We start from the raw sequence: 72,089 nt of genomic DNA on the forward strand, positions 1-72,089 counted from the left end.
TTCACTTCGCTCTCTTGGGACTAGGTTGACAGGTTGTTGTCTGGCTCCAAAAAAAAGTATTAGGAATGCCATATTCATGTATAGCTAGTACCTTAGACATATAGTAATTAAGACAATTTACTTATATAAAATAAATGTGAGAAATCTTTATCTGATTACAACAATTAGAAATTGGTTACGTGCATATTTTGTTTTAATTTTTATATAATCCATGGAAGCTAACCACAGTTTTCCAAATATACATAAATCGTGTCTGACAGCAAAAGTTTACATGCAAGGAAAGCTGAACGTAAATCGTGAGAGGCAGCCACGGTTTATTCTTGGAGAATGGAACATGAAAATCGTGAGTGACAGCCACGATTTATGAAAAAGATGGTATGTATATAAAATCTTGGAATCAACCACGGTTTATGCATGAGCGGCTATGTGAAGTTGGGTGGCTGAGAGAGAATCCGGAAAGTTTTGTGGTTTATGGACTCAGCAAACTTATTTACGTTTTAATATGATTTGAACTGTATTAATATATTTTTATTTTTTAATCAATTTAATTTTATATAAATAATTAGAATTTTAAATTATAAAATTTGTATTAGTTTATAATTTAAAATTTAAATAGATATAATTTAAATTAATAATTTATAAAATTGTATGTATTCGTATTATTATACTCATATGATTTTTTTTACTATTCTACTCATATGATTAATTATATTTATTCGATTAAAAAAATAACAGTTGTTAATTTTTAACTAACAAATAAATACACTTATATTATTTTTAAATTAAAATTTTTTAAATAAATGTACTCTTATTATTTTAATTTTTTAATTTAAATAAACATATTCGTATTATTTTAAATAAAATTTAAAATTAATATAAGTAGGTTTATTTAAAATTTTAAATTTTAATATTTTAAATAAACATATTCTTATTAAAATTTTATAAATTTAAATAAACGTAATCATATTATTTTAAATAAGTATATTCTTTTAATTTAAAAATAATATGAATGTATTTAATTATCATCTAATTTCATCTTTTATTTCTATTTATCTTCAACATTTTAAATTATCATCTGATAATATCATTGAGTGGTATAATTTAATTTTTGAATTATATGTAATAACCTCAGTGACAATCGTTAAATATGTCTATTGATCTTTGACTGATTTTTTGAGATATTAGTACATATATGTGTAAAGTTCATAATGTAATTGTGTTGGAAGTCTTATATCATGTATTTTGAGTTTGAACTACTTCAAATTACAAATTATAATCATTGAATTATAAATATAGTGGCTGAATGATGTGCAATAATATTAATAGTGATCGATTATAATAAGCCATGAAAATTTTAATAGTTTTTTTATCTTAATACGAAATTATAGTGTCCAGATTAAGTATATAAATAATTAACATATTAGTTTCAATAGATATCCTTGTAAAGTATTTTATTTTACACAATTACAATAACTAATTATAAGTTTACAAATATCATTGATTTATATAGTATCATATTTGTAAACTTATAGTTAGTTACAAATATTCATATGAGTACAATAATACGAATACATACAATTTTATAAATTATTAATTTAAATTATGTCTATTTAAATTTTAAATTACAAACTAATACAAATTTTATAATTTAAAATTCTAATTATTTATATAAAATTAAATTGATTAAAAAATAAAAATATACTAATATAATTCAAATCGTATTAAAACGTAAATAAGTTTGCTGAGTCCATAAATCACAAAACTCCCCGGATTCTCTCTCAGCCACCCAACTTCACATAGCCGCTCATGCATAAATCGTGATTGATTCCAAGGTTTTATGCACACACCATCTTCTTCATAAACCGTGCTTGCCACCCACGGTTTCCATGTTCCATTCTCCAAGAGTAAACTATGGCTGTCTCCCACAATTTACGTTCAACTTTTCTTGCATGTAAACTTTTGCTTCCAGACACGGTTTATGTGTATTTGAGAAACCGTGATTAGCTCCCACGGGTTATATAAAAATTGAAACAAGACATGCATATAACCAGTTTCCAATTGTTGTAATCAGGTAAAGGTTTTTCACATTTATTTTATATAGGTAAATTGCCCTAGTAATTAAGTATCTAATTTACTGCAAATTATTTTGTGTTTCTGGTATAACTTTTATAAATATTTGTCAAGAGATCAATAAATTATCAATAAAAAAATAAATAAATAATATATATAAAATAAAGTATATTTTTTATCTTTAAAATTTATTAAAAAATTTTAAAATATTTTTAAATTTTATTTTATTTTAAATTTTTATCTCAAAAAATTTTAATTTTTATTCCACAACAATTTTACAAAGACAACATTCAATATAAATAAGCCAAACATAGTTTTTGGCACTGGCTTCTAATTTTGGTCCTAAACCTCTTAGAAATTTAGCTGTTAGTGATACATTTAATATAAATAAAAAAATTTTTGGACAAAAATAAAAATTATAAATATTTTTTAATTTTTTTATAAATTTCAAACAAAACATATGCTTTACCTAATTATAAGTAACTTTTGTTAATATTGAATCAATGTTAATTTTTATAAATAAGGGTTAACTATTAAAAATGTCTCCGAATTATTTAAACGCTGACAAAAATGTACTCGAATTTTACTATCAACAAAAATGCCTTTAAATAATTTTAAAACATGACAAAAATGTCTAACAATAAATATATATTTTCAAAAAATGTCTTAGAGATTGAATTTTGATGTGATTTTTTATAAACATAATTAAAAAAATGAGATATTATTATTCTTAAAATTTGGTGATTTTTTTCTAAGTATATATTTTTTGTGATTTTTTAAATGTATTATTAGTTGTTAACAAAAAAATTACAAAAAAATATATACTTAACGAAAAATTATCAAATTTTAAAGTTAATAATATCTCATTTTTTTATCATTCTTGTAAAAAATTGTATCAAAATTCAATCTTTAATGTATTTTTTGATAAATACATATTTAATGTTAGATAATCTTGCAAAAAAACTAACATTAAATATGTATTTCTCAAAAAATACGTTAGAGATTATATTTTGATGTGATTTTTTGTAAGTATGATTAGAAAAATGAGATATTATTATTTTTAAAATTTGATGATTTTTTGTTAAGTATATATTATTTTGTGATTTTTTAAATGTATTATTGGTTGTTAACAAAAAATTTATAAAACAATATATATTTAACAAAAAATTACCAAATTTTAAATATAATATATCTTATTTTTATAATCATGTTTGCAAACAATTGCATCAAAATTCAATTTCTAAGGTATTTTTTGAAAATATATATTTACTGTTAGGTATTTTTATTGTGTTTTTAAATTAATTAAAAATATTTTTGTTGATAATAAAATTCGAGTGTACTTTTATCATCGTTTAAATAATTTTGAAGCATTTTTGATAGTTATCCTATAAATAATTAGCACATTCCTTTTCTTCCCCGGGTATCATTAGACAGGGAAAATCACATCTATACTGTGCTTTAATAGTTTTATTAGTTAGGCAGCTTTTCCCATTTTTTATAGGCTATATTTTATTTTGAACATCATCTAACGACAAATATATTATATAAGGATTTTATACAAAATCAAATAGTATTAACATTCTAATATGTTAAGCTCAAGAGGCAGTCAAACTTTACTAAGATAAGAAGCTATTCTAAGCAACACTTTGCTAAATTGTAATTCTTTTGATTACGTTGATAATAAGTAGCTCTTAGTGTAATGTAGGGATACGAACTAAAAATGGAATATCCTAATAACTCGTCCAAGAATTATGTTGCATATAATAATATTAAGGAAGGCTCTAAGCTTGTATAAAACATGTTATGTATGTCACAAACTTGTAATTACATGACAAAAAGAAATAGAGATCCATGGCTAGGAATGGTGTAGCACTTGCAATTGCAACATTGATTATTCAAGTAGTTATTTATTCCGCCATTGCTGAATTTCAAAACAATATTAGGGAACAGCATTGGACTTCATCCTATTATATTTTACGAGAGCTTTCTCAGTGCATCAACAAATGTATACGGTATACTTCTGTGCCGATAATGAGGGAACTTTGCATTAGGGAATGTAATTATAAGTTTGGTTATAATTAGTACTTTTTTTACGGTGAAACATATAATATATATAAGTCATTATGAATCTTATGTGTGTTTTGTGAGTTTGCATTATCTTATATGAATATTTGATGTAATAATTTTTTTACTACTTTATGAGTTGAGAGATCAGTAAGTCATAAACTAAGAGTAAAATATTTAAAGTTTTTATCTTTTATATTGATTGTATAAATAATTATTTTAAAAAAATAAATATTATATATTGCACGATGATATAAAATGTTTACACAGTTCAGTATATTAAAATTAAACTCGTAAAACAAAACACAATTATTAAAGAGATACTTAAACAAATTGTGGTATTAAAAGTATCCCCTAATTATTTAGCCAAATCATGGTATTTAGATTAGATCTAAATATTGTCCTCAAAAGATAAAGTAAGTATTTCAAAATAAAGTACAATTATTTTTTATTGTATCTAATATTAAGTACTATATTATGAGGTTGATGAAAGACAGAATAGAAGCTAGGAGAAGGGGTGATCATGGAAAGGAGAGTACACATAAATCAAGCAATTCAATCAATCTCAAGTTTTTTCATTATCTTCTTTTGTTGGGGTTACATTTTCCTTTTTCTTAGCTTGTTTTTCTTTTTTTTTTCCTTCCTATATTGTTGATTTTTCTTTCTTCCTTTTTTTTCTTTATTGTTCTTACTTTTTTTTCTTTCTATTTTTTATAATATTATATTTACGGTTGTGAACGTCAGTAATATTGGTAAAAAATTATCGAAGAGGAAATGATTATATTTACCAACGTCTTGACCAACAATAAAAGATTGGGATCTGACTTTTTTAAAATTGTATTGTCACTTTAGAGAGAAAAAGTATATTATTAACTATCATTCAAAAATGATTAAAGCGTCACTTTACTAACATTGTCACTTTAGAGGATCATAGCAAATTTTTTATAAAAAACTAGAATTGAAAGCACATAATGAAAAATGGATAAAATACGATTTGAAATGCTTAATTAATTGAATTTAATTACAAATATTATTTTTGGTTACCTAATATTATGACCGTCTTATATTGTGTATTTAAGATCACACTCTTTTAGTCTAAACTAGGAGTGTATATAGACGGAATAAAATTGGATTTGTCCTAATTTAGATTCTATCCTAAATATATATCAAGTTTATTTTTTAGATTCTAATACGACCCTAAATCTAATAAAATCTATATATAGTTGGGCCACAATTATACTGGATAAAAATAGGATAAAAACTGAATAAAAATCAAATCTTTAATCATAATTTCATGCATCTTTGTATCTCTTTTTTAGTTTCACAATTATTTTTATTAAAAATAAATGGATTAATTTCTAATTAATATTACACAATATTAGCTAAAAAAAATATAAGTTCAAGACAAAACTTATTATCTTCTTGAATATTAGTATGAGAGTGTTAGAGTATAACTAGGATTAATTAGATCAATTAGCATTATTTAGCATATCTAAATATTTATTATAGGATATTATGTCTTTATTATTTCAATTCTCTTAACACCTATAAATACCATTTTATATTGTATCATTCTAGATAACTTGAATATACACAGACCTTTTTTCAAGTTGTCGAGAATGAAAAGTATCAAAACATTGACAAAAGAGAAAGAAAAAAATGGTACGGAAGAAAAGTATAAAAAGTACAGTGATTTCATCATAAAAAAATCAACATATCCTTCTCAATAAGGATATCATGCCTCTGATACAAAAAATAATAGAAAAAAATTTGTGTGCATTCAAGTTATTTGGATGATACAATATATAAGGGTATTTATAAATGTTAAAGAGAATTGAAATAATAGACGTAATATCCTATAATAAATATTCAGAAATGCTAAATAATGCTAATTGATCTAATTGATCCTAATTATACTCTAACAGAAAGAAGCTCCAAATCTCCAACCATTATTTCATACGATGAAATTCACTTAAAAAATATAATAAATACCAACTAAATTTTAAAATTAAAACATAATCATAAATCAATGGTGAATTCTACCCCACTCCTTCTAAAATAACATGTAAGTTACTTTTCATGATGTGTCACACTTTAATTGGTCATTATCTTAACTATAGTTAGGTTATTTTGTAATTTATTATTTGAGATGTGTAATTGTATAATTTCTTAAAATATTAAAATTCTACCCCGTTAATTGAAGCACGTTCTCACATCCTTAACGGGTCGTTGAATTCCCATGACTCGTAACTTCCCCATTCTTCCCGGTATAGCCAGCACCGACTTAATTTCTATCTCTTCTCTCACTCAATCCCTTTTTTTAGCCATGAATCACTCCTTACCAACATCAACATCATTAATGGTTAGTTCGGTTATTAAATTTTTTTATTAAAAAAATATATCTGTATTTAATTACATGATGGAATATATATTCATATGTAAAATATAATATAATAAAATAAATCTATTCAAAATGGTTAAAAGTATAATTAAAATCATGAACATATAAATATAATAATAAAATTTATACTCTAACCAAGGAAACATATTTTTTATCGTACATAAATTATTTAAAAAATAAATATATTATTAAAATTAATAATACAAATTTAAAATAATAAAATCTAACTTTCTTACTGTATTTTTTTATAATATTTTTATTCTTTTAATTTACAATTTATTAGTATTTTATTATTTAATTAATGATTAAACAAATTATTTTTATAAAAAATTATTTTTTGTATTATCTTAAAGAATAGACCAATATAATAGTTTAAAAAAAACGTAAAAATAAAATTTTAAATAAAAAATATTTAATATCAAAAATTTTTAAATACAAAAATAATTTGTATAAATATTTAAAAGATAAATATAAATATATGCATAAAATAAATAAAACAGATAAAATAAGAGTACTCAAGAGAAATAAATAATTATTTTTGTCTTCTTTATTTATTTTAAATATGTATTTCATATTTATATCTTGAATATCTATACAATTTGTTTTTGTATTTAAAAATTTAATATTAACTATTTTTTATTTAAAATATCATTTTTACATTAATTTTTAAACTGTTATATTGATCTCTTCTTTAAGACTATACAAAAAATAATTTCTCATGACAATAATTTGTTTAATTATTAATTAAATAATAAAATATTAATAAATTAAAAATTAAAAGAATAAAAATACTATAAAAAATACTTGTAAGAAAGTTGAATTTTATCATTTTAAATTTGTGTTATTAATTTTAACAATTTATATTTTTTTAAATAATTTATGTATAATAAAAGATATGTTTACTTGTTTAGAGTACAAATTTTATTATTATATCTATATATTTCTAATTTTAATTATACTTTTAAGTACTCTGAATAGATTTATTTTATTATATTATATTTTACATATGAATATATATTCTATATATTATTTTTAATAAAAAAAATTTAATAACCGAACTAACCATTAATTATGTTGGTAAGGAGTGATCCATAGTAAAAAAAAAAGAATTGAGTGAGAGGACAGGAGATAGCAATGAAATCGGCGCTGGCTATATTGGGAAGAACAGGAAAGTTACAAGCCATGGGAATTCAACGACGATTGCGTGAGAGGAAGTAGATCGTAGTTAAGGGGTAGAATTTTAATATTTTAAGAAATTATATAATTATCCATCTCAAATAATAAATTATAAAATAACCCAACTATAGTTAAGATAATAACGAATTAAAGTGTGACACATTATGAAGGGTAACTTACATGTTATTTTAGAGAGGATTGAGTAGAATTCACCTAAATCAATACTAATAACACCAAATATGTAAATCACATACAAATAACACAAAACATTATATGTTAATCTAAAATCTTATACTTCTTAAACACAAAACAAAAATTTAAAATATGTATTGGCATCGAACCGAATCAGATGAAATGAGCTATAGTCCGAACCTAGTTAAAATATTCTTCGGAGTGTTATTTTTTGTTTTCGGGTCAAATTCAAACCACCTTAAACTCGGACTAACATATGCAAAAATACTTTAAATTTAAACCAAATCTTTAGATCGGATCTAACCGTATACACCCTTATTAATCCAAACCCTTCAATAAGTGATCTCAAATCTGCCACAAATTACCATTACGATTGTTAAGCTCACACTTGGGAAGGTACATATAATATCCATCCATTAAACTTATTTCATATATATAGATAAAATTCGATAAATTAAAGTTGACCACTTACGAGTAGTAAAATATATTTAGCTATACTTGGCAGCCATGAGAATGCAAAAGAAGCAATATTTTACTCATACAACAAACACATGAATGGTTTTACTGCTCTACTTGAAGAGGAAAAAGCAGCTGAGATAGCAAGTAAGTGTAATCATCATATTTATAATCATTAATCATCCTTTCTTAAGCTAAGTGTTGTTTAAACAATTTAGGTTGTCTTGTATATCTTCCCATCTTTTTAAAATTATTATAATACTATTTATTTAGAGTTATGAACTTTTTAAATAAAATTTTAATTTACAAATTAAACAGGGTATTTTGTAGATAAAAAGGATTTTTTTTTTTTTAGAAAATCCAAATGTGGTGTCTGTTTCTAAGAACAAAGGGTACAAATTGATGACTACAAGGTCATGGGAGTTTTTGGGGCTTGAAAGTAGCAATGGAATTGTTCCCAAAGACTCAATTTGGGAGAAAGCAAAATATGGGGAGGGTGCAATTATTGCTAACATTGATACAGGTGAAGTCACCTTCTTATCCTCTTAAGCTTCTATCTAGTCAATAATCTCCATTCTCCACTAATATTAATGTCAAAGAAGGAGGCTAATTTATTTATTTATTTTTTGGTCTCATTGTATCATATATATATGTAAGATATTTTTCTCGAGTGTTTGATCAGTAGGATAGTATGTGATAGATAATCTAAACTAAAGGAGCATAATAGAATATAGTAATATACAGATAATTTTCCATATTTGTTACTGTGTCATGAAATTCATAATTATTCTCCTTTTTTTTACTTTCTAAAATTTTATCTACTAAAACATTACATAAATACAAACAAAAAATTAAAGATGTTTATGGATCAGATTTGATCTGTATATTCGCGGTATTTACTCGAATCCGATCTAAAAATTACGAATATCGATCCGATTCACAAGGCTATCGGATCGAATCCGATCCGTACACTAATAGGATTGTATTGGGAATTTTATGAAAATATCTGCATTTCATAGATCCGCAAAAATAAATAAATAAGTATTTTTTTATGTTCTATTTTAACTAATAATGATCATATATCTTGTATTATTTTATTTTTATTATTAAAAAAGTATATTTAATAATGTTTTAAGAGTAAACATATTTAAAAGGGTAGAAAAATAATATTTTATTGATATTTTTTAATAAAAATGAACTTTTAAAAATATTTATATATTTTGCGGATATATTCGAGATTCGATCCAATCTGATCTGCAAATGTGCAGATCGGATCGGATCTAAACTTAAAAATCGTGAATATTAGATCCGATCTGATTATTTTAGTTCAGATCAGATCGAACATTTTGTTATATCTGATCCGATCCGCATTCACCCCTACAAAAAATCATTCATATAGGTTTCTAAACAAAAAATTAGGACCGTCAAAATGAATTAAACCCATCAAACTAACCCGTTTAAATTTTGGGTGTCCTAATTAATCCAAAAAAAAATAATAGGTTAAATAAGTTAGTCCACGCCATAAATGGGTGGGCCATTTACATTTTTTTATATTTAAAAATTTTTTTTTGCCAATATGAATGTTATTGTGATATTTAAATTAAAAATAAAAAAAATATGAATGTCAATTTATAATATTAGTGAATATATGTTTATTATTTATATTGTAAGATATAAGAGTGTTTTTCTTTTATTTAAACCATTTTAATGCTCAATTAATTTTTTTGTCATTCAAGCATACTATATAGTATATACACAACTTTTCTTCTTAAATATATATTTTTTTAATTTTTCATTACATTCGACCTATTAACAGAGTATAAAAGAGAACATTCAATGATTATTAACCCATTCTTTTCGACATTATTACCATCAAGAATGGGGTCATAATCAAGAGATACAAAGCAAAATTCTCAAATAGTTACGAGACACAATAAAAATAAGGAATAATAGTATAATACAATACTCATTTTCAACCACACCTACATACCATTTGAATGCTTCAACTGTTCAACACCTATTGCATGCACGTTGAGTATAAGGTCCACTACAGTCCCCTGCATATATTTATATAACTCCAACAGGGACCCGCCAAGTTTTTTTTCTTTATATAGAAACAACTCAAAACTCAAAACAGCCCAAATCCAATACCTATTTTAGAAATATAATAACAAAGAGCAAGATCGAAGGGGGATTGGGCTTCAAAGACTTAGAAATGCAGAATATAGCGCATCTTGCAAAACAAGCATGGAGAGCTATGAAGAATTCAGATGCAATTTGGGTAAAAATTCTACAAGCTGTCTATTACCCAAAGGGCAGTTTCTGGGAGGCGCAAGTTGGGAAGAATTCTTCGTGGATATGGAAAAGTATTCTGCATGGACGAGAATTGCTAAGGAGGAAAGGAAAGTGGAGTGTTGGAAATGGGTCAAAAATTAATATATGGAGGGATAATTGGATAGCTGAAGTAGGTAAGGTGTTGGGGAATGGTAGACAAGATAGTCAGAAAGTTGAAGAGCTCATTGAATAGGGAAGGGGTTGGAATGAGAGCAAAATCAGAAGCATGTTTTCGCCAGAAATTTGTGATGCTATTATTAGAACCCCAATTAGTTTTGTGAATAAGGAGGATAATTTATACTGGCCTGCAAGAGATGATGGTATATATACTATAAAGACAGGTTATTTCGCAGCAAAAGGAGAATTTCAATCTTGAGATCATGGAAACCCATCCACAAGCGATGCTAGGAGGGAGTTATGGAAAGAAATTTGGAAAATGGAAATTCCCGCTAAAATCAAATCATTTTTGTGGAAGGCAGCCCATGATATCGTGCCTGTAAATTCAAATTTGTTCAAGAAGAGAATTGCTGGGAGTCCTATATGCCAGATTTGTAATAAAGAGGTGGAGACAACAGAGCATGCATTATTGCTATGTGAGTGGACAAGGGCTGCATGGTTCGGAGCTGATTGTCAGTGTATTCCAACAATAGAAACAGTTACTGAGTTTGGAGACTGGTTTATGACTATCATACAAAAAATCAAATCAGTAGGGGAGGAGGAAAATAGAAGAATCAGTAAAATAGGATTCTGGTGTGGGAGATATGGAAGACTAGAAATCAGAAAGTGTACCAGCAGCAAGAAATTAATCCTAGCTGGACTATAAAGAGGGCTAAACTAATGGAAAATCTGTTTTGGAGAATAGCGGAAAAGAAGATAAATTTAAAAGAAAGACAGGTTCAAAAAGGAACGAGAGAGGTTCGTTGGAGGCCACCCCCTGCGGATTGGATCAAGGCAAATGTGGATGCTTCTTTCAAAAAGAATACAGGCAAAGGAGCTATAGCAGTGGTGTACAGAGATAATAGAGGAAAGATTTTATTAGGTTTCACAGGATTAATTCAAGCAAACTCAGTCACAGTAGCAGAAGCTCTAGCAATCAGACAAGCTATAATCATTGCAAATAATTTGTTCATGGAAAAAGTTCTCGTTGAATCAGATAATCTAAAAATCATACAAGCAATCAAATCCAAGAGTCCAATTGGTGAAGCATGGGCAATTATTCAGGACATTCAGTTGTTATTGGAACAATTACCTGGTAGGGGCATAACTTGGACTCCCAGAGAAGGAAATCTTCTTGCACATAAAGTGGCCAGAGAAGCAGAATTAGGGAACCTTCATTCAAATTGGAGCATGCAACCACCATTAGAAATTCTGCGTATTATGCACAATGAAAGTAAGAAGCAATAGAATGAGCAAGATATGTGAAGAGACGAGCTATATAGAAACATCACCTGTTCTCATATTTCATTGATAATACAAAAAAAAAAAAGAAAGAAACGTCTCTTAGCCAGAGCATTTGTGATCTGAGGCAAAAGCTCTAAGTGTTACCCAGAGTGACTCAGTCCAAAAAGAGGATGGCCCAGGTTTTGGCGTGAAAACAGGATTTCAGAAGTGAGTCGGGTATCGCCGAGCAGCAAGGATCCCATGAAAGGTGCAGGAGCCATGTAAACGATCGATCAAGCAGCTTAGGTGGCGGTCAAGTGCAGAAGATGGCGGTCGAGCACTGTGTCCGTTGATTCAGGGGATTCGAGTTCGAAGAGGTTGCCGTCCACCTCGCCAGAGCTCAAATTCAATGCAGCCTGGCATCCACCACCCAAGGATTGGATAAAATGCAACATTGATACACAGGCAATGGTTTTACATGAATCCCAAGACAAGAAAATTCACTGGCTCATGAAGTAGCAAAAATGACTTACACATGCAACCTACAAACTAATTGGAGCTTCAACTCTCCAACCCTCCTCAGGCTATAATAAAAATCATCGAGGAGGAATCACAACTCTGCAGGGCTTAACTTCATAGACATAGGAGGGATCCAATTTGAAGCGCAGGGAGTCGAGATTTTGCAAGAGCTTCTCATTGCTTCTAGCAACTTTCAGGGGTACAGAAGAAGGACATCAATCAGCTTCACAATCCAATGAATCCTCATAGTTGGTGCTGCATCATTTGAAGGAAAAAGATAGGAAGATGTGTGTGCGCTTCAAAATAGATTGAATGAATTAGGATTTTTAGGTTGGGTTGGAATTGGACAGATTGAATGAATTAGGATATTTAGGTTGGGCTGGGATTGGGCTGTGTTGTTCTTTTGGGTAGCTCGGGCCTTAATGGCCCTTGTCCAAAAAAAAAAAACAAAAAAAAAACAAAAAATGGAACAGTAATCCCTCCCCCTCAACCTGTTACATTCTTTCAAGAGCTCTTGGTAGGCGCTCTGTTCCATCAAAGGCTTGACGCTCCTTTTCCCGTCCGACCTCTCATTCTTCTCTCAACTCTCTTATTATTAGTTATTATTAAATTATTTTTTTACCTTAGTCCATGAAAGTTTAGTAATTCACAAATTCAGTCCAACAAAAAAGATAAATTCAATTACAATTTTAGTTTTTATTATTTTATTTTTATTTTTAGTTGTTCTTATCTTATCTTTATTTGCTTTGTTTTTCATAAGACAATGTTATATATATATATTTAGTTTTATCCTTAAAAAAAATAACAATAAGTACAGATTTTTGTATAAATAATTAGACAAGGGGTGGAGCCGATCCACTTTGAACAGTATCTTCCAAAATCAGAACTCTAATCCTAAATAAGATTCTAATTTAAGCAAAACAACTACATACTGTCCATTTGTGAGAGATAAATTACAAAGGTTGATTCATATTAAATTGGTATATTTTTACTCTGATTGGCATGATAATGATTCACATGAAAAACCAAGCATTTCCAATCCTTTTAAAGTGATAAGTGCAGAACTTCATATACATCTTACTCCAGGAATTTATACAAATATTAAAAGAAAATAGCATACATAACTGAGACAGTATTTCTTTGAATTGACAAAGTTTTAGAAAACGGAAAAACCATTCCCAAAAAATGCAAATACAACTTTAGACTATTTTAGTCGTTAAAGTTTAAAGTTGAAGATATTATAAACTTAGCCCATTACTTGGCATGCTAACAACAAATTATCTCTATCGCAATATCACAGTCACAAGTTTAGTTTCATATCTCCTAAACAGAAAAATATTAATGTTGTTGTTGTGCTACCCAACCACAAATTAAAGAAACAATCACAGGAGTGAGTTTTTTTAGTTCAGAAAACTGATATCTGATAAGAATTTAAAAAGCTAGATTCAAGTCAAGGCAAGTTGCGGCTAAACTGACAAGAACAAAGGAATTCTAAGGCAATTAAATCAATAGTTAGAATATATATTAGAATTCAGTCAAAATTATTCGATGTGACAAAGCATATTGATATTACTAAGCCTATAAATTCACAGGACAAGCCCTATTGCAAATATCTAGTAGCTCAAGCCAATAAACCAGTGTTTATACCAAAAAGGAACAGCAAGATTCATACGAGTGATCATAACATTATATGCCAGTTTACAATTCCTAGACAATTATATATTGTTGTGAATGATTTTAATATTTTTCACTAATAAGCGAGACCTCGGACTATTTTGCACAAAGTTTCGGTGTTTTCCTAGTAGTTGGCAGCCACGAACAATATTGAAGAATGATAACATATTTTCATCTTGTCTTACCTCAATAACAAGTGTTGTGTAGTCACCACATTCAACACTTTTTTTTCAAGGTATGGCCAACTAAAAATTGGATGAGTTAACATGAAAGCAGCGAAAACCATAGAGAACAATCCTTTAACTGGATCATTTGGGGTAGAGGGATCGATCCAGTCATACAATTTAACATGCATTGATCCATATAAGAGCTTGCTGAACACTGTCATTCCAAGATGATTATGCAGAGGAATAACAGATGAAGGGGGCATGCAGAAAATTCCTATCTACAAGGGATAAAATTATTGATCAAACTTCATGTAGTTATATTATAAAATTGCTAATTATGACATAAAGTTGATGTGGAGCTATGGAACTTAATATTTACAGAGAAGCTGTTGGACTCATGTAAATGCAAGTATTTGATTGGAGGTAATGGTTGAATGCCCCCATTATGCTCAAGCATTGCTCCAGACCAGTTCCTAACCGCTTGTGGCTCCTGTTCAAGACCAATATCTGATGGCTTAATTTTTTTGAGTTTGTATTTGAACGAGATCATAATATTTTAGTTTATATAATACTTTTAATTTAGATAATATTTTAAAGTTTATAAATTATAATTATGTTTTAATGTATTTATTTATATTTTATTTATTATTTTATTATAAAACAGTTTTTTCGTTCAACTACAATTGAACTGATTGAACCTATAAACCAATAAATTAATAACTAGAATGGTTTGATGATTGGTTCGGTTTTTAAACTTTAATTTGTCGTAGTATTTAAATTGTCTAATTTATCTTTTAAAATAAAAAATAAAATAAAAAATAAATTATTTAAAATTTATTAAATATCATTTATCTATTTTTTTTAGTAACTTAAATATATAAATATATATATATATGATATGTTGAAAGTTGAAACCCTACCCAACCCCAGATCACAGTCTCTGCGCCTCTCTATCACACGAGCACGAGCCTCCTCTCCACTCAATCTCTCCAGCTCTTCGCCACCTCCTCTCTCTGAGTCCCTCACGGTGTCGTCCCTGGTCTTCCTCCGTCGCAGCCGCCGCTCACTTGACGGCAACTCTACTTCAGCAACGCCTCTGCTCAGCGAAGCCGACGACGACTCTGCTCTGTAGCCGGCCGCCTTGCAATAAGTTAGATGTTTCTGACTTTCTATTAATTGAGAATATATGTGTTTTGATTTTTATTTGATGAAATTGCTATGAAATTGAGATTAAGTTTTGAATTCTATTAATGTGAAATTGGGTTTAGGTTTTGGATTTGGATTCTCTTAACGTGAAATTGGGTTTAGGTTTAGGGTTTGGATTCTGTCAATCGATAAATTTGGGTGTAGAGTTAGATTTTGTTGCTGTGAAACTAAATTTAGGGTTTGGATTTTTAACTGAAAAATTGGAACATTGGATTATAATACTGAGTTTATTGAGATGTCATTGTTCACTGGATTTTTGTTCCTTTTTATTTTTTTCTTATCCCTAGTTAGAATGTAAGATTTAGTTTATTTCAAATTTGCCTATGTTCATTTTATTTGTTGGTGGCTTAGTTTTGTTTATTCTTGTAAAAAAGTATATATTTATTTTATTTTATTTTTTGGTAGAATATATTTTATAAATTATGAGTCATGTTTACAATTCGTTTTTCAAATTACGATTTTGCACTATCTTCTGAGTTCAAGTAAAAACTACGAATTGACTTCTTTGATCTCAACCCTAAACTTGAAATGATTATAGGGAATTTCTGAGTTTGGGATTTTTTGCCTTTTTGTTTTAATAAAAACATTATAGGGCACTTCAGGTCTTGGCAGATTTATGTGTTGTGTGTATGTCGATAACTGTGTTAGCATGTTAGCGGATTGAGTTAGTAGAAGGTTGTGCTGATATTTGTCCAAATTTGTGTATTTTGTAATAGCAAAGATCAGTATGCTGATAGAAATTTGTTTAATATACCCTTAAATGTTTACAAACTGTTGGTATCTAGGTTGGAAACCTTGGAGTAGATTTTGCTTATGTCTTCTTACTCGTGAACCTTTAGATTCAACTTACTTTTTTTTTGGGGTCTTTTGAACAGTTGCATAATGCAGTCAAACATGGCTTTATCTTCGATGGAAGTAGAAGCTCCCCCTTCTGAGGCAAAACCATTACCTCCAAAGCCAAAGTTCGAGCCTTTGAAGCCTCATGAGATGTCGGATGGTCAGGTTCAGTTCAGGAAGGTGTCTGTTCCACAGCATCGCTACAACCCTCTCAAGAAAGCATGGATGGACATCTATACTCCCATATATGAACAGATGAAAATTGACATCCGCATGAATTTGAAGGCTCGGAAGGTTGAACTGAAGACAAGGCCAGATACACCCGATATTAGTAACCTGCAAAAATGTGCTGATTTTGTCCATGCTTTCATGATGGGCTTCGACGTCATAGATGCCATCGCTCTACTCCGTATGGATGAACTCTATGTCGAGTCCTTTGAGATCAAGGATGTTAAGACACTTAGAGGTGATCACTTGTCTCGCGCTATTGGAAGATTATCTGGTAAAGGCGGTAAAACTAAGTTTGCAATCGAAAATGCAACTAAGACAAGGATTGTGATTGCTGACACCAAAATACACATTTTGGGGTCATTTTCCAACATCAAAATTGCAAGGGATTCTCTTTGTAGCCTTATCCTGGGATCACCAGCAGGAAAGGTATATTCCAAACTAAGAGCGGTTACTGCTAGACTGGCAGAGAGGTTTTGATCTTCCTAGTCATGATACTGGATTTTTTTTGGGTCTAATTCTATAGCTATATTATGAGATGAAGTGTGATGAGGATGAGTTATTTGGTAAGTGATTAGTTCTTCAATCCTTTTTGTTTAATTCAGCTATTTGTCCAAGTTGAAATCAGAATTGTAAGTGTAATGGAATAGCTGTAAAGTTTTGTTCGATTATAAAGTAGTTATTTCCGAAGGTTCTTCAATCTTTTTCCATTTTTTTTTGTGTTCTTGGTAGCAGAAATTTGAAATGGTTTTTGTTTTTGAATAAGGCATGTCATACAGCTTTCGGGTAGAAATTGAAAAGTTAAGAATTTTATGTTCTACAGGTCTAGAAAAATTTATTGGGTAACTTCGTTGAATGTTCTGGGTATTTTTGTCATGTTTTGTTTAAGTATTTTGGTCAAACGAACTCAAATCTTCTATTGGGACTAGCTATTTCATACTTAATGGCTCTTTAGTCTTTACCATTAAATCCCAGTCCTTTTTAACCATTCAAATGCTGTTTTAAATCATTTGCATTATATCCAACAAAAAAAGTAAAAACCCATGCAAATCCAGCATCATAGCAGCATATTTTCCTTTTTGATATAACTACTCTTTCAATTTACTCATGGATTGTCTCGAGTACACTCTTTGAATATGAAACTAAGCAATGGTTTAATGGTGCATTCTTATTTCCTTATTCGCATTTAGCATTGTAAGGTTAGACCCATTCAACCTATAAACTAAGGATACATAGTTATCCACAAATTGGTTTATCAAATAAAAAGAAACTTCCATTACAGTATGAACAATTTCACAGTAAATGTCATCAGGTCTAAAATTCCAATTTTATAAATCCTGTAAATGGAATGAGTTAAAATTTGAAATCAATCGTTTCTAATAATTGTTCCTTTCAGCCCCCAAAAAGAAATCCTGCTGCTTGTTCCTCATTGCCATTAAATAATTGAAGAGCTTCTATTACTGCAGCTCTTCCAAATCCTAACTCAACAAGCTTTGCAACTTTGGCTTCAAATTCAGAGTCCTGCAACAACAAAGATTATTTAAGAGAATATACACCAACAACATTAATTAAGCCCCATCTCACTACACGAAATCCAGTCTATGAACAGAACAGAAGTGCTATATCCCAAGTTTTTATTTAAATATCTTTGAATAGTCTAAGAAACAAACATTTATAAAAGCCTTATCCCACTAGGTGGATCGGCTACATGAATCAAACGACACCATTAAGTCCTAGGTAGAATATAAAGAACAGAAACTGGTCTTTGGGAGAGTAGAATAAAGTTTATCTAATAATTGAGACTATAAGGGATTTCTTTGGTTGCTTGTTTATCATTTCATCAAACATCCTAAGAGTTTGTGTGGACGCAATTATTCCATTGGAAAAAACTACAAGGGATTTCTTTGGTTGCTTGTTTATCATTTCATCAAACATCCTAAGAGTTTGTGTGGATGCAATTATTCCATTGGAAAAAACTTGGTAAACGGATCATTTTAGATAAGCTCATCCAAACAAGCTCTAGGTACTACATTTTGCATTATGGACTAACATGACGATAGTTAAAAAACTTGTCCATATTTCCAAATTTCTTCCATAAAGGGGAAAAAAGGCAACTTGGTTCAAAACATCCTGCATTATGCAAGATCCGAGAAGGGCCGCACCCAACGAGTTTTGGGTGCAACACAGGCAAGCTAACTTGATGCTTCCTTAGGCAAGCACCTCAATGGAGAGCACGCAACCATTGCAACAAAAATCAAACTGAAAACATTTATACTAGAAAACAATGAAGTACAAGATTTGAAAAGGATAGGGACGAAGAGTACAAAGCTGAATCAGCTGGTTGAAGCTTCATAACATACCTTAGACTTGTCGCCAGAAGCTCCCCCTGAAATTGTTTTTGGAAGATCATAAAATAGGTAAGTTTCTAAGCCTTTTGACAAAGTCTAGAAGAGTGAAATTTGAGATGGGAAAAAAAAAAAGATCACTTATCTAGACATCTACCTCTTTATCAATGTATAAAAGTAAAAGGCTTTCCAATACTTAAAATAATTGTTGTCGAAATAAATTGCAAGCTTTTAAAAGACTGGTTTCGGGTTGTATTTAAATGAGATACTAGTCAATTGAAAAGTACAAAATAAGACATAAAAATTATAAATTCAGTTTGTTCAAATCTAAAGCTAGAAGATAAAATATAAACTAAAAAAAGGGACTTTTCCTTTTATACAATTACAAAAATATCCCCAGTACTAACCAGAAGACTGGCCCCTTGGTGATGGATTATTGCCCCCTGATGTAACCTGAAGGTAAAAAAAGTAATTAAAAATTTTATTAAAACAATGACTGCAATCCATGTCTTGAAGCAGATTAAGAGTATGCTTGTTTAAAATGAATATCAAATGCGTTATGGAGAAAAAGAAAAAACTAAGGGAAGCTTCTATTAAAATTTCATTAGAAACCTTGTTTTCTACAATATCATTTGCAAATAAATAAACACATGGCTTAAAAGGAGAATCTTATAACTTCAAGGGTGCTTACTTGTGCGCCAGAGCTTGAAGCCTCCTTAAACTTTTCCTCATCAAGAAACCGTGACGGTATGTCTTTCTCTGAACAGAACAAACAAGGTTAACTACTTGTCAAATCATCCACTCGATTGAGTTTAAAGAAGAGCCATGCAAAATATAGGGAGAAAAAATGGGATGACTACAAAATCCTGAGATTAGAAAACCAACCATGCAAAAATGGCACTGAAACTTCTCCACCACCAACTCGTAAAACATTATCTTTTAAATCAATTATACACTGCATTTATGAGCCAAAATTGTAAGAATAGCAGCTACATAAAGTAACTATATCGAAGGTTACAACCAAGGACGATACCTGGTGCTTTCGGAGCATATCAAGCCCAAAAAGGAACTCCATATTGGGAGAATCCAGAACTAAGAATGAGCAAGGGTAAAATATACTCCCAATCTACAACAACAACAACAAATGCACAAAATGAATATTAGAATTAAACATACCGGAACTTTACCTGCCAACGATCAGTAATTTCAATGTGTATTAAGATATCAATCTCAACCGACGAAACAAAGTCCTTCATAAAAAATCAGGATTTCTCTATCACTAACACAATCACAGAGAGGTCATGTGGAGAAAAATCACTTGCTAAACAGATATTCACAAGAAAACCATGAGACATTAACGCATCTGCATGCTTAAACTCAATCATGTAAAATATTGTTTCACCCTTACGATGAACACACTAAAGTCAATAGCATGAAACAGTCATATATAATGGATAACCGCAATACAGGAAGATAATTACCAACATTAATATTTAAACAAAAAAAGTCGCGCGGATAACCCAAAGAGAAAAATCTGCAGTTCTGCTTTTAAAGGAAAAATACATAACCAAATATAATTGGTCTCCATGTCCATGACAAAAACCAAGACATCGAATTTAAACAAAATATCATTATCTGAAAACACCATCAGGAACAAATAGACATGACTTCAATATTGGTCCTGTTAAAAGATTACCTTGATTGGAGCTACATGTATTCGACCTAATATTTCTGATTGACCAACTCCATGAGCAATACCTTTGTATCGCTGATCTAAGAGTCTCAACAATCTGGAAGATAATGTGACTATTAAAAAACTTATCTAAAACATAATATTTTAATATCTGGCAACTTATAAAACAATATAATCTAGAACATAATACAACAAGGAATTAAGAATTTTATTTCCCTCATTAATCATCTATCTGTCCATCTATCTATCAGTGTTGAAGTAAAGTAAATTTATAGCCATTCAAATGTGCTACCTAATTAGTTAAATCATCATACCACAGTTATTATACAAGTCTTGGATGCACAATCTAGTTGAACAGATTAACATACCCACAGCGCTCAGCACAACTTTTTGATATAATGGTAGACTGGGCTCCACTATCCACAAATGCCTGCAAACAAAGTGAAAATCAATGTTATCAGAAAATAATAATTGAAGCATCGAGGCTAACAGAAATAGAATCTAGATCAGTGTAGATATAAAACACTGAACATTATGAAGAATGCATTCGTTGTGATGAGCCGCTTACCTTCAGTGGGACACCATTAACCTCCATATCAACATAGAGCATAACCTGAAAAATTACATGAAAAAGCACTTTAGTATGCATAACAATGAAGCTATTAACATGGTAATCAAAATGGTTCACCTAAAATCAACTCATGAACTCATAAGAGATTACTTGTAAACTTGATTGGGGACCTAAAACTATAAGTTTACTTCGATAATCTTGGCTAGTAGCATGTAAAACAGAAGTTAAAATTCTGTACATACCACTCTAGCAAAAGCTTCAGGATTATGTTCCAATGCAGCTGCCCAGTTTTCATCAATTCCTTTCTGTGAAATGTGTTATAAGGTCAACATTAATCATCATAAGACGAGCATTATATAATGCACTTCATGTGTTAAAAAAGGAACTAACTTGGCGAATGGCAGCTTCAATCTTTCTTTGGGCTTCAACATCAAAAGGATCCGCATAGAGAAGAGCCTAGTAAAAGGAAGTCAAACAAATTTAGGAACAAAGTATACCAATAGAAGTATGTCGAGCAAAAACAGAAAATTCGGCAAATGGAAGAAAATATGGTCACCATACAGGAAACTTACAAGCTCTTCTTCTTTCTGACGCTGTAGTTCTTCCCTTTGGCGATGACGCATTCGCAAAACTTCCTGCAATCTGTTAAGATCATTCCCAAGAATAGCTTGCGCCAACTCCGGATCGCTCTGTATGTTCCATTAAAAATAGGATCAACATAAAATCAAAGAACAAGCAAGCCTATCAAGTGATTCAAACTGTCCAAAATAAATCAAGTGATTTGAAAATTAAAATATAATTGCACTTAAATCTGAAATTCTACACCACTAAACAGAAACAAAGGAATGTGCTTCACTATATTTAGTAATCATAAGAGTAACATATGATGTATATGCTTCAAATATTGATAAAGAAAAATGAACAAACTTTGTACTCAAAGAAACATTGAATTACCTGAAAGAGCTGACCTATCAAATTAGAATCACGTCTTATGTGCTGCTGGAAAGCACTGGGGTTTACAGCGGATCCATCGGCATTTAAACTCAATTCATTGGCAGTTCCACTGAAATAATTTAAATTTATCATGTTAAGTTTACCAAGTTATTCATAGTTTACATTTCAAATAAGTGTATATATATCCACAAATAAAGAATACAAAAGTCAAAGGACAAAGGCAAGCTTCATAGGATAATATTTAAATAGTTCTCCAGCAGGCAACTGCCTATTTTCAAGTGCCTAAACATCTTCCATCCTTATTTCCAGATGAATCTCAAATTCTCATTATTTCTCTATCTTCAAGTGCCTAAACAATGTAACTTCTCTATATTTCTATCCCGAGACAGTCTCCAACCACAGCCTCACTTCACACTTAAACCCCAAGAACAACTATACCATACGCAGAAGGCATTCCTACTGTGTGACAACTTCGAAAGCCAGCAAAAACGCATAGGACAGCTACCACGTAAAACAAAAGGTAAAGTTTGAAGTTCTCAGTACATTTTTTCTTTCTCTTTTTTGATAAAAAAAGAATCTCATTAAGATGAGGAGAAGGATAACGATTGGGGAATAAGGGATCCCTATACAAAAGCAAAATAAAAAAGAAAATCAACAAAGCATAGCTTTCCTATCTCACATGTCTGGGAGGGAAAGTCCTCTACTGAAGTTCTCACTTCTCAGTATTATCTCCTAATAGTGACATGTAATATAAATGAGTCATACCTAGCAGCACCGCCGCTGCTGCCACTGCCACCACCGGAGGAGACCATCATAAGCAAATCATCATCCTTCACGCCTATGGCACTTAACTTGTCAGAATTCCTAATCTCCTTCCCATTGAAGAGTAGTTGCTGTTGCTGAATAGGGACACTTGTCTTCTCATAAGGGCAAGTTTTAGCACCAAAACCAACACAACAACAATAAGAAATCCAACCACAAAAACAATGTGCCAAGAAGAGTTAAAAACAACACTAAAAAACTAAACTCATATAAGATCCATCATCTCATTGCACACATGAATCAACCAACAACACCATGCCAACAATCAATAACAGCAAACTCTCACATGAGATTTTGTTCATCAAACAATAAAATAAAACTCTCAGAGAGACGCAGAATTCCTAAATTAAAAATTTGCTCCCACCTAAGCAGAATCAAATTTTGGGGGGAAAAAAAAGCTGGGAAATAATGAAACTCACCTCAACCTCCAGCAATGCCTTGACGTTTTCCACCTACCAATTAACATACGAAAAAAGAAACCAAGAATTTAAAAATAATAATAATAATAATAATAATGAATGAAAGAAAGAATGAAAAAGTAAGTGATATGAAAGGAGAAGATGAAAGGCAAAGATGAGATCTTTGATGGTTACAGATTCGTGAGGATCGACATCCAAAGTGAGAATTTGTTCATCAGCAGTCATGACAGTGATCTTCATCTTTCACAACTCACAAGTTGCCTGTTTCTCTTTCTATCACTAGATTTGTGTTACGAATTTCGAATTACGATACGGTTGTTGTTGCGCACGAGAAGATTATTAAAAAAATTCAAGGTTAGTATATTTATGTATTTAATATTTAATTTTTTTATTTTTTATTTTTTACTTTTTTATTTTTTATTTTCAATTTTAAACCGTTGTTGAAGGTGCAAAGACTCGAAGAGAGAGAAGACTATCGAATGACTAGGCTTTGGCCGAATGCTTATAACTTAGAAGACACGGAAAGTGTGCTTTTAGGATCAACCGATCAAGTGGGCGAGCTTCTAAAAAATAGCAATTTTTTTAAGTAATTTATTTTTTAAAAAATATTATTTATATATTAAAATTAATCATTAAAATCAGTCATTAATATATTTGTGTATAAATATATATGTAATTTTATTTATTTTCAATGTATATTTATATTTCAATATGTATTATATTGATAGTTGATTTTAAAAACTAATTTTAATGTACACATAACATAATTTTTATTTTTTAATATTTAAATATTTTATATAAATTTATCTTTTTATAAATTATATTTAAATATAATGATATAAAAATATGTACTTATTTATTATATCAAAATATTTTTTTTCAATAAAAAGTATCTTTTTAAAAAGATGAAAATTGTATTTTTTAAAAGAGTTTTTTTTTTGTATTTTTCTGTTACCTAAATAGATTTACCGAAAATATTAATTGTTGTCTTTGGATGATCTTTTAAAAAAAATTTAAGTGACTTTTTTGTTAAAATATATTTTAAAAATAATTTATATTTAAATATTCTATGTAAAAATTAAAAAATATTTTTTATTCATTATTTATATTTAGAAAAAATAATAAAAAATATTTTTATATTTTTATTTGTTATGTTAAATGTTTTTTAATAAAAAATTTGTAAATTTTAACTTTTAAAAAGAGTTCTTTTTATTTTTTTGATTTTTTGATTTTTTAATTTGTTAAATATGTTAAAAAATAAAAAATATATATTTTAATAACTTAATACATCCAAATCAGTTATTATATTATCGTAATAAGAATGTTTGATTCAACTCAAATTTTTTAAAATAGATAGTAGTTCATATATTAAATTAAAATAGTGCAAACAAAAATTTATTGTTATAAGAAATTTAGTTAATTAAATGATTTTTATCCTTATATTTCACGAGAAAATAAAAAGATTAAATATTAAAAACACTTAAATAATCATATATATAAATAATATTTTAAACTTTTTAGTAATTACTAACTTATTAAGTGGAGTAAGTCCCACTTTAATTTCAGAAATTAGCTAATTATATTGATGTAGTTTCTAATTTTTTAATTGTCATAATTTAGTTTTTAATTTTTAATTATCATAATTTAGTCTTTTAGATAAAAAAGTGCATTAATATAATTTTTTGTATATCTTTTATCACCAAAATTCAATGTCATTTTATTAATGTGGCTCAATTCTTGTCATGATGGACATACTAAAATGACACGGTATATGTTTTGGCGTTAAAAAAGACACTAAATAATATGGTTTGAAAATTCTAACAAAATTAAAATGTTACACCTCTTTCTTTTAATCTCTTCGTCTTCTTCTTCTCCATTGAACTTCAAACAAAAAAAATTAACTCTTCTATAAGTGAAAATAATTGAAGGTTGAAAAAAAAATATTTGTGGTCACCTTTTAATTTTCACAAAATGAGTATTGACACTTTAAAAACTGAGAAGGGGTTTAAGAATTCTACGTTTGTCCATACTCCATAGTGATAGAAATATTAAATTATTATCTGAGAATTTAAGTAAACATTTTATAAGATAATTGAAATATTAATTATACACTAATATAAATATTTTTAACAAATATAAATTATTTATATTTAATTATTTATTGAGTAGTAATATATAATTAAATATTTGTATAAATCTGTTGTGTACTAATTTTTTATACCCATGAGAAACAAACATGTAAAAATTATTTTCCGATTTTATGAAAGAACATAAAAGAAAAATGGCAAAAACAAATGAACAGTCAGAAGAAAGAATTAAGAACAAAAATCCCTAGCTCCTTTCTCATTTTCTTCTTTTTTTTTTCTTTGTAATTCCCAATATACCGAAACATCTCAGTTTCAGATCTCACTTCTTCTCCTCCTCTTTCCCACCATAGCAGATCTCACATCACACACTACACTCTCCAACACCAACAGCAACAATCAATTTTGCTCTCTTTTCCCTCCCCCCAAATTCCATTCCAATCAGATTCAAATCCCTAAAATTTCAATCTGAGAAATGATGTCTTCCCCAAATCACCCTCAACAACACCAACACCAACACCAGCAGCAGCAGCAACAACAACAACAACAACCACCCTTCGATATGCACTCATTCTTCAACCCTCCAAATCCAATCCCTAACCCTAACAATTTAACCGCCCCTCCCTCCTCCTCCGCCTCCTACCCTCCACCCTTCTCCGCCGCCACAACCCCCTTCCACCACCATCACCCCCTCCCCCTCCACCCTCCTCACCCTCCCTTCCCTTTCGACCATCACCAACTCCAACACCATCACCGCTCCATTTCCTTCCCCACCCCTCCCCTCCAACCACCTCCCACCTCCTCCTCCTCCTCCGCCCTCGTCTCCTCCCCCAATGCAGGCGCCCGCCTCATGGCCCTCCTCACCAACCACGACCAACAACAACAACAACAACCGCAACCGCCACCGCAACTGCCTCAACAATCTTCTCAACCGCTTTCAGCTTCCGCCCCTATCTCCTCGATGGGGATGTTATCGGCCGCGAACGCTGCGGCAGCTGCGCTGAATCGCGTGGCGAGCAGTAAGGTGCCGAGAGGGAGGCGCCTGGCGGGGGACCATGTGGTGTATGACGTGGACGTGAGGCTTCCCGGGGAGGTGCAGCCGCAGCTTGAGGTGGCGCCGATAACGAAATATGGTTCGGATCCTAACTTGGTTCTTGGAAGGCAAATAGCTGTTAACAAGTCTTACATTTGCTATGGGTTGAAGCAAGGGAACATTAGAGTGCTTAATATTCACACAGCTGTTAGGTCCCTTCTCAAAGGCCATAATCAGGTTCGTTTCCTCTTTTGGTTACTCTTGTGCTTGTAATGAGAGGGGAAGAGACATGATTAAAGGTTGAAATGAAATGAAAGACTTAATATTTATGTGTTGTTTTTTTAATGTATATTTAAGAATGTAACATCATCCTGGGAGATAAGAGTAAGAAAGGTGGATGAGAATCTTGAATTAAGGTAAATTTAAGAATGTGTTGGGTTGTTTATGAGATAGTGAAGTGAAAGAATTCTGTTGTTAATTTGGTATGTACGAAAATTGAGTTATTTTTGAATGCAGAACATAAATTAGTTCCATGTTATCTCACAAATGACAGGTTTGGTTCTTTTTGTTTTCTCTTTTGATGCTTGACTGGATTTTCAATGAAAGTTTGTAAAATAAAGCAAAAATAAGCCATTTTGAACCTGGAATCGTTCCATAGGCAACCAGGACATGGTTGTATCTTATATGGTTGATTATTGCTAGTTAATGAGGTGAAATAGGCAAATGTTGATTTGATCTATCATGCACTTTTGCAAAAAACTGGCTTATGATTTTTTGATACAAGACAGGTTAATAATGTCTGAGTTTGGGTTATCTATTGAACTCAATGTTGGAAGTTGCTAGGCGAGTTGTAAATGTGTGATAGTTAATGGGTTTTTTTCATGAATGTATCATAATTTATTAAATATGAACATTATTTGCTTGATTGACTCATGACTCACCTTCGAAATGGTACCATTGGGAAAGAGATTGGCACCAGAATAATCCAAAATGTTCCTTTATAATATTTGAGGGTTATATGGGATGGAGAGGATTAGACGCCTAACATATATTTGTTATAAAGCTCATGATCTTTATAGAGTACTATCCCTCTCGGACATGCTGAGAGATTGGAACGCTATGCTTTATAGATAAATCTTTTGTATTGTTTTTGTCTTGCTCTTGTATAGAGGAACTCTCATTCTTTTTCTTGTATTATCTTTCCCCTCATCTTTATGAAATTCTCCTTTTATCAAAAAAAAAAAAAAGGTTGAGGATTTGTGCGTAGTGATGTACTTGTATTTTAAATGGATGAATCTGGAGTTTGAATCACAGTCATGGTACAATCATGTTATCTTACTGAATAATAGATCGATAGGCACAGGACCCAACTCTTTGTTGGACTTCCATTTTAGCATTGATTTGCTTATTAGGGAGATTTACTTTCAAAGAGTCAAAGGTAGCATTGCCTTTTGTTCATTGCAGCAAAGTTCTAGTAGTTATTTATTAGAAGGTTGTTGCTGGTTTGCTGCCTCTTGACTTGCAACTCATATTGTAGTGCTATACATGTGTATTGGGTTGATGCCCTTAAAATGATGATAGTCCATCTTTCACTTATTTGTTTCTTCTTTTTCCAATCAGAGGGTCACAGACTTGGCTTTCTTTGCTGAAGATGTTCATCTCCTGGCTAGGTAGTTTCTGTTACCTGAAATAATTAAATGACCTATTTTTCTTGTCAATGGTTTATGTTAACATGCTTTTCCTACAGTGTTGGAACAGATGGCCGTGTCTTTGTGTGGAAGATCTCTGAAGGTCCTGATGATGAAGATAAGCCTCAAATTACTGCCAATATTGTTATCGCTATCCAAATGGTGGGAGAGGAGAAAGTTGAAAATCCTCGAATCTGCTGGCACTGCCACAAACAAGTAAATGCTCCATATCCTGCTTCATAGTTCTCTTCCACGAAGCTTGAAGAAGTGATGATTGAACCTTATTCCTTCCATTCCTGTCATATTAATTCATGCCTTTTCTTATAGGAAATTTTGATAATTGGTATGGGAAGACATGTTCTAAGAATTGACACCACAAAAGTTGGAAATGGTGAGGCCTTTGTGACAGAGGACACTCTGAGGTGTCCTCTTGACAAGCTCATAGATGGTGTTCAGCTGGTGGGCACTCATGATGGAGAGGTGACTGATTTGTCAATGTGCCAATGGATGAGAAATCGTCTGGTATCTGCATCACATGATGGCACGGTTTGTATTTTCTTGCCTTAAGTAACTACTATGTGTTGTTTCTTTCAGTTCTATTTCTTTCTCTTTGTGATTTTCTAATTTTTTATATTTGTGTTGAGGAACATTTATACGTAATGAGATACTTTTGCATAGATGACTAAACAATTGAGTGCACCATCCTCATTATTCCTATGTCCTACCAGTTTATATTTTTGTTTAGTTTGTAGTATGTCTTAGTTTTATTTTTTGGCAATTGTCAAATACTACAGATAAAGATCTGGGAAGATCGCAAGACACAGCCACTTGCGGTGATGAGACCACATGATGGGCATCCTGTTTTTTCTGCTACATTTTTCACTGCTCCCCACCGACCTGATCATATTGTTCTTATAACTGGTGTAAGTTCTTTCATCAAGTTTTTTAACATGTTGATTAGGTATTGCTGATTTTGCTATGTCCAGAAGTATGCGATATGCAATTTTTTTGAAAAATATATAGTTTCAATCAGGGTAACCTTCATATTATTTTGTCTAAAAGCATATAAAGTTTACTTACATTGTGGTTGTGATCTTTGTTATACATTTCTAATCTACTTATATTTATATTATGTGGTTTTATTTGAACTGTTTGTAGGGACCTCAAAATCGGGAAGTTAAGCTTTGGGTCTCAGCAAGTGAAGAAGGTTGGCTACTTCCAAGTGATGCTGAATCATGGAAATGCACGCAGACATTGGAGTTGAGGAGTTCAGCTCAACCATCTGTTAAGGACTCATTCTTTAATCAAGTTGCAGCATTGTCTCATGCAGGTCTGCTTTTACTTGCAAATGCTCAGAGGAATGCTATATATGCTGTACACTTAGAATATGGTTCTAATCCTGAATCAACACGCATGGATTATATAGCTGAGTTTACTGTGACCATGCCCATTCTGAGTTTTACTGGGACAAGTGATATATTACCTCATGGTGAACATATTGTTCAGGTTTATTGTGTTCAAACACAGGCCATTCAGCAGTATGCTTTGGATTTAGCCCAATGCCTGCCACCACCATTTGAAAATGTGGGACTAGAGAAGCCAGATTCCTCTGTTTCCCGAGATGCTGATGGATTCAGTACTGTGGACTCATCTGGTGTTAGAGCATCTGAAATGTCGTCAGCCAGTTCTGCTTCCAAAACAATGTCACAAGGTGGTAGCACTGAGAGTGCACTTGCTGGAAGATACCCTTTAAGCTCTGGCTATATTGAGGGACCTACTTCGGCTCCATCCAGTAGTGATGCTGATATTGTTTGTGTTCCATCTCCGCCTCTTCCTTTGAGCCCAAGGTTGTCTAGGAAACTGTCTGATTTCAGGAGTTCACAATCTAATTTGGGTGACCATGTTGGGGACCAATCCATTAATGATTATTCAGTTGACAGACAAATGCCTACTATTCATAGGAACTTGTCTGATGCACCACTGATGAATAATGATTTGAAGAATGATGAGAAAGTCAAACAGGATGATATTTCGAGCGTACTTAATCCCTCTGTTATGTTTAAGCAACCAACTCACCTGGTTACTCCTTCTGAAATCATTAAGGCCGGTTCTCCCCCTGAGACAAATATAATTGATAGAAATAGTGAAGGAGATACAAAGATCCCAGATGTGGTTGATTTGGGTAATGCTGAAGTAGAAGTGAAAGTGGTCGGTGAGGCTACACCTGATCAGAGCGATGAGTATAATCATCAGGGATCACAACAAAACCTACTTTCTGATGTTAAAGAAAAATACTTTTGCTCTCAGGCTTCAGATCTTGGTATTGAGATGACGCGAGAATGCTGTGCAATATCAGGGGGAACTTATATTACAGGGGAACCAGGGCAAGTTGATCTCAGTTTAGGGGAATCACTTTCCCAAACTTCTAATGCTGGTGAGGATGGACTGCAAGACTCGACAAAAGATGTGCACGAAAAGATTTCTAACTCATCTGCATCCATGACAGTACCACCTTCACCTGCACCTAACACAAAAGGGAAGAGACAGAAGGGCAAAAATTCTCAAGCATCTAGTCCATCTTCCCCATCTCCAAGTGCATGCAATTCAGTTGATTTGTCAAATGAAGTAGGTGGAAGTTCAAACCTCCCATCTGCTGAAAATGCATTTCATCAAATTCTAGCAATGCAAGAATCAATTAATCAGGTATCGTTCAGGAGTTTTGTGCTGGTCACATGAATAACTAATACTGTATTATATTCAATGTATTAATATGTGGAGGTTGTAATGCATTTTGTATATTTTTAGGAAAAAGCCTCATGATGCCAAGATTTTGTAGTACATATGTTCATTGAAAAGTGACCATCTAAATTAAAGCTTATATTTCCATATATTAGGAGCTTAAGGGCATGTAGGATGTATATGTTTGTACACCTATTGAATTTTAACCAAGTCAATATAGGATAAGCCAAGAAATTGTATTTTACAGGATTGTACTTAGTATGTTTTGGTAGTTTTACTTGCTGAAGATTTTTTTTCTCCTTGCTTGGCAGTTATTGACTATGCAAAAAGAGATGCAGAAGCAAATGACAATGATGGTTACAGTTCCAGTTACAAAAGAAGGTAGAAGGCTTGAGGCAGCCCTGGGGAGAACTATGGAAAAAGCTGTCAAGGCCAATATGGATGCTTTGTGGGCTCGAATTCAAGAGGAGAATGCAAAAAATGAAAAGTTGTTACGAGATCGTATTCAGCATGTTACAGGTTTGATTAGTAACTTTATGAATAAGGATCTACCAGCAATATTGGAGAAAATACTAAAGAAGGAAATAGCTTCAGTGGGTCCAGCTGCAGTCCGTGCAATGACCCCCACTATTGAGAAAATAATATCTTCAGCCATTGTAGATTCTTTCCAGGTTAGTGAATTGTGTATATATATATCTTCAGCCATTGGGTGTTAGATTGAACTCAATGAAGTTGTATTGTGGATCTAATAGACACTTTTTACCAGAGAGGAGTAGGTGATAAGGCAGTAAATCAACTTGATAAATCAGTCAATGCAAAACTTGAAGCCACTGTTGCCAGGCAAATTCAAGCACAGTTTCAGACAACTGGAAAACAAGTGCTTCAGGTCTCACTTGCTTTCACTTGAACTATGTTGTATATTCATTCAATCTGGCAATCTGGCATTTTTCTTTGTAAAAAAGAATTCATCATGTTCACCATTGTAAAATAATTTCTCTGTAGGATGCACTCAAATCCAGTTTTGAAATATCAGTGGTTCCCGCGTTTGAGAAATCATGCAAAGCAATGTTTGACCAAGTTGATTCTACATTTCAAAAGGGCATGGTTGAACATTCAACTTCAGTGCAACAACGCCTTGAATCTGGGCACACTTCACTGGCAATGACTCTAAGGGTAAGTGTTCTTATTGATATTCTCTTGTTCCTTTGGTCTTCTGTAGCAACATTCTCGTTTGCATTTGGACGAAATTGTGTTGCTACTCTCTTAAAAGGAAAAAGTTCAGGGTCTGCAGTATTCAAGAAAGTTATTGATAGAGTTGAAGAATCTAGGATCAGTGAGATTAATGGTATGAGAAAACAGAGTTAACTTGGATCACTAAACATTTTGACATTTTTAAATAAAGAGCGTGTTTGTTCAAAGAGATCTAGGGTTGACCTTTGCATAAATGCATTCTCTCTGTATCTGTGAATTCCCGAAAAAGTTAAATTACTTTTAAGTGGAATTGTATCGGTTCCTGTTTGGATGTGTCATGCTTAGGAGAGGATCTGAATCCACTTACTAAAATGCTTTCTAATTTTATGAGCTTAAGTTTTTAAATGGCTATTTATTCTAAAATTTTAGCTGTGGACGATTTCAATGGTTGTATTATGATAGTATAGTACGATACAAACCTTAGGACAACCCTACAACAAAAGCTAGCCATTGTTCACGTTGCATATAAACCCACATTGGAATCCCATACATCTGATGTGAGTGGTGTTTGCCCTTTGGTTTGGATTAGGTATGGAGTAAAATAAGAACCAACCCAATCAATTTTGTACAGGTTGGGTTTGGCCGTGTACTTTTTTTTTTTTTTTTGGGTTACCTCGTATTTTTATATTTCATGTTTTAGATACTGAAGCAAAACATGCTGAATATATGGATATAGTATTTTGGTGTAATATGTTGTGACAAAATGAAGTATAGGTCCTTGTTTATAATAACAAAATCCAAATCCTAATTAAATAAGTAAACGTTTATGGAAATAAAGGTTATAACAAAACTAATCCTAAGATATATTCATTCATATTTTGAGATACCATATATTCATTCCGGGATATGCCTGGAAAAGATAGCACTACAAGCCAGTTGGAGTGACCATCAGCTTGAACAGTTCTATGATTTGGAAGAAGAGGCACTCAATATCAACAGAATCTCCAAACAACATTTAAACTAAACTTAAATGATCCAACGGTAAAGGCCAGAAGTGATGCAATGAAGGCAATGAAAGTTTCCTGTGCATGCAATAATGAACCACAAAACAGCGTACGAAAGCCGGTTAACCTACACTGTAGATCCAAAGTAGCCATGAAAAGGGATCACTGACATGATTTAGTGAAAGAAAAACATCAGCATTAGTAAGGTAATGAGGGATGGATGTAAAAATTGCGTCGAATATTGGACAGAGGGACTCTCTCATTGCAAGGTGTTTGAAACTGATACAGCTGAGCAACCTCAAATTTGTGCAGTGACCTGCTATTTTAAAAATTGTGTCTACATGTTGTGTCGTGCCAAGTGTACATGTTAGTATTTGCGCTTAGTAGGTTATAACATAGTGGGAAAGGGGAAGTTCCGCAGCAAGGTTTTGCAGGAGTGTAGCTGCAAGATTGTGGCTGTTGGAGTCATGGAGACCTCTGAATCGTAATCTGATGATACAGCTGCTGTGAATGTGGAATGAAGCACTTCGAGGTGAACACCATCTGTAGGAGTGAGAGGCAACGGTTGGTGGCTTTTGGTGCACGAAGTAGAGGGAGGTTGGAAGAGGTGGTGCTAGCCAGTAGCAATAGGGAAGTGACTGCAAATATAGGCAGTGATGGGGATTTCATTGGTAAGTCGTGAGATTGAATGGTGCAAAATACGGGGTATTCAAACAAAATGGGTTTGTGTGATATATTTGGTTAATGATTATCATTTTTATACCCAATACCCAACCCAATGAGTAAGAGGGTTAAAAGTCTTCAACCCAAATAGACCACTCGTACCTGTTCCAAACTGAAATTGTATGCGGTTCAGGTAGATGAGTTTTCCTGTAGTAATTAACATCTACCTTGCAATTGGATCCTAACATACTAGTTAAAGTTCTCTGTGTGGACCTCGCACTTGCTGTCCGCTATTTTGGTCATACCATCAAACCTACTGCAGGAAGCATGTAAACTTTTGTATTTTTCTCGATTGTAATTCTGTATGCTTTTATGTATGTCGATGTAGATAATATATTTACCAGAGATAAAAATCTTTGTTGCTTAATTCATACTGGTAGTGAGTTCAAAAGAAAATTTACAGATATGCCATATTTTACTCTTAATTTAGCTTTGCCCACTCTCTTTGTATCCCAGTGTTGATGTTCCCAGTTATGCAATTTGCAGGAATCCATTAACTCAGCTTCATCAGTTACTCAAACTTTGAGTAGAGAAGTGCTAGAGGGCCAGAGAAAGCTAATGGCATATGCAACTGCAGGAGCCAACTCTGGCACACTAAATCCTTTGCCCATTCAGCTGAACAATGGACCTCTGCTTCGTGAAAAGGTGGGGTAAAAGTCCTATTAACTTGCAGGACGATTGACTTTCATAATTGAGTTTGCATCTTAATAATTTTTTACAATTTGTGTCGCATATAAGGTTGAAGTGCCTCTCGATCCCAAACAAGAGCTAGCAAGGTTGATAGCTGAACGGAAGTTTGAGGAAGCTTTCACCGGGGCTCTACAAAGAAGTGATGTGTCGATTGTATCTTGGTTATGTTCTCAGGTATGCCAAAAACATTTCTATAAATATCTTCAAAAGTATAACTAAAAAAGTTGTACTTCAGCTGGTGCAATGTTGAAATGGATTTCCTATATGGTATGCCAGAGACTATGCTTACTTTATGAACCCAACTATCGATTTTTGAGATTGATACCATGGTATGAATTAGAAAGGGGCATATTATCTTAGTTGACTAGTTGTCATCAGAATCATTAGTCACCTTAAACCTTTAATTCTACACTGATGCTCAATCTAACATTGGAATTGGTCGTTTGATACATGTCAAGAATATCTTGTCACGAAGTTGTTTTATCTGACCTTATTTTCTAAATTTTTAGCCTTAAACTAAAGTTCCTTTCTGTTGACGCCGGGGATTAAAATATTGTGCATTAACAGCACCGCACCATTTCTGTGAAGCAGGTTGATTTACATGGACTTTTGTCAATGGTTCCTCTTCCTTTGACCCAAGGAGTAGTGCTTTCACTTCTGCAGCAACTGGCATGTGATATTAACAATGATACCTCACGAAAGATTGCATGGATGACGGATGTGGCTGCCGCCATTAATCCCTCAGACCCCATGATTGCGATGCATGTGCGACCCATATTTGAGCAAGTTTATCAGATACTGAATCATCAACGTAGCTTGCCTACAATGACTGGACCTGATCTTTCAAGCATCCGTCTTTTATTGCATGTCATCCACTCTATGCTGATGACATGTAAATGATTTTCCTCATTTCTGGAAGTGTGCAATTAGCCTTTTTGAACTTTCAGATATTACAGCAATTTTGTACAAAGCTCAGTGAGTTTCATTAAGGGATCCATATTGGTAGGTAGTTGGCTATGAATCAAGGTAGTGTTGAAGAGGTGATTCTTCTATCAAAATTTCTGCAGCAGCGAAATTGTTTTTGGGGTCAATATTCTGGTTATTTTTTGTCCTCCCAACCTTAGTTAAATATAGAGGAGTGTATATACTATATGTACTGTACCTTTTGTTATTAACTTCATAATGATCTGACAGACAAGGGTAGTTTTAATCCTCCTTTTAGGATTTGTTTTGAATGAATCCATGAATAATCAATTACATTAAAGACGCGAGTTTCTTCCTTTATAAAAGAATTCTGATATCTTTTGCTATTAGAGAGAAGCATCATTATTTTATATATAATAGAAGCACCTTGTTGAGCATAGTGTCTCCATCAAGTTGCATATTTAGATATAGATATATATATTTTATGATACAAAAATTAAAAAAATTAACTATAATCTAATGGTTAACGCCTTAAGAGTTGTGTTAAGTTTTACAGTTCGAAAGCACCAAGTTCATTATCCATAATAGCCATTTCGAAATTATTAGTATAGTAGATATATGTATAAATGATAAATCTATAAAATAGTCATAGTTATATAAAAATAAACTAAGAAAACAAAAGCAAAATGATGGTTATAAAATTCAATCTTCATTAGGCATACAGGTAAAAAAATGCCAAAACACTAAAGATTTACTCCTTTTATCAGGCCAAAATCGGGTATGAACCAGCACCTGTGACGTTGTGTATTCGTCATCATTAAAAGGTTAACCAACCCTCCATGTAGAAAGTAGTGAGATTTCCCAATTCGTCATCATTAAGTGCCTTTTCCAATGTAAAAATGTTCGGAACATGATCGTGTCACGAATTTTACATGAAGAGTAATTTATGTATCCTTTAGATTTTGGAGAGCCCACGGAGATATAGGATTCTAAACAGTAGATTAAAATGTTATTTTTTACAATTGTACGTTTTACCTTGTAGTTCACGCAAAGACTGAAATGTTCTATCAAGGTTTAGGGACATGTCCTAAGCTTCTAACAGCTCTTATTTGTAACGGAAAAAAAAGAGAGGCCATATTTGGTTTGAATTTTTATCTAAACATAAAAACATACACCATCATTCAAGCCCTAAATTTATTTAGGAAAGCAATCAAGGTATATTCTTTATATTAACTGCAATTATACAGCCACCAATTTTAGTCAATATAAGTGTTTAAAAGTTCAAATGTAGGTCTTAAACTCTTCTTGCATCTATTATAAATGATTAAATGAGAATTAACGATATACACTTTAGGAAATTAACTCTATATCCAACTAAGCAGTCAACTTTTTAAAAAATTATCATATTAAAATTTTAAAAACTAGTTTTATGTTAAAAAAATATGAAAATTTAAAAAATTAGTTTTATGCTAAAAAAACACCCATCTTAAAATTGAGCATCTTCATGTTTTTTAACATAAAACTAGCTTTTAAAATTTTAAAATTAGATCTTTTAAAAAATTGGCTAGTTGATTGCATAAAGAATTAGTTTCTAGACTCTCTCTAACGAAAATAAACTTATTATTATGATTTATCTCTGGTTTCATTGGGTATAATTTTTTGTTTTTAATTTATCAAAACTATTTTAGCCATCATATAACTAAAAATCTCATGTTTCTTGAGAAGTTTTCAGCCGCTGATTAAATTAAATAAACATAAAATCCATCAACAAAGGTATCAATGGAGTAGCGGGAGCAGTGGATGCTCACTCAACTCCATCCAAAAAAAACATTATGAATTAGAATCATATAGTGGGGAGTGAAAAAAGAGCCCAATAAATAATTCATTATTTTAATTTTTTAATGTCGTGTAAAAAATTTCCATTTCTTTTTTGGGGTGACTGAAAATTTCTTTTTTGTGCTTCAGGTTCGTTGTACCATTTTGTTGGTTTATGCAAAACAGCAGCAGATATCACTCACAGGGGAAGAAAAAAGAAGCAAGCCAAAATTGGCAAAACAATATTTATAGGAAAAGTTTAGGGGTCAGCAATTTTATTGCATTTTGACCAGCATGTAACCAGCAGAGAAATATGAGTCATTGGATAAAATCTTACACTAATCTTATACCATCAAATCATCATTGATAGCTAGTTGATGACTATCAATCACAAATGTTACCGGCACTATTATTGCTCATATTTATATTTCATTTTTTCTTTTTTTTTTACATCGTAGTTACATATCCATTACCATTACCACCACCTTCACTCTCTCAAAGCAACGAACACCTTCTCTTTGTCCTTAAGAAATCCACTACTTGTCTTTCGTTCATAGCAGAAGTAAAGCCAACTTTTTCACCTTACCTAATCTCTTTTTTTTTCCTTTTTATTTTTTTAACTCTATCTACCAGCATTGGTCCGTTTCCCATCTTCGCGTCGAGTAATGATCGGAATTCCGTTTCACGCTCAATGGCTCCGGAAACCTCCGCTGCCGGGAGGCCAGAGACAGATCGTACATAGCTCTCGCTGAAGAATCCGATAGCGTCTCGTACGCGTTCCGTATCACGATGAAGTCGCCGTCGTCCGTGCCGGAATCGCCGTCAGAATCCGGCAACCGCCTCACGCTCGCAACGTCGGGGTGGTAGAGCTTCGCCAGGCTCCTGAAGGCAGACTTGATCTCCGTCAGCGACGCATCCTGCTCGATTCTCAAAACCTCGTAGAGGCTAGCCGATGTGGCCGGCACCGGAGAAGCGACGGCGCGGATCGGACTACGGCGGTGGAATCTTTCGTTGGAAGCTCGGTTGTTGCTAGAGAAGGAGAAGTTGACAGCGGGAACGGTGGATAGGCTGAGTATTGCCGTCATCGGAGGGTTAGATCGGAGAAATGTTGAGGTTTGTGATTTTCCGGCGAGGGGTAAAATGGGAAAAATGAAAATATTGGGACTGTACGAGAGTGTGTTGGCTATTTGCAAATGTAGGATGAGCGAAGAAAAGTATAAGGGTTTGTGTTTAGGATTTAAATTTTCTAAAATTTCAATTTATTTTATAAAGTAAGTTTGATTTTTTATTATTAATTTTATATATGAAACCAAAAATAAATATAAAAAAATATTTAAAAATAAAAAAATTATATTTTATTTTTACAATAAAATTTAAATTTTAAAAAATTTAAATTTTTATATTTATATAGTAGTCAAAGGAGTAAGGGTAAAAGTGTCATTTTGTATGCCACGGAGGATGAGATAGGTAGCTGCGTGGGGGTGAAAAAGAGACTGACAATAAACTGCTCATGGTGACGTGGCATTATGTAAGCGCGATTGTAGGGAAGGCTTCTAGAAGGGATTTGGAGACCTTTCCTGTATCCCTCAATGTAATAGAGTGGGTTGCGGCCCATATTAGTTTTTGGTTGCTGCGAAGATTTTTTTATTTGGACAATTCACCTAAATAAATTGTTTTACCTTTAAAATTATGTAAATACATTATTTTCAAAACGAAGATGTAAATACATTGTTTTACATATTTATAAAAATCATTATTGACAGTAGTGATTTATAGAAATACAGAATCCGCTACTGCTAGCCGCGGATTACGTTAAGTTGTGGCAGTATGGAAATCGCTGTTGTCTGCCGCGATTTCTGCATGATTATGATTGGTCATAAACTGCTACTATTAGTAGTGATTTATGTGTATTGGGACACGTGTGTAAACCGCTAGAGACAGTAGCGGTTTACGTTGAATATGAAAACAAATAGTAAAACTAATTTTTATCTAAAAAATAATTACAAAACAAATAATTAATGGTATATACCATTTAAATAATGTCATTAAAAAAATTTAATATATCATTTCACAATATAATTTTAAAAATATAAATATGCATGTAATAAATTTTTTATTTGTATTTATTATTAAAAGTCAGACTAAATTACAAATAAAAAAATACAATACTCAAAGTATTAAATTATATAAATCAAGACTAATTTTTTTATTCTCATCTCTTTTAAAATTTATAATAAATAATAAAATAATTTATTTTTAGCCAAAAATTCACTAAATCATATATTTTTCTCTTTAAAAATTATTTCATTCTCTTTTATTTATATCAACCATACAAAAGAGATTTGGAGAATTTAGAATATGAGTTGTGTTCTTTGCTATACTTTTTTTTATTTGTGCCACTTTATTGTCTTATGCCAAAAAATAAAAACTATTTGTATTTTATAGTTAATTGATTGGATAAATAATAGTGATAGCATCATAATTTTGATAAATAAAACAAAAAATATAACTATGCATGTAATAATTTTTTATTTGTATTTATTATTAAAATAAGACTACATAGCAAATCAAAAAGTGAGTATTGACAGAGTACTAAAATATATAAACTAAGATTAATTTTTTTTATATTCATCCCATCTAAAACTCATGAATGATAAAATAATTTTTTTTAGTAAAAAATAATGAATATTTTTCACTAAAAATAGCAAATCAAATAAAAAAAATTCACTGTTTTTTAATAAAAATAAATTATTTTATCATTCATGAGTTTTAGAAGGAATGAAGATAAAAAAATTAGTCTTAGTTTATATATTTTAGTACTCTGTGAATACTCCCTCTTTGATTTGCTATTTAGTCTCATTTTAACAATAAATACAAATAAAAAATTATTACTTGCATATTTATATTTTTTATTTTATTCATCAAAATCATGATGCTATCACTATTATTTATTCAATCAATCAACTATAAAATACAAATAGTTTTTATTTTTTGGGATAAGACAACAATGTTGCACAAATAAAGAAAATTCATTTAGCTAGAACTTCAAATGTCAGTGGCAAAGAACACAACTCATGTTCCATACTCTCCGAATCTCTTTTGTATGGTTGATATAAATAAAAGAGAATAAAATAATTTATAAAGAGAAAAATATATGATTTAGTGAACTTTTGGCTAAAAATAAATTATTTTATTATTTATAAATTTTAAAAGAGATGAGAATAAAAAAAATTAGTCTTGATTTATATAATTTAATACTTTGAGTATTGCATTTTTTTATTTGTAATTTAGTCTGACTTTTAATAATAAATACAAATAAAAAATTTATTACATGCATATTTATATTTTTTAAATTATATTGTGAAATGATAAATTAAATTTTTTTATTTATGATATTATTTAAATAGTATGTACCATCAATTATTTGTTTTGTAATTATTTTTTAGATAAAGATTAGTTTTACTATTTGTTTTCATATTCAACGTAAACCGCTGCATCTAGTAATAGCGGTTTACACACGTGTCCTAATGCACATAAACCACTACTAGTAATAGCGGTTTATGACCAATCATAATCATGCAAAAATCGTGGCAGGAAACAGCGGTCTCCATGCTGCCACAACTCAACGGAATTTGCGACTAGTAGCGGTTTCCATAAATATGTAAAACAATGTATTTGCGTCTTCGTTTTAGAAACAATGCATTTGTGTAATTTTGAAGGTGAAACAATTTATTTAGGTGAATTGCCCTTTTTATTTCATATTTAAAAAATTATTATTTTTCTCATTATTAAATGTGAAATAAAAATGTTTTATAACTAGAAGAAAAAATTATCTATTTTGTACCTTAAAGACATATACTTTATGTTAATATTGCAAACTGAAATTTTTTTTATTAAAAATACAAAAAATTTAAGTTTCAAATCTGTTTATTTAAAAAAAAAAATTCTAAATCTATGACAACAAGATTTTAAAAATTTTGGCTCTTAAACTTTATTTTTATGAGACTTATTAGTCTTTCTGTCAATATATAGAATAAGTCTATATATAGCATGTTAAATCCTTGATTTATTCGATAAGAGTCAATTAGGATTGACAATTTTTTTTAATTGAAAGTCTCATTATCTTTTAGGGATAATTGTTAGTTTTTTTTTTTGTTATCTTTTTTAAATACATAAATTAAATTTATTGTTATAAAACTAAAAAATATTAGTAATTTTTAAATTATTTTTACTTATAAAATTTAAATGGATAATATATTAACGATTAACTAGTCTCATAAGCATGTTCTGTTGAAAAATCATTAATAGAAAATTCATCAATCTCGCAAAGTTAATTATCAGGGATCGAAATGAATATTTTTTTCTTGAAAGCTTCATAATCCTTCAAAAAAATTATCAGGGATCGAAATAGGTATTCACCCTTTATTTTATATATATTAAATAAAAAAATTTTAAAATTTTTTATTAATAATAAATTTATAATGACCAATAGAAAAAACTAGTCATCATATATCTACATATATGTCTGTTTTAAATAATTTTTTCATAATAAAATTAGTGTTAACTTTTTGTTATAGAATAATCAAAATGTTCAAAACTATTAAAAATTAACCAGTATACTATAATTTTTTTAGTTCTATTCTATTTTAGTAATGAATGTGAATTTAATTTGAAAATATTATTACCATTGCATCCATTTGCTATCTTTGTTTGTTGACATCTCTTTTCACTGTCAAATTTAATATTTTAATTTAAGATTATTTGATTCTCATTTTTATTAAAGCTAAAAAACCACTATACTTAGTCTATAAAGTTCAACAGTAAAAGGTTTGAGCAGTACTTAATATATACCATTCCAAATCTAAATTTCAGTATCATCTATTGATGTTCGTAAAAAGATTACATAATATTATTATAACAAGTAATATAATTAATATATTAAAATAATTTCATCCTTATTATTCCATTTCACAATAATTGTTTATTTTTTAATCTAGTTTTACTTATTATTTTAAAATATATCTATACACACCATTGGTATCTAAGATGGCATTCTTGGTTATTGGTAAAACATAACATTTATAATTAATTATGTGAATTTTGTAATAGTCAACTTATCATAGACCCTTTTATTTTGTTTCTCCAAATGTAGAATTCATTTATTATCGGACATTAATTTTGAAATACAATAGAGAATCACTAAGGACCAACAACAATATATAATAATGAAATTCCCAAACAAAACTAGTGAAAAAAATAAATAAAGAGAAGATTCTTTTAAAAAACTAAAAATAAGAATACCGTAGCTTGATTCATGATTTATTAATTTACAATAGTTTAAAGTGACTGATAGTTACAATGGAAGTGTCATTGACTCATTGTACAGAAAAGGTGGCACATCATTTCAATAATTCTTTAAAAAATTAAATCTTACACTTCTGGTAGTTGCAAATAGTGCAGCTCCTCAAATCCGTATATAATTGTAGGAAAAGTAATAATTGCATGAGCAACTCACAAATAATCAACGGTTTAATATATTTGAGTTTGATACCCACCCCCAAAATGGATAAGGAGTTTGAAATTAAATAATGATTTGATTGGTAAATAAAATAACGACTTATAAGAAAGCTAATAAAAAATAAAAGAAAAGTGCTGTAGCCTGTAGGCATCGCTGGCATGTGCACCGCAACATTAAAGCTTTGGTTAATTATACTTAATTAAATAGGAAAAATTTTAAGTGGTTGTTGATTTGAATTATAAAAAATATATATAATATATATTAATTTAAATTAAGAATTAAAATAATTGAAATATCGATATTTTTAATATACTTAAAATTTTTTCAATTAAATATATTGGATAAGATAAAGTTACATACTAATTCATAGGATTGAATATGATAATTTTAATTTGATTCGCATTCAACTAATCAGATTAAATTTATAGATATTATTCGATTTATATTTATCCTTAACTTTAGAAAGTTGTTAAATGCAAACTTTAAATTAAAAATAATAATAAGGTTAGTCATATTTCTTTATGAGTGTTGAATATTATCCATCTTTATCTTTATAATTAAGGATACCTAACCTTTAAGTAAATTCCTAAATTTCAATCCAATCATAATATTAAATTATTTATTGTTTTTGTATGACTCTTGAGTTATCCAGATTCCAAAGTGTATTGGAAGTTAGTAGAGCATTAGTGAGTTATAGTAGTTATTGTTTGTTTACAAAAATAAAGATAAGATATTAAAACATAGATATAAAAATATAAAATGGTATATGTTTAATAGATAAAATATAAATAAAAATATTATATTATAAGATATTAAATTAGTATATTTTATATTTTTTATAGATTTTTTTTAGTAAGATACAGAACTATTGAATGAAAAAATAACTTATTTATTATTTATTATTTATTATTATTATTATTATTAAATTTTTATAATTATATTTTTTATTATTTTATTTTTTATTCTAAATTTTGTATGAAGAAAAAAATAAGGTAAATAAGATTTGTTATTTTTTGTTCTATCTTATATTCGATTTATCATTAAACAAAATATAAAAATATTATTTTTTGTATCTTTTTTCTTGTGTCATTTTTTCAGTATTTTGTCTTATTCTATTTTCAAAATCAAACATAATTTTAAAGTCTTTTAGATATTAATTATCATTTCTTTAATTTGTATATGCTGGTACAAAAAAATAGATTTTTTCGGTTATCAGTGATTTCGACCATAAAAATAGTGTTTCAACTACAAAAGTAAAGATAGGTAAGTCAAAGTCGAAGAAGGATGGTACAAATAGTGTCGGAGTCAAAAAGGTAGTTATTTCTTTTCTTTGATCATCAAGACTTGCCGTTGAACCTTCAAGTTGAGTGAAGGACATGAATAAAAAATTTGAGGAACAAGTTGAAGAAACGTGGGACTTTGACCAAAGAAGACGTGAATGTCAAAACTTAAGGGTCAAGATTCTTTATGGTCAAATAAAACAATGTTATGGCTGAGAAAAAAAAGAAAACCGTAGACAAACATGCTCCATAGCAAGTCTATTTTTGTGATTTATAAATAGTAGAAATTCAGACTTCAATCAAGAACATTAGATAATTACATAATCTCATCAAATTCCCAATCTCTGTGACATAACGGATGAACATAGAGTGCAAGTAGTATATGTGAGTATTAGAAGTCGTTTTTTTATTTGTTTTCTTTAGTTTATTTGGTTCAGTTTCATTTAACTTTGAATTTTGTTATTACTTTGTTTGTGCTTTTATGATTGTCTTTTCCTATTTTATTATTTATTTCTTTGTCGTTTATTACTAGCAATTTCGACATAAATTATCTTAACACTAATTAAGTAATTTTCAGGTTGAACTTACTCTTTTTCAGAAAAATCATATCTACTTTTCAATACTTAAAATTTTGATATAAACTTATTTCGATACCACATGTCAAAGTCGACCAAAAAACGAATGAAATAATATATATTTAAGAAACCATGGTAATTTAGTTAATAATACACTTCTAATCATTCAGTAATTGAAAATACTACCTCCATTTCTTGTAATTTATTTCCCTCTAGCTAGTTCTTATTTTCATCTTTTTTTCAAGGAGGATGACAACCTTGTTAGAAAATTATTTTAATTTTTTAATTTGTTTATGAACAATACATATATTAATATTAATTATAATCGTAAATAATATTATTTTAAATTAAATGATTTATATAATAGTGATCTTATTTATTGTTATAAATGCTAAATTGAATAAATCATTATTGTTTTTTATTTGGAACTAAGTGAGAATAAAACCATATATTATCTTTTGGTTTTTAGATAATTATGTTTTGAATTTTAGATATATTATCTTTTAAATTTTAGATACTATTTTATTTTGACTTTAAGGTTTAACGAGTGACATGCTCAAATATAAATAGTGTTTTTTGTGTCTAATATACTAAAGTTATCTTTGTTGTTATTTTTCCATTAAAAAAATTACAATTCAGGTGCTTAGATAAGAAGAATTTGGTCGAGGGAGATCGAGAAAACCATATGACTGAGACAATTTTTCAGTCTAATCCTCCTCACCAACCACGACCAACAACGCAACTGCCACCGCAACTGCCTCAACAATCTTGCCGCTGTGGCTTCCGCCCCTATCTCCTCGATGGGGATGTTATCTGCCGCGAACGCTGCGGCAGCTGCGCTGAATCGCGTGGCGAGCAGTAAGGTGCCGAGAGGGAGGCGCCTGACGGGGGACCATGTTGTGTATGACGTGGACGTGAGGCTTACCAAGGAGGTGCAGCCGCAGCTTGAGGTGGCGCCGATAACGAAATATGGTTCGGATCCTAACTTTTGGAAGGCAAATAGCTGTTAACAAGTCTTACATTTGCTATGGGTTGAAGCAAGGGAACATTAGAGTGCTTAATATTCACACAGCTGTTAGGTCCCTTCTCAAAGGCCACAATCAGGTTCGTTTCCTCTTTTGGTTACTCTTGTGCTTGTAATGCGTTTGTTTTTACGTATATTTAAGAATGTAACATCATGTTGAGAAATAAGAGTAAGAAAGGTGGAGGAGAATCTTGAATTAAGGTGAATTTTAGAAATGTGTTGGGTTGTTTATGAGATAGTGAAGTGAAAGAATTCTGTTGTTGATTTGGTATGTAAGAAAATTTAGTTATTTTTTAATGCAAAACATAAGTTAGTTCCATGTTATCTCACAAATGACAGGTATGGTTCTTTTTGTTTTCTCTTTTGATGCTTGACTGGTTTTCCAATGAAAGATTATAAAATAAAGCAAAAGTAAGCCATTTTGAACCTGGAATCGTTCCATAGGCAACCAGGACATGGTTGTATCTTATATGGTTGATTATTGCTAGTTAATGAGGTGAAATAGGCAAATGTTGATTTGATCTATCATGCACTTTTGCAAAAAACTAGCTTATGATTGTTTGATACAATACAGTTTAATAATGTCTGAGTTTGGGTTATCTATTGAACTCAATGTTGGAAGTTGCTAGGCGAGTTGTAAATGTTTGATAGTTAATGGGTTTTTTCATAAATGTATCATAATTTATTAAATATGAACATTATTTGCATGATTGACTCATGACTCACCTTCGAAATGGTACCATTGGAAAGAGATTGGCACTAGAATCTAAGGGTCATATGGGATGGAGAGGATTAGACGCCTAATATATATTTGTTATAAGGAAAGTTTTATAATGGTATTGGTTTTGGTGACTAAAGATAGCATAACTTTGACTAATAAGTCAAATATTAATACATGACAAAAAAAAATCTAAAATCAAAATGATTCTCTTTTTTATCATTTTTTATAATTATTTTTATCAAAATAATTTCTTATAATTATTTTCATAATTATAAAAAATAATTTTAAAAAAATAACACCAAAATAATTTTATAATTATATTTATAATAATTATTTTATTATTTTTTTATTTTAAAAATAATTTTTATATTTATTTTTACTAAAATAATTTTTTATAATTATTTTTATTTTTTAATTATTTTTTTATTATTATTTTTAATAACTTCTAAAAATAATACCAAAATTATTTTTTAATTATTTTTATTATCACTTTTATTTCTAAAAAATAATTTTTATAATTTTTTTTGTAATTTCAAAAAACTAACACCAAAATAATATTCTTCCTCTTGGTGTTAGTTTAAAAATAATCATAAAAAATTATAAGAGAGAATATTATTTTAGTTTTAGTTTTCAAAATTACAAAAAGAAAAAATAATTTTGGTATTACTTTTAGAAATTATTAAAAATAATAATAATAAATAATTAAAAATAAAAAAATTATAAAAAAATTATTTTAGTAAAAATAATTAAAAAAAATTATTTTTTAAAAATAAAAATAATAATAAAATAATAATTTTAAATATAATTAAAAAATTATTTTAATATTTTTAAATTATTTTTATAATTATAAAAAATTATTTTAATAAAAATAATTATAAAAAATTATAAGAAAAAAAATTGTTTTGATTTTAAATTTAATTTTTTTATCATGTATCAATATTTTATTTATTGATCAAATTTATGTCATCCTTAATCACCAAAACCAATGCCACCGTAAAACTACCTTATTATAAAGTTTATGATCTTTATAGAGTACTATCCCTCTCGGACATGCTGAGAGATTAGAATGGTATGCTTTATATAAATCTTTTGGATTATTTTTGTCTTGCTCTTCTGTAGAGGAACTCTTATTCTTTTTTTTTGTATTATCCTTCCCCTCGTCTTAATGAAATTCTCCTCTTATTAAAAAAAATTGAGGATTTATGTCTTAAGTAAGCGTTTATTTTTAGAGATAAGATAGAATATGACATTTAAAGATAATAGAATAGAAACATTAAAAATTATTCTTTATGTATTGTATTTAAATATAATGTATAAGATAATAATGTAATGTTTAGTATTATGTTTGGATATATATGAACAAGACTAAAATAGTCATGTGATTTCAAAATTTCTGGTACAAATTAATTTAATAAAGAATGAGAGTATGTAGGAGTAGAAACAATAAAAACTTAAAAAAAATGTTTGAAAGGGCCAAAAATTTTAATAAAAAATTATATAACAGTATTTATATTAAAATAAAATTTATAATTATAATTATTTTATTTTTAAATTTATTATTAATATGTAGAAATATATATGATTAATATTAACAAAAAAATAAATATTAATAAAAAATTTCGTTTTGGATAATAAGCTAAATTAATTTTAAATACAAAATCAGTTTTAAAAAAAATCCGTTTTTACATTAAAAAAAATTAGTTTTTGCACATAAAATTTTATTTTTATTTAGAAAACCAATTTTTTGATCTATAAACTGATTTTTCTTTTCAAAAAATTAATTTTTCTTTAAATTATATAAAATCAATTACAACTTATAAATTATATTTTAGCATTTTAAAGATCAATTTTATTTTTATAATATTTATCTTTCAAAAGTCTTAAGACTAATTATTTTTGTTATTATTTTTATTACAAATCAGATAATACAATACAAGGTTAAAATGATATTGAAGTAAGAACGATAAGAAAAAAAAGAAATTATCCAATTCAATAAATTTTTTTCCAAAAAGAAAAGAGTACTGAAAAAAGAAAAAGAAGAAGAACGTAGAGATAGATAAATAACATGAAGAAGAAATTATTTAAAAAAACGCAAATTAAAAAAAATAAAAAGAGATAATAGTAAAATAATAAAAAAATATATATAGACAAAAAAAATCATATTTGCCGCCTCTTGACTTGCAACTTGTATTGTAGTGTGCTATACATGTGTATTAGGTTGATGCCCTTAAAATGATGATAGTCCATCTTTCACTTATTTGTTTCTTCTTTTTCTAATCAGAGGGTCACAGACTTGGCTTTCTTTGCTGAAGATGTTCATCTCCTGGCTAGGTAGTTTCTGTTACCTGAAATAATTAAATGACCTAGTTTTCTTGTCAATGGTTTATGTTAACATGCTTTTCCTACAGTGTTGGAACAGATGGCCGTGTCTTTGTGTGGAAGATCTCTGAAGGTCCTGATGATGAAGATAAGCCTCAAATTACTGCCAATATTGTTATCGCTATCCAAATGGTGGGAGAGGAGAAAGTTGAAAATCCTCGAATCTGCTGGCACTGCCACAAACAAGTAAATGCTCCATATCCTGCTTCATAGTTCTCTTCCACGAAGCTTGAAGAAGTGATGATTGAACCTTATTCCTTCCATTCCTGTCATATTAATTCATGCATTTTCTTATAGGAAATTTTGATAATTGGTATGGGAAGACATGTTCTAAGAATTGACACCACAAAAGTTGGAAATGGTGAGGCCTTTGTGACAGAGGACACTCTGAGGTGTCCTCTTGACAAGCTCATAGATGGTGTTCAGCTGGTGGGAACACATGATGGAGAGGTGACTGATTTGTCAATGTGCCAATGGATGAGAAATCGTCTGGTATCTGCATCACATGATGGCACGGTTTGTATTTTCTTGCCTTAAGTAACTACTATGTGTTGTTTCTTTCAGTTCTATTTCTTTCTCTTTGTGATTTTCTAATTTTTTATATTTGTTTGAGGAACATTTTATACGTAATGAGATACTTTTGCATAGATGACTAAACAATTGAGTGCACCATCCTCATTATTCCTATGTCCTACCAGTTTATATTTTTGTTTAGTTTGTAGTATGTCTTAGTTTTATTTTTTGGCAATTGTCAAATACTACAGATAAAGATCTGGGAAGATCGCAAGACACAGCCACTTGCGGTGATGAGACCACATGATGGGCATCCTGTTTTTTCTGCTACATTTTTCACTGCTCCCCACCGACCTGATCATATTGTTCTTATAACTGGTGTAAGTTCTTTCATCAAGTTTTTTAACATGTTGATTAGGTATTGCTGATTTTGCTATGTCCAGAAGTATGCGATATGCAATTTTTTTGAAAAATATATAGTTTCAATCAGGGTAACCTTCATATTATTTTGTCTAAAAGCATATAAAGTTTACTTACATTGTGGTTGTGATTTTTGTTATACATTTCTAATCTACTTATATTTATATTATGTGGTTTTATTTGAACTGTTTGTAGGGACCTCAAAATCGGGAAGTTAAGCTTTGGGTCTCAGCAAGTGAAGAAGGTTGGCTACTTCCAAGTGATGCTGAATCATGGAAATGCACGCAGACATTGGAGTTGAGGAGTTCAGCTCAACCATCTGTTAAGGACTCATTCTTTAATCAAGTTGCAGCATTGTCTCATGCAGGTCTGCTTTTACTTGCAAATGCTCAGAGGAATGCTATATATGCTGTACACTTAGAATATGGTTCTAATCCTGAATCAACACGCATGGATTATATAGCTGAGTTTACTGTGACCATGCCCATTCTGAGTTTTACTGGGACAAGTGATATATTACCTCATGGTGAACATATTGTTCAGGTTTATTGTGTTCAAACACAGGCCATTCAGCAGTATGCTTTGGATTTAGCCCAATGCCTGCCACCACCATTTGAAAATGTGGGACTAGAGAAGCCAGATTCCTCTGTTTCCCGAGATGCTGATGGATTCAGTACTGTGGACTCATCTGGTGTTAGAGCATCTGAAATGTCGTCAGCCAGTTCTGCTCCCAAAACAATGTCACAAGGTGGTAGCACTGAGAGTGCACTTGCTGGAAGATACCCTTTAAGCTCTGGCTATATTGAGGGACCTACTTCGGCTCCATCCAGTAGTGATGCTAATATTGTTTGTGTTCCATCTCCGCCTCTTCCTTTGAGCCCAAGGTTGTCTAGGAAACTGTCTGATTTCAGGAGTTCACAATCTAATTTGGGTGACCATGTTGGGGACCAATCCATTAATGATTATTCAGTTGACAGACAAATGCCTACTATTCATAGGAACTTGTCTGATGCACCACTGATGAATAATGATTTGAAGAATGATGAGAAAGTCAAACAGGATGATATTTCGAGCGTACTTAATCCCTCTGTTATGTTTAAGCAACCAACTCACCTGGTTACTCCTTCTGAAATCATTAAGGCCAGTTCTCCCCCTGAGACAAATATAATTGATAGAAATAGTGAAGGAGATACAAAGATCCCAGATGTGGTTGATTTGGGTAATGCTGAAGTAGAAGTGAAGGTGGTCGGTGAGGCTACACCTGATCAGAGCGATGAGTATAATCATCAGGGATCACAACAAAACCTACTTTCTGATGTTAAAGAAAAATACTTTTTCTCTCAGGCTTCAGATCTTGGTATTGAGATGACGCGAGAATGCTGTGCAATATCAGGGGGAACTTATATTACAGGGGAACCAGGGCAAGTTGATCTCAGTTTAGGGGAATCACTTTCCCAAACTTCTAATGCTGGTGAGGATGGACTGCAAGACTCGACAAAAGATGTGCACGAAAAGATTTCTAACTCATCTGCATCCATGACAGTACCACCTTCACCTGCACCTAACACAAAAGGGAAGAGACAGAAGGGCAAAAATTCTCAAGCATCTGGTCCATCTTCCCCATCTCCAAGTGCATGCAATTCAGTTGATTTGTCAAATGAAGTAGGTGGAAGTTCAAACCTCCCATCTGCTGAAAATGCATTTCATCAAATTCTAGCAATGCAAGAATCAATTAATCAGGTATCGTTCAGGAGTTTTGTGCTGGTCACATGAATAACTAATACTGTATTATATTCAATGTATTAATATGTGGAGGTTGTAATGCATTTTGTATATTTTTAGGAAAAAGCCTCATGATGCCAAGATTTTGTAGTACATGTTCATTGAAAAGTGACCATCAATTAAAGCTTATATTTCCATATATTAGGAGCTTAAGGGCATGTAGGATGTATATGTTTGTACACCTATTGAATTTTAACCAAGTCAATATAGGATAAGCCAAGAAATTGTATTTTACAGGATTGTACTTGGTATGTTTTGGTAGTTTTACTTGCTGAAGATTTTTTTCTCCTTGCTTGGCAGTTATTGACTATGCAAAAAGAGATGCAGAAGCAAATGACAATGATGGTTACAGTTCCAGTTACAAAAGAAGGTAGAAGGCTTGAGGCAGCCCTGGGGAGAACTATGGAAAAAGCTGTCAAGGCCAATATGGATGTTTTGTGGGCTCGAATTCAAGAGGAGAATGCAAAAAATGAAAAGTTGTTACGAGATCGTATTCAGCATGTTACAGGTTTGATTAGTAACTTTATGAATAAGGATCTACCAGCAATATTGGAGACAATACTAAAGAAGGAAATAGCTTCAGTGGGTCCAGCTGCAGTCCATGCAATGACCCCCACTATTGAGAAAATAATATCTTCAGCCATTGTAGAGTCTTTCCAGGTTAGTGAATTGTTTATATATATATATCTTGGGTGTTAGATTGAACTCAATGAAGTTGTATTGTGGATCTAATAGACACTTCTTACCAGAGAGGAGTAGGTGATAAGGCAGTAAATCAACTTGATAAATCAGTCAATGCAAAACTTGAAGCCACTGTTGCCAGGCAAATTCAAGCACAGTTTCAGACGACTGGAAAACAAGTGCTTCAGGTGCCTCACTTGCTTTCACTTGAACTATGTTGTATATTCATTCAATCTGGGTCAATCTGGCATTTTTCTTTGTAAAAAAAATTTCATCATGTTCACCATTGTAAAATAATTTCTTCTGTAGGATTCACTCAAATCCAGTTTTGAAATATCAGTGGTTCCCGCATTTGAGAAATCATGCAAAGCAATGTTTGACCAAGTTGATTCTACATTTCAAAAGGGCATGGTTGAACATTCAACTGCAGTGCAACAACGCCTTGAATCTGGGCACACTTCACTGGCAATGACTCTAAGGGTAAGTGTACTCATTGATATTCTCTTGTTCCTTTGGTCTTCTGTAGCAACATTCTCGTTTGCATTTGGGACGAAATTGTGTTGCTACTCTCTTAAAAGGAAAAAAGTTCAGGTTCAGCAGTATTCAAGAAAGTTATTGATATAGAGTTGAAGAATCTAGGATCAGTGAGAATAATGGTATGAGAAAACAGAGTTAACTTGGATCACTAAGCATTTTGATATTTTTAAAATAGAGAGCATGTTTGTTCAAAGAGATCTAGGGTTGACCTTCTTTGCATAAATGCATTCTGTCTATACCTGTGATTTTCCGAAAAAGTTAAATTACTTTTAAGTGGAATTGTATCGGCTCCTGTTTGGATGTGTCATGCTTAGGAGAGGATCTGAATCCACTTCCTAAAATGCTTTCTAATTTTATGAGCTTAAGTTTTCAAATGGCTATTTATTCTAAAATTTTGGCTGTGGACGATTTCAATGGTTGTATTATGATAGTATAGTATGATACAAACCTTAGGACAACCCTACAACAAAAGCTAGCCATTGTTCACGTTGCATATAAACCCACATTGGAATCCCATACATCTGATGTGAGTGGTGTTTGCCCTTTGGTTTGGATTAGGTATGGAGTAAAATAAGAACCAACCCAATCAATTAGGGAAGTGAATGCAAATATAGGCAGTGATGGAGATTTCGCTGGTAAATCGTGAGGTTGAATGGTGCAAAACACGGGGTATTCAAACAAAATGGGTTTGTGTGATATATTTGGTTAATGATTATCATTTTTATACCCTATACCCAACCCGATGAGTAAGAGGCTTAAAAGTCTTCAACCCAAATAGACCACTTGTAACTGTTCCAAACTGAAATTGTGTACGGTTCAGGTAGATGAGTTTTCCTGTAGCAATTAACATCTACCTTGCAATTGGATCCTAACATACTAGTTAAAGTTCTCTGTGTGGACCTCGCACTTGCTGTGCGCTAGTTTGGTCATTCCATCAAACCTACTGCAGGAAGCTTGTAAACTTTTGTATTTTTTCTCGATTGTAATTCTGTATGCTTTTATGTTATGTCAATGTAGATAATATATTTACCAGAGATAAAAATCTTTGTTGCTTAATTCATACTGGTAGTGAGTTCAAAAGAAAATTTACAGATATGCCATATTTTACTCTTAGTTTAGCTTTGCCCACTCTCTTTGTTTCCCAGTGTTGATGTTCCCTGTTATGCAATTTGCAGGAATCCATTAATTCAGCTTCATCAGTTACTCAAACTTTGAGTAGAGAAGTGCTAGAGGGCCAGAGAAAGCTAATGGCATATGCAACTGCAGGAGCTAACTCTGGCACACTAAATCCTTTGCCCATTCAGCTGAACAATGGACCTCTGCTTCGTGAAAAGGTGGGGTAAAAGTCCTATTAACTCGCAGGACGATTGGCTTTCATATTTGAGTTTGCATTGTAATCATTTCTTACAATTTGTGTTGTATATAAGGTTGAAGTGCCTCTCGATCCCAAACAAGAGCTAGCAAGGTTGATAACTGAACGGAAGTTTGAGGAAGCTTTCACCGGGGCTCTAAAAAGAAGTGATGTGTCGATTGTATCTTGGTTATGTTCTCAGGTATGCCAAAAACATTTCTATAAATCTTAATAAGTATAACTAAAAAAGTGGTACTTCAGCTGGTGCAATGTTGAAATGGATTTCCTATATGGTATGCCAGAGACTATGCTTACTTTATGAACCCGACTATTGATCTTTGTGATTGATACCATGGTATGAATTAGAAAGGGGCATATTATCTTAGTTGACTAGTTGTCATCAAAATCATTAGAGTCACCTTAAACCTTTAATTCTACACTGATGCTCAATCTAACATTGGAATTGGTCGTTTGTTACATGTCAAGAATATCTTGTCACGAAGTTGTTTTATGGGACCTTATTTTCTAAATTTTTAGCCTTAAACTAAAGTTCCTTTCTGTTGACGTCGGGGATTAAAATATTGAGCATTAACAGTACCACACCATTTCTGCGAAGCAGGTTGATTTACATGGACTTTTGTCAATGGTTCCTCTTCCTTTGACCCAAGGAGTAGTGCTTTCACTTCTGCAGCAACTGGCATGTGATATTAACAATGATACCTCACGAAAGATTGCATGGATGATGGATGTGGCTGCTGCCATTAATCCCTCAGACCCCATGATTGCGATGCATGTGCGACCCATATTTGAGCAAGTTTATCAGATGCTGAATCATCAACGTAGCTTGCCTACAATGACTGGACCTGATCTTTCAAGCATCCGTCTTTTATTGCATGTCATCCACTCTATGCTCATGACATTTTCCTCATTTCTGGAAGTGTGCAATTAGCCTTTTTGAACTTTCAGATATTATAGCAATTTTGTACAAAGCTCAGTGAGTTTCATTAAAGGATCCATATTGGTAGGTAGTTGACTGTGAATCAAGGTAGTGTTGAAGAGGTGATTCTTCTATCAAAATTTCTGCAGCAACGAAATTTTTTTTGGGCTCAAAATATTCTGGTTATTTTTTGTCCTCCCAACATTAGTTATAGAGGAGTGTATATACTATATGTACTGTACCTTTTGTTATTAACTTCATAATGATCTGACAGACAAGGGTAGTTTTAATCCTCCTTTTAGGATTTGTTTTGAATGCATCCATGAATAATTAATTACATTAAAGACGCGAGTTTCTTCCTTTATAAAAGAATTCTGATATTTTTTGCTATTAGATAGAGAAGCAGCATCATTATTATATATATAATACAAGCACCTTGTTGAGCATAGTGTCTCCATCAAGTTGCCTATTTAGATATAGATATATATTTTATGATACAAAAATTAAAAAAATTAACTATAATCTAATGGTTAACGCCTTAAGAGTTGTGTAAGTTTTACAGTTCGAAAGCACCAAGTTCATTATCCAAATATCCATAATGGCCATTTCGAAATTATTAGTATAGCAGATATATGTATAAATGATAAATCTATAACAGTCATAGTTATATAAAAATTGACTAAGAAAACGAAAGCAAAATGATGGTTACAAAGTTCAATCTTCATTATGTATATACAGGTAAAAAAAATGGCAATGCATCTTCCGTCTTATATATTGTATTTCAAAAGATTTACTCCTTTTATGAGGCCAAAATCGGGTATGAACCAGCACCTGTGATGTGTATTCCGTTATCATTAAAAGGTTAACCCTCCATGTAGAAAGCAGTGAGATTTCTCAATTAGGGGGTTCATTAGTTTCATTGTAAGTGCCTTTTCCAATGTAAAAATGTTTAAATTTTGGAGAGCCCGGAGATATAGGATTTTAAACAGTAGATTAAAATGTTATTTTTTACAAGTGTACGTTTTACCTTGTAGTTCACGCAAAAACTGAAATGTTCTATCAAGGTTTAGGGATATATCCTAAGCTTCTAACAGCTCTTATTTGTAACGAAAAAAAAAAAAAGAGGCCATATTTTGTTTGAATTTTTATCTAAACATAAAAACATACACCATTCAAGCCCTAAATTTATTTAGGAAAGCAATCAAGGTATATTGTTTATATTAACTGTAATTATACCGCCACCAATTTTTGTCAATATAAGTGTTTAAAAGTTCAAATGTAGGTCTTAAACTCTTGCATCTATTATGAATGATTAAATGAGAATTGGCGATATACACTTTAGAGGGGACCTATTAAAATCAAGTCGAAGATAAAAAAGAAAAAATTTAGGAAATCAACTCTATATCAATTTAAGCAGTCAACTTTTTGAAAATTCATGATTTTAAAATTTTAAAAACTAGTTTTATGTTCAAAAAATATAAAAATTTAAAAAATTAGTTTTATGCTAAAAAAAACAAACATTTTAAAATTGAGCATCCTCTCATGTTTTTTATAGCATAAAACTAGCTTTTTAAATTTTAAAATCAGATCCTTTAAAAAATTGGTTAATTGCATAAAGAATTAGTTCCTAGATTTTCTCTAACGAGAATAAACTTATTATTATGATTTACCCCCGGTTTCATTGGGTATAGTTTTTTGTTTTTAAGTTATCAAAACTATTTCATAATCATACATCATATAACTAAAAATCTCATGTTTCTTGAGAAGTTTTCAGCAGCTGATTAAAATAAATAAACATAAAATCCATCAACAAAGGTATCAATGCAGTAGCGGGAGCAGTGGAGGCTCACTCAACTCCCCCCAAAAAGAAAGATGAATTAGAATCATATAGTGGGGAGTGAAAAAAGCCCAATAAATAATTCATTATTTTAATTTTTTAATCTCGTGTAAAATTTCCATTTCTTTTTTTGGGTGACTGTAAAACTTCTTTTTGTGCTTCAGATTCGTTGTACCATTTTGTTGGTTTATGCAAAACAGCAGCAGATATGACGCACAGGGGAAGAAAAAAGAAGCAAGGCAAAATTGGCAAAACAATATTTATATTCCATTTTTTCTTTTTAACTTTTTACAACGTTAGCTACATCCATTACCACCACCGTCACTGTCTCAAAGCAACGAACACCTTCTCTTTGTCCTTAAGAAATCCACTACTTCTCTTTCGTTCATAGCAGAAGTAAAGCCAAGTTTTTCCCCTCCAAAAGAAAAAAAAAAAAAAAAGACAAGTTTGGATTCGGTAACAAGACAATTCCCCCCCCCCCCTTTTCCCCTGAACGGCTGAACTGTTACCTAATATCTTTTTTTTTTCCTTTTTTTTATTTTTTTAACTCTATCTACCAGCATTGGTCCGTTTCCCATCTTCGGGTCGAGTAATGATCGGAATTCCGTTTCACGCTCAATGGCTCCGGAAACCTCCGCCGCCGGGAGGACAGAGACAGATCGTACATAGCTCTCGCTGAAGAATCCGATAGCGTCTCGTATGCGTTCCGTATCACGATGAAGTCGCCGTCGTCCGTGCCGGAACCGCCGTCAGAATCCGGCAACCGCCTCACGGCCGCAACGTCGGGGTGGTAGAGCTTCGCCAGGCTCCGGAAGGCAGACTTGATCTCCGTCAGCGACGCATCCTGCTCGACTCGCAAAACCTCGTAGAGGCTAGCCGATGTGGCCGGCACCGGAGAAGCGACGGCGTGGATCGGACTACGGCGGCGGAATCTTTTGTTGGAAGCTCGGTTGTTGCAAGAGAAGGAGAATTTGACAGCGGGACCGGTGGATAGGCTGAGTATTGCCGGCATCGGAGTGTTAGATCGGAGAAATGTTGAGGTTTGTGATTTTCCGGCGAGGGGTAAAATGGGAAAAATGAAAATATTGGGACTGTATGTCTGTATGAGAGTGTGTTGGCTATTTGCAAATGTACGATGAGCGAAGAAAAATTATAGGGGTTTATGTTTATATAGTAGTCAAAGGAGTAGGGGTAAAAGTGTCATTTTTGTATGCCACGGAGGATGAGATAGGTCGCTGCGTGGGGTGAAAAAGAGAGTGACAATAAACTGACCATGGTAACGTGGCGTTATGCAAGCGCCCATTGTAGGGAAGGCTTCTAGAAGGGATTTGGAGACCTTCCCTGTATCACTCAATGTAATAAAGTGGTTGCGGCCCATATTAGTTCCTGGTTGCTGCGAAGATCTTTTTATTTGATATTTAGAAAATTATTATTTTTCTCATTATTAAAATGTTAAATAAAAATGTTTTATAAATAGAAGAAAAATTTATCTAAAATTTTTTTATTAAAAATATAAAATATTTAAATTTTAAATATATTTATTTTAGAAAAAAAATCTTAAATGGTTTATGACAATTATCTCGAAAGACAACAAGACCCTAAACATTTCGGCCCTTAATCTTTATTTCTGTGAGATTTATTAGTTTTTCTGTTAATATTTTCTCTGTGAATTAATAGAATAAGTTTATATATAGCATGTTAAACCATTGATTTATCCGTTATGAATAAACTAGGATTGACAATTTTTTTTGTTAAAAGTTCCGTTATCTTCTAGTGATAATTGTTAGTTTTTTTTTGTTATCTTTTTTAAATATATAGATTAAATTTACTGTTATAAAATTAAAAAATATTAGTAATTTTTAAATAATTTTTACTTATAAAATTTAAATGGAGGATATATTAGCGATTAACGAGTCACATAAGCATGTTCTGGAGAGAGATCATTGACGGAGAAATTTATCAATCTCGCGAAGTTAATTATCAAGGATCGAAATGGATATTTTTTTTTTTGAAAGCTTCATAATCCTTCAAATAAATTATCAGAGATTGAGATGGGTATTCACCTTTTATTTTATATCTATTAAATAAAAAAATTTAAAATGTTTTACTAATAATAAATTTATAATGACCCATAAAAAAAACTAGTCATATATTTACATATATTTATATTACATATGTTTTAAATAATTTTTTTATAATAAAATTTGTGTTAACTTTTTGTTATAGAATAATCAAAATGTTCAAAACTATTAAAAATTAAGGGATAAGTACGATTTTGGTCCCTAACGTTGAGGGTCAGAATCGAAATCGTCCCTCTTGTAATTTTGGATTTAAAATCGTCCTTAACGTATTTTTTTGTATTAAAATCGTCATTTTAAAAAAAATTAATTTTATTCCAAAAATACCTCCCATTTTAATAATAAAAAAATTATAAAATAAAAAAAGAAAAGAACACGTTGGGGGGGAGAGGAAACGCGTTTTTGGGGGTGGGGGCTGAAAGGAAATGCGAAGGGGGGGAGGGGAGGGAGAGGGGGAAGGGGAAGGGGGGGAGAGGGGACGGCGTTGGAAGAAAGAAGAAAGGAGAGGGGTTGCGACGGGGGAGAAGAGAAGAGGGGAAAAAGAGAGGGAGCGCCGGGAAGAGGGGGAGGGAGAGGGGGAAGGGGAAGGGGGGAGGGGGGACGGCGCCGGCGACAAAGCTTGGAGGGGAAGGAAAAAGGGAAAGGACGTAGGGTTCGGGGTTGGGGGAAGGGGAAAGGGGAAAGGGGACGGCGGCTGTCGCTGTTGCCTCGGCTGTTCCCACCGCCGCTGGATCCGTCGTGTGCGTCGTCGTCCAAGGAGCCACCGCCGTCCTTGCTCGTCGTCTCCCTTAGAGCCGTCGCCATCGAGGGCGAGCAGAGAGAGAAACGCGAGAGTCAGGGTCACCACCTCGCCGCCTCTGCCTCGCCGCCTCGCCACTTCTGCCTCGCCGCCTCTGCCTCTGCCTCGCCGCCACTGCTTCGCCGCCTCGCCGCTTCTGCCTCGCCGACCCACCGCTGCACCGCCGCCCACTGCTTCTTCTTCTTCTTCTGTGAATTTTGTGAATTTCTGGATTTCTTCTTCTTTTGTCATGGAATATTATTATTTCTGCTTGTTGATTTATTGGGAGTGGGGGAAGGGAATATGGGGAGGGGGAGCGAACGGGTGGGGACGCTGGGTGGGGGGAAGGGGGAGGCAGTGAAGGGGAGGGGAAGGGGAGGGGAAAGGGGGAAAGGGGGTAGCGGTGGCGTTGGTGGTGGTGTTGGTGGTGGTGGAGTGGCAATGGGTGTTGATGATGATGATGATGGTGATGATGATGCTGATAATGGTGGTGGAGTGTTCTTGTTATTGGTTATGGCCTTGTTTATTTTGGGGTTTTGGATGAGAAATATGAATAGTAAATGGTAAGAAAACTTTATTAACAAAATGGTCTTGGCAAGGTTCGGTTGTCAAAGGTCTTCATCATTATCACTAGCCACAAGTATGGTAGTTGCAAGGATTATTCCCACTTAGTCATCCTTAAATCAATTAACAAAGGAAAGTCAAGTGAGTTATATCAATCCTAGTCCATAAATCCTAGCTTTCCACTAATTGGATTAATGAAGGCTAGAGTTAATGGCTATCAACTATCAATCAATTGGACACTATTGACTCAAGAAATCCTAAGTCACATTCTCAAGCCAAGAACATAGAATTCTACTCTAACATCCTCTCAAGCATTTCATCAAACACTTGGAGGGTAATGAAAGAAAGCATTTTTATTTGTAAGAATAAAAGGAATCAACAACTAACAATTACAAAGAATTAACAAAACAACAATCAATAACATCACAATCACATGAATTATCTCAAATTGCATTATCAAAAGAAAACAAAAGAACAAAAATATCTCAATTACAAAACCTAGAAACAAAATAAGAGAAATTACAACAAGAGGATAGGGATAGAAAGAAGAACCAAAGTGTATCAATCATCAATTGAAGGTAGAAGTAGAAGGAGACTTGAATTAAACCTAGAACTATGAGATCCTAATCTAACCCTAATTCCTAATCCTAATTCTAGAGAGAAGAGAGAGCTTCTCTCTTTAACTCTAACTACTTCTAAAACTAAACTATGACTAATGATCAAAAGTATGAAAAGTATATTGATTCCCCTTCAATCCTTGGCTTAAATAGCATCAGAAATGAGTTGGATTGGGCCCACAAGGCTTCTAAAATCGCTGGCCACGTGTTGCATTAAGTGGGTCATGTGCCACCATCGGCGCGTCCACGTACCGTGCGCGTGCGCGCCCCTATGCGTGATGCAACTATGGCAAATCTTATATCGTTTCGAAGCCCCGGATGTTAGCGTTCTAACCCAACTGGAACGGCATCATTTGGACCTCTGTAGCTCAAGTTATGGTCAATTAAGTGCGAAGAGGTCAGGCTTGACAGCTTTTTGGTTCCATCATTTATTCATGAGTTCTCCAACTTTACATGCTTTTTCTTCATTCCCTTGATCCAATCTTTGCCTCCTAAATCTGAAATCACTTAACAAACATATCAAGGCATCTAATAGGATCAAGGTGAATTAAATTTATCTATTTTGAGTCATAAAAAGCATGTTTTCACTCTTAAGCACAATTAAAGGAGAATATACAAAACCATGCTATTTCATTGCATAAATGTGGATAAAAGGTTATAAAATCCCCTAAATCAAGCATAAGATAAGCCCTACAAATAGGGGTTTATCAGTGATGCTGTGATTAGAAACATTGCGCTTCTATTCAAGTGGTGGTGGCGTTTTTCGAAAGAATAATGTCTATTCTGGAAAAAAGTGGTATGTTCTTGTTATGATTTGAATCCCAGTGTGAGGTTATCAGCTCAAACATTACCTACTAGAGGGGGTCCACGGAAAGATATCTGCCAGCTGCAGTTCAAAGATAATACGGTCAAAGATAAGATGATTGCGGAGTTGTCTATGGAGGTGGGTGACGGAAGGAGGACTCGTTTCTGGGAAGATGTCTGGCTACAAAGTAGTCTGTTAAAGTTGAGCCTTAAGTAGTCCATTAAAGTTGAGTTTTCTGAGGCTTTTCTCTATTTCAAACCAAAAAGGATCTGTCATAGGGGATTGTGGGTTGGGATGGGTTAGAGTGGATTTAGAATTTTCAGTGGAGGCGAGATTTATACCAATGGGAGTTGGAATTAGTGGATCTTTTGCATGAGACTTTAAGGCTTATAAAACTAACACATGATAAGCAAGACAGAATTTTTTGGAAGTTTGACAAGGAAGGTATATTTTCAACTAACTCTTTTGTGCAGGTAGTATAGTCAGAATCTCTCTCGGAGGATATAACCAGCTACAGTTTCACAAGAACACTATGGAAAGGTTTGGTGCCGCCACAAGTGGAGTTATTTATTTGGTTTATTCTGATAGGAAGAGTAAATACTAAAGAAAGACTACATAGATTGGAAATTATTAGTCAAGGTGATAACATGTGCGTCCTGTGTAACAAAGAAGTTGAACATATTCACCATTTATTCTTGGGTTGTGAGTTTACTTGGCAGGTGTGGTGTCAATGGCTAACTGAATTTAGGAGATCGTGGACTGTTCTTGGCTCACTAAAAGAACACTTTGAGAGTTGGACAGGTATTGCTAACAGGAAGGTAGAGCACAATAAGTGGCTCATTTGCTTTTTTTTGGTTATTTAGAATGTTTGGCTGGAGAAAAACAGATGAATTTTTAATAACAAGGAGGGAAGTGCAGAGGTGGTATTTTAGAATTTTTTTAAACAGTTTTAGAGAATGGAGTAGTTTAGATCATTTCTGTTGTTGATGGTAATGGCAGAGGTGACATTAAGGAGATTTTTGTTTTTATTTTCTTGTTCTTGTTGGATTGTTGGCTTGTTTGTCGCTCCACTTTATTGTGTTTGAGCTCTCTTATTAAAAAAAACGTTAACAGTGTTGAAATCACTATCAGACGTTAGTAACGTGGCAATAAAAGAGTTCTATGTGGCAACTATGTGTGTGAGTCATTTTTAAAACATTTTTTAAATATGTTTTAATTTTTGTTTAAAAATTTATATTAAAAAAATGAAATGGCTAAAAGCCCAACTCTAAAATTTACTTCTTCATTTTCATCTTCATCTTCATCTTCTTCACTCCAAGAAACCCTAACGAATGGCTTCCCAAGGCTCTGTATCATCAGAAAAAAGTAGTCGGTGACGACAAACGCTTACATGCAACTGTGGTGAACCCCCTGTACTGAGATGGTCAAAGATTCTAGAAAATTCTGGCCGGAAATTTTGGGGTTGTGTATACTTTGATGTAAGTTTGAGTGCTTTTTATTTGGGTTAAATACTTTTTTTGTTCTTAACGTATTGGGTGAAAATCAAAATCGTCCCCGACCTTTTTTTGTTATTAAAATTATCCTCAACGTAACAAAACATTATAAAATCATCCTTTTGTACATAAACAATATTTTTTAGACAGTTTTGCCCTTAAACAAAAATTGAAAAACCCTCCCTACCCTCATCACTAACCTCTGCGTCATCATCACCATTGCTAATAAAAAATTCAACAACAGCAACAATCACAAGTCTAATCGTCACACCTCTACTGCTTTGGCCCTTTTTTCTTTTATTGCAACAAAATAATTACAAATCTAATCTTAACTCTGCCCAAAATCAACAACAATAGAGACACAAAAAAATGCAATAAAAATGATACAGAAGAAAGAATGAAGAACAAATTAAAATCTAAAAAATCAAGTAAAAGGAAGAAAAAATAGAACAGAAATTTGACTAAAATTCAAGAAATAACAAAATACAAAGCTACTGCAACAACAACAAACCATAAAACACACTGTTTTTTCTGTATTTTGTACCAAGACAAATAAAAAACACAATATTTTCCTGGGAGAGTAATGAAACCCTTGCCCAACGACGACAGAGCTGTTAAAACTCTAACGATGGCGGCGCAGTAGATCATAGTGTGACGGGAGAGGAACCAGAGAACAAGCCCCGCGACAGCGAAGAGAAAGCCCGCGAAGCATATATTGAAGGAAAGGGGTGGGGGTAATGGGTGGTGGGGGTAATGGGTGCCACTGTGCCAGGTTGGGCGTTTAAAATGCCCCTTATGAATGGTCTTGGAGAGGAAAAATTGGATGTTTGGGCACCAGTAATGAGCGTTTGAAATACTGGCCAAAAGGTACAAGGAATGAAGCTCCCGAAGTATCAAAGGCGCCTCTTGAGGAAAAGCTCTTCACTTCACGGGCGTCGGAAACGCCAAGGCTTCAATATATGCTGCATGCTTCGTTGGTTTCAATTAGAAAGGGGTGAGGATAATGGGTCGTGAACTGTGGGTATGGTAGTGATAATAGAAAAGGATTTTTATGTCATTTCAAAAATTATTATGGACAAAAGGATGATTTTATAACGTTTTATAACGTTGAGGATGATTTTAATAACAAAGGTTAGGGACGATTTTGATTTTCACCCAAGACGTTAAGGACGAAAAAAGTACTTAACCCTTTTTATTTTGATGTCTTCATGAGTTTCTTCAATTTTTTTTTGTTTATGTTGCAGATTGGGAAGGAGTGCACATTTTTTCCTGGGCAGATGGAGTTGGAAAGACAGAAGAGGCTGAGGTTGTAAGGTTGAAGATGAAGATTTTCACCTTGAAGGCTAAATTAGTTTATGTTAACTGCAAACTGTTGGTGGTTGTTATTTTTGGTGTTTTGGGTTGGTTTATGGTGATTTAAATGTTTTATTTGTGGGTAAGAATGGAACCATTTGAGATTAGGGGATTAATGCGCTTGGGACGGCTGAAATTAGCAGAAGTAAGAATAGGGTAGCCATTTGTAATCAGTTACAAAAGTGTACTTAACTCAAAAACTTGTTAATGTAGTTGTCCTTGAAGTTTAATTTATGTTTCAAAAATACCCCTGAAAGGATTAAAATAGTTTGGATTTAAAACTGGCATTAAGAACCTGTTGTGGCAAAGACAAACTCAAATAATGAGAGATAATTTCAGCAGTGTACTAAAATAAATTTGCATGAATGAATCCATCACATTAGTCATTATCAAAATAACATAAGTTGTTAATTAAGATAATCTCTAATTAACATAAGTCATAACTAAAGTAAAAACTTAATTACATAAGTCATAAGCAAAATAATTCAGCAACAAAGAAAGAGTTGGTCCCACACATAGTTTAATACAAAATGCCAACATTTTTCATTCTTTCAAAAGAAACACTAAATATAAGATGTGACACAACTAAAACCCTGTGAGAGCACTTTGAGTCTGACTTCCTTGTAATGAGGGTTGTCCTTGTGTACTTGAAGTTGAGTTGTTCCTAAGCATTCTAGTTGGTCTTGGTGGCTGAAACTTTTTGTGTCCTTTTAGTTGGGTGTCAGGACTTGCTGCAACATTGACGAACCTGGTTCTCTTATGCACTGAGCTAGTAGATCCAGCATTCCTAGCAGTACTGTGTTGGGCTGGTGATGTTGTAGCAGTTCCAGCAGTTGTTTCCTATGATGGACGTGAATGAAAAACAGCAACAAATTACAATTATGATGAGGTAAACAGCATAAGAAATAGTGTTAAATATGGAACCATAATTAATAGACAAGTACTCACGCTTGGCGTTCTAAGAGGGCAGCCTCGCTTATTGTGACCCAATTTTAGACAACGAGAGCATTTTTGTTGTAACCCGAGCCTAGATGTGCTTGGGCCTTGTGGTTCTTCACCCTCCCCTCTTGCTCTTTTCTTCTTAGGCCTCCCAATTGGTACTCTGTGGTAGAGGAATCACATCTGGATGAGTAGTTCTATCCCATATCGTATGTCCATTACAAGGGTTAATCATGGGTGTATAACAAGTCACATAAGCAGCTTTAGTGTAACAGCTTGCAACATATTGTCGAATAACATCTTTAGCACAATTAATTACACTAACTGCATGTGGACAAGGTAAATCAGTCATCTGAAACTTTCTACAAGTACATTCTTTCTTCAGAAGGTCTACTACAAATTTGTCCCTATCTCATATGACTTCAAATTTTAAAATTCTGGCAACAACCAGAAATCACCACCTAGAAGTATCTATTTCCTTTTGTAACTTAAGCTTAATCCTAGAAAGAATTTCATCCTTATACTTTTCAATTGGTATCCTGTTTTCAGTCCATCTCTTCATCAAATAAACTCTAATATCTTCTAGCATTGTCAATATTGGTTTTTTCCTTTATTCAACAATTGCAGAGTTGAAGCTTTCACACATATTATTGACAAGAGCGTCACATTTAGGATAGAATTCAAACCTTGATTTAGTCCAATACTTTGGACGAATTCCTATCAAGTGTCAATAGGCACCTTCACTAATGGCTCAGATATCCATCAACTCTTTTTTCCATGCCACCAGATATGTACATTTTGCATCTCTCCACATCCTTTTCTTAAGGTTCAGCCTGAAATTTTTTTTTGAAGTTGGCATAAAGGTGTCTCACATAGAATCTGTGATCAACATCTGGAAATAATTCATCAAAAGTTGGCACCAACCCTTGCATGTCCAAGGTGCAAAATTTTAACCCAAAAATATATAACGCAGAATATCATCATTTAGTATAACGATTTAATAGCAGGATTTTAAAATGATGTAAGCGCAGAAGCCAAATGATTAAAATCACAGCAAACCATTCACACCATTTTCATTGGCCATCTTCACTGCATATGCAAACCATTCACATCCATCTCCACACTTAGTCCTCACTCGGACATTGTCTACCATTGAAAATTTTATGTTTCTCCTAGTGTGAACAGCATATGATGTCACAGCTTCCTTGAACTTCTCTCTTGTTGCATAGAGAGTTCTAGCCTCTCACTTATAATTGCTCATATCCTTCGACTCCTTGTGAACGAAAAATTCTTCTTGCTGAATTCATCATCCTCACTCGATACCTCCTCTAACTCATCACTGTTCAATCCTTCATCATCGCTTAAACGAAAGCTCTTTCCCTTTCCAATAGCCACCTTTTGAGTTTTCTTTAACTTCTCGATAGCACTTTTACTTTTCTTAGACTTTCTTATGTCTTGGTGCATCTCCCCAAGAGTTATATCAACATCAAATAGCCCATCATTACCACAATAATCATTTTCACTATCACTAAAATGTAGATCAGAATCATCCTCATAATCTGGGTCATCAATGTCATCCTCTTCTTCACTCCCCATCACCAACATTCTAAAGCATTTCTTCAACATTTAAATGGACATCAACAAATCCCTGTATTTGGGCCTCCATATCCACCCCTCCACCTTGGGCCTCTACTTCAATATTTTGGGCCTGTCTAATGTTACTTGACCCACTATCAACATCCACACACTTTTTCTCAACAACCTTGCTCCCACTCCCAACATCTAAATAACCAATGTCGTAACAAAAATCACCAGGGACTGAAGTCTAATGCACCACATACAAATCAACCACCTTTTTTCAACTCATATATTTTCCATTTCCATTGCTTCTTCATCACCTCTCAACAACTTCAACCCTTCTGATCCTAATTCAGTATCTTTATACCACAGTACCCCAATATTCTCAGTAATGTACCCAAATTTTTCAACCACATCATAAGTCTCTATAACACTCCATCTATCTAATTCACACCAGTCAACCGTTGTCACCTCACCATTAATATACTCAGTTTTATTCTTATTACTACAAAACCTACCCCTGTGATGAACTCTAACATTGAAATCATCCATCCTGCCGTTATAAAAACATTTTCAGACTAGAGAACAGAGTAACTAATCATTCAAAAATATAGACCACGTAAAAATGATATTTTTCACAAAAACATAACAGAAATCCCTCAATCCCTAAATGCAATAGAACCCTAACAGCAATCAAGAGAGATAAAAAAAGCCTAAATCCTAACCGTTCAAACATGCAGTTTCAAAATTAAACGGTGGCCTACCTCATCAGAAACCTTGATCAGAATGGCGCTATCCCAGACTCCTCCCTTGGCCTCGACGGCGTCGCCACTTGCACCGTCCTGCACGTCGTCGCGGCGAACTGAAGACAACAGTGCGACGTCTGACCACCCACCAAATTTTTTCGTGTGACTCTGTTTCTTCTCTGGCTATGTTCCTTTGTTCCATAGGGAAGACAAATGGGTTATGTTTGAAAAAGGAAGCCAATTGATATACATGTGTTACTCACACATGGGTATTTTGGGAATTTCACGTTTCTTGTAACATCAGACACTATACTTTGCCATATCACTAACGTCTGTGACTGATTTAAACGGCGTCAATTTAAAGGATAGAATTGATGCAAATCGAAAATTTCTGCGATAAAATTGAAACAAATTGAAACTTAGGAATAATTTTAAAACTTTTAATAAATTTCAGGGACAAAGGTATATTTTACCCTTTTTTTAATCTAGTATTTACTTATTATTTTAAAATATATCTATACACACCATTAGTATCTAAGATGGCATTCTTGGTTATTGGTAAAAGATAACATTTATAATTAATTTTGTGAATTTTTTAATAGTCAACTTATCATAGACCCTTTTATTTTGTTTCTCCAAATGTAGAATTCATTTATTGAACATTAATTTTGAAATACAATAGAGAATCACTAGGGACCAACAACAATATATAATAATGAAATTCCCAAACAAAACTAGTGAAAAAATAAATAAATAAAGAGAAGATTCTTTTAAACAACTAAAAATAAGAATACCCTAGCTTGATTCATGACTTATTAATTTACAATAGTTTAAACTTTAAAGTGATTGATAGTTACAATGGAAGTGTCATTGACTCATTGTATAGAAAAGGTGGCACATCATTTCAATAATTCTTTCAAAAATTAATCCGTATATAATTGTAGGAAAAGTAATAATTGCATGAGCAACTCACAAATAATCAACAGTTTAATATATTGAGTTTGATACCCACCCCAAAATGGATAAGGAGTTTGAAATTAAATAATGATTTGATTGGTAAATAAAATAACGACTTATAAGAAAGCTAATAAAAAATAAAAGAAAAGTTCTGTAGCCTGTAGGCATCGCTGGCATGTGCACCGCAACATTAAGGCTTTGGTTAATAATACTTAATTAAGTATATTGGATAAGATAAAATTGCATACGAATCCATCGGATTGAATATGACCATAATTTCAATTTGATTCGCATTCAACTAATCAGATTGGATTTTTAGATATTATTCGATTTATATTTACCCTTAAATTTAGAAAGTTGTTAAATACAAACTTTAAATCTACTTAATATACTAAAATTGGGTTTTCTCCCGACTACTAAAGGTGACGTGTCGATCTCTCATGCTTCTATTTTCCCTCCAAAACGAATAAAATTTTTTTCTATTCTAAATTATTTTATTGTAATTATATTATAATTAATACTAAATGAATAATATATAATTATACTAATTTAGTAACATATCTTCGTTATAATTATATCAAATCAATATTTAATGCACTATTAAATTACTTATCAATTATCAATTAAAAATACTTTTAATAATTTTAATGATAATAATAATATCAATAATAGTAATAATAATAATAATAAAAAATCTTTGTTACTCGATTCACGTATATCAAATAATTTTTTTCAATTATTTTATAAAAAATATCTTTAATATAATTATATTGTAATTAATATTTAATGAATATTATATAATTATACTAATTTAGAAACATATCTTCATTATAATGGTATCAAATCAAAATTTAATGCATTATTAAAAAATTACCTTAATAATAGGTAATTTACATATTTATTTTTGTTTTACTAAAGTCTATATATAGTGTTTTTCTGTGATACATGAATCTAAATTTGAGAGTCAATTCATAATTTTATATTTAGTGTTTTTTTACTACTTCATAGAATAAGAATGTATTCTTCATTTTTTATTGAAGTTGATCCTTTTAAGGTACAATTTATAATTTTTTATAATATTTTTCATATACTCATTCTATTATATTATTTTTTTGATAATTTTTTATTTGTTGTTACTCTAAGTTATTCTTATCGTCTAATGTTCCAGTTCGATTGTCTTTTGCCACAATCGTTTACAATGCATCACATCCATGAAATACATCATTGAGTTGTCTTTACTGATTCGGGTTCCAACTATATGGATATAAGCGTTTAAAGAAGAGGCAATAGTCTCTACTTTACCGAAGGATGGTTGGATCTATTCACCTATTATGACTAACCCAATGGAATGTGGTTAAAGTTAGATTTCTTAGGAGGAGCTCGATTTTTGATTGAGGAATTGCATCCACGAAATTTTATAGGGCAAGTTCAAGTTCCATCCCCTCCATGCTTTTTACGTCTGCTCGAAAATCTTCGAAGTGGAGCACATAATGAAATTGAATTCCCTCCGTTTCAGTTCAGTTTTGCTAAATTCGTGACAAATTCAGATATGCAATTTCAACTATTGGTAATATATTTAAATTTTCTTAGTTTAAGCTGTTCATTATTAGAATAATTTTTTAACATATTTTGATTTTTTCAAAAATTACCAGTTTTCTTTTGCATGCATGCAATGCCATTGAGGGGAATAAGAGTTAGTTTGGTTTTTCGGTGTGATAATTCTATACCTTACCGCATTGCATGGATAGCGGATGATGAAGCTTATCTAATAAGAGGATGGTCTGATTTTGCACGAATTCTAAATATTGAAACTTACGATGTTATTTCAGTTGGTTGTCGTTACAAGAATGATTCTATATTATACGTGACTACGGACTAGAATATGTTCAATATTGTTTAGGTAATTTGGTTTTACTATTAGTATTTGATTAAATTATAATTATAGAATTTTAAATTATTGCCTCAATTTATATATTACGATTATTTTTTGTAGATTTGATATTTTTAAATAGTTTAATAAAATGAAGTAGTGTCAGATATTATTAAGTTTATTTTTATCCTTTATTTCTTTATTTGTATTTTCATTATATTTGACAAAAAAATGAACCTACATATATATTAAATCATTGACCTAAAGACAATTTATTTGCCAATAAAAACATATTTTATTTATAATTGGAATAAAATTTATTTGCCAATAATCGGTGGATAAAATTAAAATTACACCCGTGTCATATAATTATAATTGATTAATTGGTATAAAATGAAATTATACCCGTGTCATGAGTAATAATTTAAATAATTATATCTTAACAAAATATAATTTGAAATAATTTATAAACAATTATCTTAACAAAAATAATTATTTAATAATTGATTTAAAAATCAATGCAAAAAATAATTATTAATAATAGTATTATTAACTGGGTAAATAATATTAATTTGACAAAAATTACCAATTAATTTAATTAACTGACATAAAAAATTGCATACTAATTTTACAAAAATTGCATGGCACGGGTAATTGAAATATAAATAATATATGAAAATCTATTGAGTAAATTAATGATTTTGTACCTTAATAATTTGACAATTATTACTCAATTAACCAATTAATTGAATTAGTAATAACAATTTTCAATTTCAAATTTTATATATTAAGTAGTTATTAAAAACTGGGTAATAACGATTTACACGGGAAAATCATTGATAAATTCAATTAACCATATAGAAGATAATATACTAACAGTTTTAGTATATTATTTATGGCAAGCAAAATTATTTCCTCATATTTTCTATTAAAATTGAAATTAGTAATAGTTTAAAAAAAGGTTTATTAATAAAATTACTAATAGTCACATTTTTATACACAGGATATATGTTTTCTATATATTATTTAAAAAATATAATGAAACATGAACAATGAATGAGTATGTTATTTTTTCGAATAGCTAATTAATGCAAAATCGAATACCCTTTTTTATTTCATTGAGGTCATATTCTGTTTAGTGAAAGTTTCAATCACCTTAATTAAATCATGTGTTTGTGCCTTAACTTATTAAGGTAGTAATATATTACATATTATATCTAAGTAGTTATTTCCCATAGCGGAGATGTAAAAAAATCATATTAAGGTTTATTGCCAAATAATTAGTGGATGAATAATAGTAGATTATATTATTTTGGGAAAGTATTTTCATTATAATTATATCAAATCAATATTTAAT

The 72,089-nt window shown here is 31.7% G+C and overlaps 6 protein-coding genes and 1 long non-coding RNA gene across 8 annotated transcripts; 3 read left to right on the forward strand and 4 right to left on the reverse strand.

Annotated features, from left to right (window-relative positions):
• Positions 1–11,808: 11,808 nt before the first annotated feature.
• Positions 11,809–12,858, reverse strand: LOC140184487 (uncharacterized). The gene is made up of 3 exons (XR_011881445.1): positions 12,607–12,858; positions 12,142–12,489; positions 11,809–12,061 (listed from the first exon to the last, which is right to left on the reverse strand). It is a non-coding gene; the product is annotated as an uncharacterized lncRNA (long non-coding RNA).
• A 2,448-nt stretch (positions 12,859–15,306) lies between these two features.
• Positions 15,307–17,404, forward strand: LOC112791506 (uncharacterized). Its single transcript, XM_025834370.3, has 2 exons — positions 15,307–15,583; positions 16,515–17,404. Exon 2 carries the CDS (start codon positions 16,522–16,524, stop codon positions 17,182–17,184), a length of 663 nt encoding a protein of 220 aa, XP_025690155.1. The 5' UTR covers positions 15,307–15,583; positions 16,515–16,521; the 3' UTR covers positions 17,185–17,404.
• Positions 17,405–17,940: 536 nt separating this feature from the next.
• Positions 17,941–23,989, reverse strand: LOC112791492 (protein DNA-DAMAGE INDUCIBLE 1). 2 transcript variants are annotated; one of them, XM_025834352.3, is made up of 16 exons: positions 23,683–23,989; positions 23,509–23,541; positions 23,033–23,184; positions 22,268–22,376; positions 21,886–22,002; positions 21,704–21,769; positions 21,556–21,618; positions 21,311–21,355; positions 21,111–21,172; positions 20,746–20,839; positions 20,083–20,175; positions 19,935–20,004; positions 19,741–19,808; positions 19,457–19,502; positions 19,065–19,090; positions 17,941–18,225 (listed from the first exon to the last, which is right to left on the reverse strand). In XM_025834352.3, exons 1-16 carry the CDS (start codon positions 23,746–23,748, stop codon positions 18,097–18,099), a joined length of 1,239 nt encoding a protein of 412 aa, XP_025690137.1. In that variant the 5' UTR covers positions 23,749–23,989; the 3' UTR covers positions 17,941–18,096. The 2 variants fall into 2 exon arrangements, with proteins under 2 accessions (XP_025690137.1, XP_025690145.1); XM_025834360.3 differs by lacking the exon at positions 19,935–20,004 and having other exon boundaries at positions 23,683–23,982.
• Positions 23,990–25,727: 1,738 nt separating this feature from the next.
• LOC112791516 (enhancer of mRNA-decapping protein 4) lies at positions 25,728–35,949 on the forward strand. Its single transcript, XM_025834378.3, has 12 exons — positions 25,728–26,862; positions 28,246–28,295; positions 28,373–28,529; positions 28,641–28,859; positions 29,108–29,236; positions 29,472–31,016; positions 31,364–31,723; positions 31,819–31,938; positions 32,055–32,225; positions 34,457–34,615; positions 34,709–34,834; positions 35,252–35,949. The coding sequence occupies exons 1-12, from the start codon at positions 26,068–26,070 to the stop codon at positions 35,558–35,560; spliced, it is 4,140 nt and encodes a 1,379-aa protein (XP_025690163.1). The 5' UTR covers positions 25,728–26,067; the 3' UTR covers positions 35,561–35,949.
• A 2,076-nt stretch (positions 35,950–38,025) lies between these two features.
• Positions 38,026–38,484, reverse strand: LOC112791542 (chaperone protein dnaJ 11, chloroplastic-like). The gene has a single exon (XM_025834416.3). It carries the CDS (start codon positions 38,482–38,484, stop codon positions 38,026–38,028), a length of 459 nt encoding a protein of 152 aa, XP_025690201.1.
• Positions 38,485–45,471: 6,987 nt separating this feature from the next.
• Positions 45,472–55,486, forward strand: LOC112791526 (enhancer of mRNA-decapping protein 4). Its single transcript, XM_072236119.1, is given in 13 exon segments — positions 45,472–45,754; positions 45,756–45,876; positions 48,799–48,848; positions 48,926–49,082; positions 49,194–49,412; positions 49,661–49,789; positions 50,025–51,569; positions 51,912–52,271; positions 52,361–52,480; positions 52,602–52,772; positions 54,005–54,163; positions 54,257–54,382; positions 54,800–55,486. Coding segments are annotated over 13 exon segments (3,669 nt in total). The 5' UTR covers positions 45,472–45,572; the 3' UTR covers positions 55,130–55,486.
• Positions 55,487–57,507: 2,021 nt separating this feature from the next.
• On the reverse strand, positions 57,508–57,966 carry LOC112791533 (chaperone protein dnaJ 11, chloroplastic). The gene has a single exon (XM_025834403.3). It carries the CDS (start codon positions 57,964–57,966, stop codon positions 57,508–57,510), a length of 459 nt encoding a protein of 152 aa, XP_025690188.1.
• Between the last annotated feature and the right edge of the window lie 14,123 nt (positions 57,967–72,089).

Source organism: Arachis hypogaea, chromosome 1 (assembly GCF_003086295.3).
Source record: "Arachis hypogaea cultivar Tifrunner chromosome 1, arahy.Tifrunner.gnm2.J5K5, whole genome shotgun sequence".
In the NCBI taxonomy this organism is placed as follows: domain Eukaryota; kingdom Viridiplantae; phylum Streptophyta; class Magnoliopsida; order Fabales; family Fabaceae; genus Arachis; species Arachis hypogaea.

Bases quoted from the DNA above. Each gene is read 5' to 3' on its own strand.
- LOC112791506 (XM_025834370.3), top strand. From the start codon at position 16,522: ATGCAGTCAAACATGGCTTTATCTTCGATGGAAGTAGAAGCTCCCCCT.
- LOC112791492 (XM_025834352.3), bottom strand. From the start codon at position 23,748: ATGAAGATCACTGTCATGACTGCTGATGAACAAATTCTCACTTTGGAT. The intron at 23,542-23,682 runs GTAACCATCAAA...GTTAATTGGTAG, and splicing joins ATGTCGATCCTCACGAATCT to GTGGAAAACGTCAAGGCATT. The intron at 21,356-21,555 runs GTATGTACAGAA...GTAATTTTTCAG, and splicing joins CTGAAGCTTTTGCTAGAGTG to GTTATGCTCTATGTTGATAT.
- LOC112791516 (XM_025834378.3), top strand. From the start codon at position 26,068: ATGATGTCTTCCCCAAATCACCCTCAACAACACCAACACCAACACCAG. The intron at 31,724-31,818 runs GTTAGTGAATTG...ACTTTTTACCAG, and splicing joins CCATTGTAGATTCTTTCCAG to AGAGGAGTAGGTGATAAGGC. The intron at 34,835-35,251 runs GTATGCCAAAAA...TCTGTGAAGCAG, and splicing joins TATCTTGGTTATGTTCTCAG to GTTGATTTACATGGACTTTT.
- LOC112791542 (XM_025834416.3), bottom strand. From the start codon at position 38,484: ATGACGGCAATACTCAGCCTATCCACCGTTCCCGCTGTCAACTTCTCC.
- LOC112791533 (XM_025834403.3), bottom strand. From the start codon at position 57,966: ATGCCGGCAATACTCAGCCTATCCACCGGTCCCGCTGTCAAATTCTCC.